We start from the raw sequence: 72,089 nt of genomic DNA on the forward strand, positions 1-72,089 counted from the left end.
TTAGCTGCCGGTCTTATCTCCCCATCTGTACTGGTGCTGCTTCTCCTGCCTGCTGACTCCCTCCGTTTGGGGTACACATAAGGTTGCCACCTCACCCCTTTAAAATCAAACACAAATGGATTCCAAAGCCTGCATGGCTAATTAGCAATTCATTTTGCTGCATGCTGCAGACTGAACTTATTTATGTGCAGCCATGCATCGTGCATCTAAATCAGGGCTGTCCAACTGGCGGCCTGCGGGCCGGAACCCACCTTGTGTGCCCCCCCCAACCTACCTGCTGTGTTTGCTTACCATGTGTAAGCATTAAATGCTATCAGTAGAGATTAACTGGCCCCAGCATTGTTTTAAACCTCAAATCCAGACTAATACCCCGTATTGTTCACACTTGTAACACCTCTATTGTTCACATCCTAAAACCCTGTACTGTTCACACCGGAGACCCAGACTGAAACTGCCCACTTGTTCACCTGTTCATACAAAATGCTAATGGGGCACCATCACTGTATCACTGTATGTAGTACATATTAGACTGGTCCTGATAGGTTTCCCTGTCTCTTGCTCTATTCTGCCTTCCATTTGCTCCGTGTGTGCCCTGCTCTGGTACATAAACCTGGTCGTTGTTCTGGGGGTTTGTTAGCATTAGAAAATAAATTATTGTTAGGGGCCCCTAGGGTGTTTAATCATGTGCTGGGGGTTCTGTGTTATCCAATGAGGAGGCATATAGATTTAAGGGTATGTCTTAATGACAACTTTTTGATATCCCTCTGATGTCCCTGCAGAGAGCACCAACCATTTGTTTTTTTTGGTGTGCTACCACAATAATGTGGACATGATCTTGTGGTAACATGGGTGTGGTTTAAAAACAGGGAGTGTCAACACTGGCTTCCATTATTGGCCGTCCACTATGTAGGCAGGAAAAATGTCGGCCCTCTGTACCACAGAAGTTGGACAGTACTGATTTAAATGAATTGCTAATTAGCCATGCAGGCTGTGGATTCCATGTGTTCGGTTTTAAGGGTCAGGGCACACAGGCAGATTTGGGGTAATTAGTCGCCAGGCGACAAATCTCCTCGTCTTCAGGGGCGACTATTCTCCCTCAACTGCCTTCCCGCGGCTAAAATGTAAGCGGGAGCAATTTGTTTTTCGAAGTCGCCAAAAGTTGCCTTGTCGGTGAACGAATTGCTCCGAGTGCTATCCTGCTGGCGATTTACATTCTAGCCTGTGGGAGGCAGTTCCTCAGTTGCCCTGAAGAAGAGTAGATTGCTCGCCAGGGGACTAATCTCCTCGAATCTGAGCGTGTCCTGACCCTAAAGGGCTTCAGTGGCAACCCTAGGTATGCACCTCTATCTGCCTCCTTCTCTTCCCTTGACTGCCTGCAGCTTGCCCTGTGACTCTCAGTCCTGCTCCCTCTCCCCTTCATGTTTTACCAATGACTCTCCACTCAGCTGAGAATAGTTCGTCACGAACACTGGATGGGGGAGGGGCCTCCTGTGGCTCGCACTGCCGTTTACAGAAGGTTTAACCACTCGTGTTCGCCTCCTGCTGGACAAGCCAATGGGTTAAACCCCCCATGTTAACGCTATTGTGACTCTTACTATGAGGGATGTACATATTCCCTTTAGCATTGTTGCACTCCCTCCCCCAGGAACCGGCAACAGCGACAAGACAAACGAGCGCCATTCTTGCCCTGTGCAACTATTTGCCTGCCCCACCTCCCGGATCCTTCCCATTGGCACATCCTGCTGAGCCACGTCAGGCACAATTCACTGGAGCGACCCGGCCCCGAGGAAACCCCCGTGAATGGGAGGGCCTGACGCTGTCTATAACTAGCCAAGTACAATCAGCTCCGGAATGTTTATGCGACTTCGTCAGCGAAAGTCATCGGCAGCCAATCCCGAAGTGCCAAGACAGGAGGCCCCGCCTCATCTCCCAGAGACCTTTGCCAAGACAGTCATCTCGATGCAGGAGAGGGCGTGTATCTAATCGCTCCTCGTCATCCAGAGGTGTTTAAGGTAGTTCCGGTTTGTTCCACGCTGGTTTGCCGGTTGCTGAGTGTGTGTAGGTAAGAGCTCTTCCTGTGTGTCGCTGCCTCATTCCTTTATGCCTGTCCTGGGTCGCTTTGCTGCTGCTTCCGCTCCCTGGTGGAGCCTCAGTGTGACATCCTCTGGGGGATAGAGTTACAGGGCTAATGGGCTGAGGGACTAAGTCATCTCAAACTGCTGCGCGATCATCTTACATGGAGTTAGTTTGAGCCACAAGTTACTTAATATAAGCTTCTCTTAGTTGGAAATATGTATTATAGGTACGTTCTTGTTCCATAGTCACCATATAGGAATAGGGAGAGAACTGAGGTTAAGAGTGAAGCTTAGTCGGTGAGAAGCTCAGCTGTACTGAAATGTACTGTAACTTTATCCACTTGAATGCCTTGTCTCTCCTTCAGCTTGCTCAATTAGTTGATATTTTCTGTATAAATCCTTAGGGGACCATGTTTCTTGCATTGGTTGAGGGTTCCTCCCTATCATTTCACTCTTGCTTCTATATGGGACCTGTTATCCAGAATGTTCGGGACCTGGGGTTTTCCGGATAACGGATCTTGCCGTAATTTGCATCTTCTTTACTAGAAACTCATTTAAACATTAAGGATTAATTATATCTTTGTTGGGATCAAGTACAAGCTACTATTTTATTATTACAGAGAAAAAGAAAACCATTTTTAAAAATTTGGATAAAATGGAATCTATGGGAGACAGCCATGTTTTCTGTATATTGGGTTTCCGGATAAGGGATCCTATACCTGTACAAATTGTCCTGCCGTTGTTATACAGATATATAGAGTAACTTCTCTTGAACCAGCCCTAAAAAAAAAAAGCCGGTCCTCCCTGTGCCTTACATTAGCGTAACCCACACCCACGAGAGAAAGGATCTCACAGCGTCATGGGGGGTCAGGAACTTTATACACACACCACCACCACCACCACCGTGTGTACCTTTTGAGTTACAATTTGCAGAGAGATCAGTGAATTCACTTTCAGGTACTCCTATATAAAGGGTGTAAATCTATTCAGCGTCGGACTGGCCGACCAGGATTCCAGGAAAATTCCTGGTGGGCCAAGGCGTCAGTGGTCCTTTTGCTCACCCAACTCTTTGCCTTGTATGCCTTTACAACAGCAATTGCCCCATTTCTATATAAGAATAAAGAGAAGAAATGGAGGGAGATACTGATGATAATATTTGAAGAAAAGTGATTAAAAGAATAAAGAAAGTGAAAGACAAAGAAGGGAAAATAGCTTGGAGAGTGGGCCTGTGGCCAACGGCTTTCTGGTCAGCCCAAGGCATCCCAGTCCAACACTGAATCTATTAGTTATATATAAGGGGTTGCTACAGAAACTTTGTACAGAAAGTGGTAGGAACACTATAATTTTTACTTATTTGAAAGGCCCAGCCTGGCAGTCTGTGGATTCTGACAAATGCCAGAGGGGCTGCTGTTTGATGCTATTGAGAGTCCCTGTTTATTGGGCCTGGAAGGGATTTTTGGGCCTCTGTGTACTTGAAATGCCAGAGCCTATTTTAATTCCCAATTCAGACCTGCCCTTTTCTCTTTGTGAACCTCTAACTTTATTGCGTGTTGTTAAATAGGACCAGTCTCACTGAAAATACACTCCCTTGCAGTCTCTATTCTAGACTTGGCTTTGCTTTTGGTTTTAGGAAGTAGGAATCACTTGTGCACACATATACATGCTGATAAGCTAGATTGCTCTGTGTACATTTCGGCTCAGCATTTTGCATGCCTATTTTGCATGTCCTTTTCTTCTTCCAGTGGTATACTGGCCATAATCTACTGACATTGGTGCAGATTTGTTAAAGCGAGCGTAATGATGTAGGTGAAATAGTTGCAATGAAAGTGTTTCAAGATGTCTTGCAGGTGACAAATATTCCAGGGGATTTATATAGACCTCAAAGATCCTATTTTAATATGACTGCTAGTACAATCCATTTATATATTCAGCTATTTGATACATTTGTACTCAAGTTTATATAACTTTTGTGCAGTCTTAGACAGTTAAATTGTTGGTTGTTCTTTTTTTTTTACCTAGTTCAGATTAGTAGATGGTGGCACTACATAATTTCTGCATTTACTCGTAAGCATTATATGATTTAAGACAAAATTACTATGAATGTCTATACAAGGGGGGGGGGTCTTGATGCCTCTTACTTCATTCATGGGCAGCTGCTTCTCGTTGGAATTCTGTTTTAATACACAGAAGATCAGGTCACTTGTTTGATGGAAGTGCAGTGTGCCATAGACATAATGTGCATGGGTAGGACAGGCTGGCTGTGTGATAGGCCCTGAAATGAGTTCTGGCCCTCAATAATGAGCAATTTTTAATATGCTGTAGTAAAAAAGGCCAACCTACAAATGTTTTCCAGGTCCTAAATTAAATTTGCAGTGGGGCCCAGTAACATCGAGTTAAGCCACTTTTTTTGAACAATCCAAATCTGGTTCATTTACATCAAAGGGTGGAAAATGCTGTTGGCCGTTGTATTCCTATTTCAACGCATGATGGGGTGGGGGGTGAGGTCCTCAGTCAACGCAGAAATGCAAATGACCAGCCTTTTCTTGTTTGCCTGTTGTTCTGCCTTTAGACACAGTGATCGTGATTTGGCCATCAACTCGTTTGGCCAAATCATTGTACAGAATTTAGTTGGCATGTGTGATGTTCTATTTAACAAATTGTGTGGTCCACTGGTTTGATACAATTGTTTGGAAAATTTTAAAGCCCTTATTTTGAAGTCAATAATAGTATAACACATGGTGCTGGTTTTACTTTTGGCTGAAAATGTATATTTTCTTCAAAAATGGCCCCTTTATTTGAGCTCCCTGTAGATGTTCTCTGGTCCCTGTCTGAGTTTCAAATGAGGGGTAGGCATGTCCTATTGGTCCCTGCCAGAAGCACAGTAAGCGTGAGTCAGCTAATCACAGCCCCGCAATCACACAAGCGAAGACAGGCTTCAGTTCCCTATCAGGTCCTTCTAGCTGCTGATTAGTTCCTATCCTGCAGTCCAGTGAGCTGAGTACCACCGGCTCCCCTGCACAGCCAGACAATTCAGGGAACAGGAAGTGGAAGAGACGGGAGGAATTATTAGGGTTTTTGCAGAAATATTCAATAAATTGGCCTGAAACACTACACTTTAAAGCGCAATTATTCTATATTTAAAAAAGGGTAATGCACTGGTACATTCTAGTTTTTCGCACCAATTGTCCCCTTTAATACACGATACAGATGGATGGATGTGTACATTTTGCAAAATGGGTCTTGTTAAAAAAAAAATACTACATTTATTGATTTTGCCAGTGGCTTCTTAAGCTTTTATGTGCTATTAGTAGTGCACTCTGTATGATCTGATACAAAGTGGTGGGTATTATTCATCTGAAGTGAAGTAGACTCTCGCACACCCGTTGTGCAGCTATAAAGATTAGCTCGGTGCTCAATGGATGGAGGATACGGTAACCTCCCGGTAACTGGTACAAGAAAAGAACACACTGGCACACGAGGCTTGTATCTGCAGGGCGAACCCTTGCAAAAGTTTTTACTGCGGTGGTGCAACGTTTCAGGGCTCCGCCCCTTTGTCAAGCATGCTTGACAAAGGGGCGGAGCCCTGAAACGTTGCACCACCGCAGTAAAAACTTTTGCAAGGGTTCGCCCTGCAGATACAAGCCTCGGGTATTATTCATCAACACTACATAAATCTATATTGGCACTCCAAGTTCTTACATTTCTATCACATTAGAAACATCTTGACATGGAAGGTAGAGGGGTAGGGGTTTTTATTAGTTGGGGGTTTGAATTCTCCTTTAATATCAGTCTCACATATAATGTTATTCCCTCCATGTGGCAAAATGATGGAATGTCTAGTACAAGTGCCTCCTGGGCTTAATTTACTTTCAGAAAAGGCAGTAAGTTTAAAAAGGATATACCAATATGGCCAATTCTAAGCAACTTTTGAATTGGTCTTCATTATTTATTTTCTATAGTTCTTTTTTTTTTTAATGATTCATCTTCTTCTTCTGACTCTTTCTAGCTTTCAAATGGGGTTTACTGACCCCATCTAAAAAGCACATGCTCTATAAGGCTACATATGTATTTTTATTGTTATTTTTTTTATTACTCCTCTTTCTATTCAGGCCCTCTCCTATTCATATTCCAGTCTCTTATTCAATCAATTGCTAGGGTAATTGGAACCCTAGCAACCAGTCCACTGAAATTGCAAACTGGTTACTGAGCTTTAGATACTTAAAAACAAAACATTTTTGCAATTTTCTAATAGTCTAATGTGTCTCCGGTATTATTTTGTAAGGCAGCTTAGTCAAAGATGCACTTGTTTAGCTACCTCTCCAAATGAGGGCCAGTCATTTTTATGTGATTCATGGATACAAAAAGTTGTATGACTAGCTTCATTTCTTGTTGGAATGTAGAAATGTATTCACTGTTATAATAATTTTTTTTCCACTCAATTTACAGATTACTGTACAAGGAAGTTTAATGCTACCAACAGAAACAATGCTCTTTATCTGATTGCGAACATCCTCTACACATTTTGTTTGAAATTCCTGGGATCTGCTTGAACAAATCATGGAACACTCACTCAACACCGCAACCAGCAGCAGTAGCGTATTAAAAAGGACCATTTTGTATTTGATCCTGATATCTCTGGCTGCACTTGTTTACTGTGATGATGACTACTATGATTTACTCGGCGTATCAAAAGCAGCAACCAACAGAGAAATAAGACAGGCCTTTAAGAAGTTGGCTCTAAAATTACATCCTGATAAAAATAAGGTAATATATGTTTTGTTTATATGGCTTATTATATGTATTGTAAGGGGTCTTTATACCCTCACAGCACAGAGCAGCTCACATTGAATTTTGCTTAAGATGGTACAATTTGTTGATAGTCATAGGCCTTCTTTTTTACATTCAGTGTAAAAATAAAAACTTGGTAAAATAAAAAAAATCTAATATAGTTAGTTAGCCAATAATTTAATGTATAAAGGCTGGAGTGACTTGATGTGTAACATAATAGCCAGAACACTACTTCCTTTTTTTTCAGCTCTCTAACTGTGAGTTAATCAGCGACTTTAATCACATGGCACATAACTGTTCAGTCAATTTGGTTTTGCAGTTTTTATTTTTACACTGAACAATTCCTTTAAGGTAATTCAAAAGCTTGCTTATGTGTATCGATGCACCAAATCCAGGATTTGGTTCAGGATTCGGCCAGGATTCAGCCTTTTTCAGCAGGATTCGGGTTCGGCAGAATCCATCTGCCCGACTGAACCGAATCTGAATCCTAATTAGTATATGCAAATTAGGGGCAGGGAGGGAAATCATGTGACTTTTTGTCACAAAATAAGGAAGTAAAAAAACGGTTTCCCCTTCCCACCCCTAATTTGCATATGTAAATTCGGTATTCGGCCAAATCTTTCGTGGAGGATTTGGGGCTTTAGCCGAATCCAAAATAGTGGATTCGGTGCATCCCTACTTAGGTGATCCACAGCATTTCATCAGCATCTAACACTTGTACAGCAATCTGGTGGAGGCAAATTTATTTTCCTGCATCTACTCTTCCTGATTATGTAAAGCTCAACAATGGAAAAACATTATTTAATCTGAACTTGGGTTCTAATAAAAAAACATATATTCAGCATGGGATTGTGCACTGCCAGCCATGCTAATAATTTCCATATTATCATAGCTAAATGACTAAAGCAGAATGTATACTATCATTGCTTGGCTACTTGAAAAGACATTGCAATGGGTTGTTGCTGATTGCAGCTAAAAATATGATTGATCAGCTAACCTCAGCAGACAGGCTCAGGCCTCAGTGGTTCTAATGTATCTCTAAAACTTGGAGCTCACCTGGGGCAATATATATTCTGACAATAACAACATGTTATTGTTGAATGTCCACTAATATTCAAAAATGAATATACCTCTTATCTTTCAGTCCCTTATTCAAATCACTGCCTGGTTGCTAGGGTACACTGGACCTTAGCAATCAAATAGCTGCTGAAATGCCAAACAGAAAAGCTGATGATTTAAAAGTGAAATCATGTTAAAAAAGAAAACATATTGCAAATGGTCTCCGAATATTACAGTCTGCATCATACTAAAATTTAATTTAAAGGTGAACTGCACTTTCAATATATGAGCGATATCTATGAGATGCCAAAAATATGGAGGTTTTTTGCCTATTTGACTTTAGTCTATGGTGCAAATATACCAAGCATTCGCTGGCAAAGGCCTGAAGTTAACTGACAATGCTTTTCTGTGATTAGAACTGTGGGTGTCAGTTCCTTAAGTTAGGGGAAACTTCACCAACTAAAATAGTAAAATTAAGATTCCTTTACACACAGTTTAAAGGGTGCAATTTAAATTCCCAACAGTTGAGAATGATCAGATTGCTTGATAACTTTGCTCTGTATAAAGACAGTTTAGAGAACCCAGAAATGCATCTAACTATCACTTTTGCTACCAAAGGATCCAGACGCACATAATAAGTTTTTAAAAATAAACCGAGCATATGAAGTTCTCAAAGACGAAGATCTCCGAAAGAAGTATGATAAATATGGGGAAAAGGGCCTGGATGAACAAAATCAAGGAGGAGGATATCAGAGCTGGAGTTACTATCGCTATGATTTTGGTATGTACATAAATAATTAACAAGTATTTAATTCATTAAGTAGAGCATACATTATATTTTTGAGTCTCTTGCAAGCAATGCATACTTGTAGCTGCTAAAACACAATGGTTGATAATGCCACAGTGACTAGTCCTGTTGCTTTGCAGCCACTAAATACTTGTATTTGCTGCACATGCTTTATTGCTTTGATTTCTTTCCACACTACTTAAACATACAGGAATGTTAACTGGTTCCTAATAAAATGAATCATAGTGTGGATATGTGATACAGCCCTTAAAGCAAATGTTCCACTGATAAAGTGACCTGCAAATGCTATATAATCTCTGTAAAGCACTACAGAATATGTTATCACTGCAGGAAGACAGTAAGCAAATGTACTTAATTTGATTCAAGAATGCTGGGTAGGATTTTCTCTCTGCTTATTCTGCCATGTAGTGTTTAAGGATCATTCCATGCAAGTAGCAACTCTGTAAAATAGTAAATGCTCAGACAGAGTTTTACTAATCTAGAGCAAACACCCAGGGGATGGGGGGTGACATTATTTAGGCCTGTCAATTTTTTTATATAAAAAATTATTTTTAGATTGTTTCACTGCCTTTAGTGTAGTATTTTAAGAGTTCAACTGCACTCTCTATACTAGTAACCCTCCTCTCCCCAAGGGGGGGGACACCTTCAGGCAAAATGTGGGACTGGGCGCCCTGGGGTAGGAATTGAAATTTGGCAGGAGGCTCAGCTAGTTATGGTGTGATTTTGAGGAGAGTGTCTCTTTCCAAGTGTAAAGGTCAATAATTCTGAGATTTTGGATGAAATTCTATTTGTTGTTCTAGATATTGAGACTAACTGACTGTTTTATGTGACCTTGATATGAGCTAAGACGGGCTCTGACCAAGGTGAACTTGAACTAAAAAAGGTCTGACAGCCACTGCTATGTGGTTTCAGCATGAGTTCTTGAATGCTTACAGGTTTTGTATGCCTTTTTTGTATTATATTAAACTATACACAATATACAATAATGTTCTGCTGCACAGGTGAGCAGTTTCCCTGTACTTTACCTGTTCTTCGAAAGCGGTCACGTACCCGACCAAGCAGGATGTGACTGTCACTTTACCTTTCAGGTCATTGTTGCTGAGTTTGATTGCTTGTTCCACTTCAATAGGCATCTCATTGTGGGACCAGGTTCATTCTTCTTGCATAGAACATTTGCATTTAATGAACTCCAAGAGTGCAGAACAGCAACCATTTGTAATATTAGGAGTCCCTGCTGGAATTCAATCAGGGGATTTAAAAACAGTTTGCTGCTGCTCCAGAATTTAGCACAATGTAATGCTTTATGTTCCTTCAGAGGAAGACTCTCTTTGCAAAAAGAGAGCATTGTAACCTGTTTTTCTATTCACATGGATTGTGAATCAGGAAAAAGCTAAAACGTATTTGGATTTAAAGGCGTGGTTCACCTTCAAACTTTTTTTTTTCAGTTCCGTTGGTTTCAGATAGTTCACAAGAAATAAAGACTTTTTGCAATTACTTTCTATTTTTTTTTTGTGATCGTTTCTCTAATACTGGAGTGTAAAATTTCATTTTTCACCTTCTAAACCAGCTCTGGGAAGGGGGGGGGGTCGCTGACGCATTAACTGTTCTAAATTGATACATTTAGTTGATACATTTTTTATCTTTGTCCCTGCTGAGCTGAATCCCTGAGTTTCATTAAAGGCAGCTGTTAAAATTGATACAATAGTTGCGAAATTCTACAAATACTGTATCAACTCATGTAGCCACTAAATGTATCCAATAACAGTCCAGAAACTGCTTCTGAATTACTGAGCTGCCAGACTGAGACACCAGAGACAAAAACATTAAACTTCAATTTTGGAAAAAACTATAAAAAATGGAAAGCAATTGACAAAAGTCTTTGTTTATGATGAACAATCTGAAAACAACTCAACTGAAAAAGTGTCTGGAAGCTTAACAACCCCTTTAAGCATAAATGATACAGGTCTATAATAAATGTGTTTTATTGACGTTTTGTCTCTGTATGTTACATTTATCCCGCTACAGTTCTTGTCACTTGTGTGGTTTGGTTTGCTATAAGAACCTCTAAGACTTCTTTGGTTTTTGACTGTTATACCTACCAGTTTATGACAGCAAATCAAGTGGTAAATTTTATTTTTACAGTTGTGTTCACAATAATAGCAGTCCGACACTACTAACCAATCACTGTTTTTGGGAAAAAATATATTTCTACATGGCAAATAATTTATGAGTAGGTGTAGTAGAGTAACAGAAAACAGTCATGCTGCTGATTCTGTGTAATTGAAACATTAATTAAGATTTGTTCAAAATAATAGCAGTGTGGAGTTCACTTAGTGAGGTCATTCATTTCGGTAAAAAAACAGGTGTGAATTACGGCCCTTATTTAAGGACGGAAGGCAGCAAATGTTGTGCATGCGGGTTATAGTGCATTTCTCTCTGAAAATCGGAGTAAAATGAGTCGTTCAAGACATTGTTCCAAAGAACTGTGTACTTTGATTAAAAAGTTGATTGGAGAGGGTAAAACATATAAATAAGTGCAGAAAATGATAGGCTGCTCAGCTAAATTGATCTCAAATGCTTTCAAATGACAACCAAAACCTGAAAGATGTGGGGAAAAAGGGAAAGCTATACTTGGAATGGATAGAATAGCCAAAATGGCAAAGACTCAGCCAATGATTAGCTCCAGTAATCTGTTACGATTAGAAGACTTCTGTGTGAAGCCAAGCGATCGGCAAAAAGCACCCACAAATTCCCATTGTTGAAAAAAAGATGTGCTGAAGAGGTTACAAACTGAAAACGGACATAAAGAGAAATGACACAATATTTTGTGGACTGACGAAAGCAAGATTGTGTGTTCTTTTTGGGTCTAAAGGCCACAGTTTGTCAGACGACCCCCAAACACTGAATTCAAGTCACAGTACAATGTGAAGCATGTTGGCGCAAGCATCATGATATGGGGATGTTTCTATACTATGCTGTTGGGCCTATTTATCACATACCAGGGTTCATGGATCTGTTTCAACATATCAAAATACTTGAAGAGGTCATTTTGGCTTATGCTGACAAGATCACTACCCCAAACACACCACTAAATGAACAACATCTTGGTTCCAGACCAACAGGATTAACATTATGGAGTGGCCAGCCCAATCCCTGGACTGTAATTCAATAGAAAATTCATGGGGGGACATCAAAATGCTGTTTCTGAGGCAAATCCAAGAAATGCAGAAGAATTGTGGAATGTAACATGTGCCAAAAGTTGGTCGACTCCATGCAACACAGATGTGCAGCAGTTCTCAGAAACACTGATTATACAACTAAATATTAGTTCAGTGATTCAAAGAAAAGCAAAATATTGAACATTTTTCGGTTTATGCAGTGAATGTGTGAGTTTGTAAAGTAGAATGCAGACACTGCTATTTTTTTGAACAGCCTTATATTCCCTTTTCTTCACGTTTTGTAAAGAAATAACACAAATTTGATATGTTGTTTCTTCATGTTTTGATTTGGAATAGAATGTGCAGTGTTCCCAATGCATTTGTGTATGGGAAAAAAAAGCTATAAGGATTTTGAGCTTTATTCACTTTTTTAACACCCTGCTATTATATATATAGATATAGATATCTCTGTATATAAATAGGGCAAAATGGGTGTTGTAATTTACAGGGTGTGCTTTGCTGTCATTGAAGACAAACTAGGTGCATGTATAATGAAAATACATCTCTGTAAAACCTAGACATACAGGTGTCTACTGTATATTAAAGACAAATCCGATCAATCTGTACAGGGGAAGCCATGTGTGCCTCATGTGGATAGTCATTTACTATATTGTTCTGGGTTTGCTGTTGAGCCCATACCCATATTTGTGCCACTTATTTGCCAATATTCTTTCAAAATAATTATTTAGCTTACCACTGATTAAGTCAGAAGCCAGACAGTAATACACTGGTGGCAATAACTATTTGCCAAAGGCTTAGTGTGTCAGGTTCTCTGAATTGCAGGGCTGGAGATCGTGGACTCTGCTCAATTTGTACAAGGCCTTAGGAAAACTCCAGGAAATTTAGTACACTGTCAAGTGCCACTCAAACTCTGTCATCCTCTACATGAAAAACAGCGTAGTGTAATAGTTACTCTTGTGGTCAAAGCATTCCTAGTGAATCTCTAGGTCCGCTAAATCACAGATTTATTTGCTACTGTGACTTGACTTTGTCAACAAACACTTCTGGTTCCCCACAAGGGGCAAAGAACATGGGGGCCATCCATATGGGATATCGGTTCTGGGGACAAGAGTAATGTAATTAAAAGAATAACCCTTGATTTGATTAAGGTTTCAACTTGGTACTAACACTTATTTAATCCTCATTCTTTTCTCTAAGGTATTTATGATGATGACCTGGAAATTATCACTTTGGATAGAGGAGAGTTTGGTAAGTAACAACCTTTTGTCTCAGTGGTTTAAATTATTTATTTCTTGTTGGTTATAGGTCATAACGGCAACTCAGTCTTGAGTTCTTGGGCCTATATAACATCCTATAAATAAGTCTTTTCATTAAACTTCTAGATACAAACAGACCTTGAATTGGTATCCTATTTTAAGTTTTAACCTTGTAATGTAAAGTTTGTTGTCCCATTTTATGTGCAAATCTGTTGACATACATTATCTCATGGAGGCAGGTTTATTTATATCTGCTAATTATGCTTTATTTTCTTCATACCAGAGAAAACACTCTTTTCTGTGTGAATCTTGTTGTATTATTAACATTATTATTAACATGTGTTTATATAGCGCCAACATATTTGTAGCGCTGTATGAAACAAAGTTGTAGCATAAGGAAACTTTGCATATCTGTTACTGTAGTGAATAAGCTGTGTATTCCCCATGGAATTTGAAGCAATAATCAAGCTGACTATAACTTTATTTTTCTTAACCTTTAGATGGTGCAGTCAATTCAGGAGAGTTGTGGTTCATCAATTTCTATTCACCTGGATGTTCACATTGTCATGATCTGGCACCAACGGTAGGAAATCTGTCTTCTTTAATTCCTATGCAGAATCATTGTTTATGGTTCCCTCTTGTAGCAACTATTCTGTAGCTTCTTTGGGATAATGTATTTTATTTTTGCGTGCAATAAATTCAGAACTTATATTTAAAAGGAAAGGTTTAAGGTTAATGGCACATGGAGCTTTAATGGCACATGGAGCGTTTTCTATGCCGGCATATTATAGCTAACTGAGAAGAGCCCAAATTTGTATCTTCCCTTTCGCTTTTATGGGAAACACCTTAACAAGGATTTTGGAGTAAAAAGCATACACTGGTAGACATTTGCCATTTAAGTTAATTGGAGATGGCAGGCAGAATTTCATTTTTTGTAAATGACATGGCTGAAGGATTTGACTTCTGTTTTCATACTGTAAATACCAGAAAGTTAATATTGGTGCTATAACTCCAGTTTCTAAAATGCTAAATAACCTGTCACTTAAAGTGGTTGTTCACCTTTTAAATTAGCATTTAGTATGATGTAAAGACTGATATTCTGAGATAATTTGCAATAGGTTTTCATCTTATTATTTGTGGTTTTTGTGTTATTTAGTTTTTTATTCAGAAGCTCTCCATTTTGTAATGTCAGCAATCTGGTTGCTAGGGTCTAAATTACCCTAGCAACCATTCATTGATTTGAGTAAGAGAATGGAATATTAATCGGAGCGGGTCTGAATAGAAAAATAAGTTGTAAAAAATAGCAATAACAATACATTTGTAGCTATAAAGAGCATTTGTTTTTTAGATTGGGTCAGTGACCCCCATTTAAAAGCTGGAAAGAATCAGAAGAAGGCAAATAATTAAAAAAAAAATGAAGACCAGTTTAAAGGTTGCTTAGAATTGGCTATTCTGTAATATACTAAAAGTTAACCTAAAGGTGAACCACCCCTTTAAGTAAAAGTTTAGATAGTAATGGTGTGGTTTCTGCTCCTTCCTCCTGTCTATAATTGTATTGCCTACATTTTATTCTTTCTTTGTTTATCCAATGTATTGCTCAACAGTTTTCAAAATAACAGTTTTGGTAGAAAAAATTTAAACATTAATGGGATACTGTCATGGGAAAAAAATGTTTCAAAATTAATCAGTTAATAGTGCTGCTCCAGCAGAATTCTGCACTGAAATCCATTTCTCAAAAGAGCAAACCGATTTTTTTATATTCAATTTTGAAATCTGACATGGGGCTAGATATATTGTCCATTTCCCAGCTGCCCCAAGTCATGTGACTTGTGCTCGGATAAACTTCAATCACTCTTTACTGCTGTACTGCAAGTTGGAGTGATATCACCCCCTCCCTTTTTCCCCCCAGCAGCCAAACAAAAGAACAATGGGAAGGTAACCAGATAGCAGCTCCCTAACACAAGATAACAGCTGCCTGGTAGATCTAAGAATAACACTCAATAGTAAAAACCCATGTCTCACTGAGACACATTCAGTTGCATTGAGAAGGAAAAACAGCAGCCTGCCAGAAAGCATTTCTCCCCTAAAGTGCAGCCACAAGTCACATGGCCAGTGGCAGCTGGGAAATTGACAAAATGTCTAGCCCCATGTCAGATTTCAAAATTGAATATAAAAAAATTTGTTTGCTCTTTTGAGAAATGGATTTCAGTGCAGAAGTCAGCTGGAGTAGCACTATTAACTGATGCGTTTTGAAAAAAACATGTTTTCCGATGACAGGATCCTTTTAAAGGGGAACTCAGCCCAAAGGAAATGTAATGCAGGACATCTTTCCCATACTGTATACATTAATTTAAAAGTTGCATTGGTTTTAGAATTATTTAAATAACATTGCTATTGACAGCAGTGTTTTTATACTCTTGAGACAACATAACAAAAGCCTGATTAACATGCATTATTCATTGTTCCAGGATCCAAAACCAGCAGTGCTTTAAAGTGGACCTGCCACCCAGACATAAAAAGCTGGATAATAAAAGTCCTTAGCAAATTAAACATGAAACCCAAATTCTTTTTTTAATAAGACATCCATACCTGTTATTCATTTATTTAAAAATCTGAACGGTCAATCATATTTTGACTGGCCCACCTCTGTGCCTCAGGCATAGGGGTGTGGCAGTCAATTATTTTCACCTTCTAGTAGTCACTGCACGACTTTCATCCCCCTCCCTGTTTTCTGCCTTTAACTGTGTAGCCAGTGCATGGGCATTAGGTCCCCCATTCCGACCAAACAAGATATTGGGTTTATGCAAAACTTGCCTTAATAACAGTGTCAACAAAATGGCCCCTGCCTGTGTGCTGTGATTGTAAATTCCAAGACTAAACAGAACAACATGTAAATAATTTATATAGTGTAGTTAACTTTATTTTGTACAATTTACATGATTAGGAATGATTTTTTCGTATGACAGGTCCCCTTTAAGGGACATAAAATAGTTTAAATTGCAATTAGATTTTTATATAACACAACCATTGCAAATGTTAAATGTCTATTAGAATTACATTTTGTATAAATAAGTCACAGTAAAATGGAATTGTCATAAATCTTTTTTTTTTTTTTTTTCTAGTGGCGACAGTTTGCCAAAGAAATGGATGGACTCCTTCGAATAGGAGCAGTAAACTGCGGTGATAACAGAATGCTCTGTAGAAGCCAAGGAATTAACAGCTACCCAAATCTTTACATTTTCAAAAGTGGAATGGTAAATATAACTAATTCTGTCTTTGTTTTTCAATACTGACTGTACCGGCCCTCAATATCTATGGAACTCTGGTGATTAATTCTGAATGAGAAGTTTAAGAACTCAGAATCCGAACTTGTGTCATTTATTGTGTGCCTCTGTTTCTGCTAGTTTGAAGGGTTGAGTTGTGCTCAAGGTGTATCTTGTTCTGTGATTGTGCTCCATATAGAGTTTCATCACTCCTGTCCTGTCCTGTACTGAGTGGCTGTATGTTCCTGGTGGCAGCTTGCACACCTTAATTATGTGACAAATGTTGTTCTGATATCTAGAATGTGGTGGCTGGAACATAAATAAATCCAGCTGCCAGGTTCATACACCTCACCAACTGCTCTTCCCCTGCCAGTCCCTACACTGGCTTCCTGTTCTTCCAGAATGTCTCTAACAATGAAAGTGGTTTACAGCTCTACCCTTACCCTACATCTCTGAACCCATCTTCAAGTACTCACCAGACTGTTTATGCTCTTGTAGCTACTAATCTACTCACCTCACACCTCACTAGTTACCTGTTCGCATACGCGCACTCAAGAATTTGTTAGAGCTTCTCTGGAATTCCCTATCATTCTACACTGACTTTCTCCCTATCTCACACACATTTCTTTGGTGATGCTTTATGTAGCCTAGCATTCCTTTAGTATACATATTATTCCACATACTAAGTGCAGTGCTCAATACCAAATCTCTGATTTTGCTAGCTCCTGATCTTGGCCATCTTCACACCTTGTGTCTTTGGGCTTTCTTTTCAAATTTAGAGCAGGTCCTCTTACAACCTATGTTGGGTGATATATATATTTAATCTGTATATTTGTATACACCTGTGTATTGTGCAGCACTGCAAAATACTTTTTAAATACATATTAATAGCCACATTTTATAATTGCGTTATACTTATATTTGTAGCATTTTATACCATAGTATATAGTGGATTGACATATGGAAAACCCCAAGCGATTGCAGACGTTATCAGATATTTTCTCCTACTGGTTGCTGAAAGTTTGGCCTTAATTTTTATTTAGTTTTTTTTTGTTTATTTTTAATTAGAATCCAGTTAAGTACTATGGAGAGCGTTCCAAAGAAAGACTGGTTAATTTTGCTATGCCGTATATATCCAGTACTGTAACAGAGTTATGGGCAGGTAAGTTGCTTTTTATCTTTCAACTACAGGTATAGGATCCCTTATCCGGAAACCCGATATCCAGAAAGCTCCGAATTACGGATTGGCTGTCTCCCATAGACTCCATTTTATCCAAATAGTCCAAATTTTTAAAAATTATTTTCTTTTTTTCCCTAATAATAAAACAGTACCTTGTACTTGATCCCAACTAAGATACAATTAATCCTTATTGGAAGCACAACCAGCCTATTGGGTTTATTTAATGTTTAAATTAATTTCTAGTAGACTTAAGGCATGAAGACCCAAATTACGGAAAGATCCGTTATCCGGAAAACCCCAGGTCCCGAGCATTCTGGATAACAGGTCCAATACCTGTACAAACTATGGCACCTGTGCCCTTGTGTCATTGTTTGTTGTTGCTGAGGAATGCCAAGGGTTTATATCATAAACCAGTTTGGTACATAAGGCAATATTGCTGTATTTATTGTTTTCTGTTTTTTTTTAAGGAAACTTTAGAAGTTCTATAGAGGATGCCTTCTCTTCTGGTGTTGGCTGGCTAATCACTTTCTGTAGTGATACAGGAGGTAATATTTTGTCCTTTCTCCTACCCATAATGCACATATGTAAAAAAAAATTCTAGTAAAAAACAAAAGAACTGTGAAAGAGGGATATTCACTGGCTGGAAAATATCCTTAATACTGTATCTGCAGAGATTCTGAAAGATTAAAAGTAGAACATCTTTTTCCACTGAATGTAATGGCCTTAACCTTACTGCTTTGCCCCAGTATTACCAAGTGTAAAAAGAATGAAAACCAAGTTTAATGGATATGTTGTATATCTGCAATAATTTCAAGTGTTTTTTTATATATGTAGCAATGGTACATGTTTTCTGATCAGTTTCATGCAACTAAAATTGATAATTGTTTTTATTACAGATTGCCTAAATTCACAAACAAGGTCAAAGCTTGCAGGATTGCTGGTCAGTAATCCTTATATAAAAATGAAGGATCTAACATCACCATTGTTTGGAAAATTCTATCACACTGATTTGTTTCTTTTCAGTAGCAACAGTGAATGCCAATAATATGTTCCGTTAGCTCCATAAGTATTTGGACAGACAACTTTTTTCTTTTAATTTTGGTTCTATACATTACCACAATGAATTTTAAATGAAACAACTCAGATGCAGTTGAACTACAGACTTTCAGCTTTAATTCAGTGGGTTGAACATAAAGATTGCATCAAATGTGAGGAACTAAAGCATTTTTAACACAATCACTACATTTCAGGGTCTCAAACGTAATTCGACCAGGGGCTCAAAAGTAATTGGACACTGACTTAAAGGCTAAATTATAAAAAAGTTGACACTGAGAGAAAGCACTCAAGGCAGGTTTACTGCTAAGTGATTTATTCACTGAGATAGAGAGCCAGGAGATTATCTTAGCACTCAGTCAACCTTTGCCTTATTATAAAAAAGTTGTTTCTGTCCAAATATTTGTGGGCCTAACTGAATACAAGTTGAAAAGTAGCTAATTAAGAATTAGCATGCAAATGTTGTTATGGATGTAGCTCATTGTGCCAGGCTTAATGTGAAATAGCCTTTTAAAATGTCATTATAACATTTTGCCCTCTAGCGTTTAGTTTCTTAATAGTATTAGGCTCTCTCCCTGATATCAGATGTCCCTTTGCTTCGTATATTTACATTCTGGTGCCATATCCTGTAAGCTGGTAGTCGCCCATTGTATTTGAAGCAAGGCTTGGATAAGGTGTATCAGGTTGGGTTTCTGGTGAGCATATGTTAAAGGAAAACTATACCCCCAAAATGAACACTTAAGCAACAGATAGTTCATATCATATTAAGTAGCATATTAAAGAATCTTACCAAACTGGAATATACATTTAAGTAAATATTGCCCTTTTACATCTCTTGCCTTGAGCCACCATTTTGTGATGGTCTGTGTGCTGCCTCAGAGATCACCTGACCAGAAATACTTCAACTCTAACTGTAACAGGAAGAAGTGTGGAAGCAAAAGACACAACTCTGTCTGTTAATTGGCTCATGTGAACTAACAAGTATGGTTTGTTGTATGTTTGAGTACAGTGAATCCTACGATCCCAGGGGGCGGCCCTTATTTATGATTGCCCAATGGCACACACTACTAGAAAAGTATATTATTATGAAAATCGTTTATATACATGAAGCAGTGTTTTACATATGAGCTGTTTTATGCAATATCTTTTTATAGAGACCTACATTGTTTGGGGGGTATAGTTTTCCTTTAAGTTGATGGTTTAGGTTGACACCACAGCTCATTTGTTTGAGAATTTCTGGGAAAGAACTCTTTTGCATCTTCCATTGGCATGGAACACCAGAAAAGCTGGATAGGTACTCGGCAGCACAATACAAATATAAAAGAGGCTGAGGACCTCTTATAAACTGAGGCTTACTTATACAATTTCATATATTTTTGCCAAAATAACGTTTAAGGTGCAGATAACTCTCTAGGAGCGTTTGCCTTCTACATGCTAAAACATCTCCTACACACAGCAGTAAAATCTGTACTAAATGGGACATGACCTGAAACCACTTGTCAAAATGTCAAGTCCATAGTTTGTTTAATTATTTGATAAACATTAATGTTGTGATGCAATTATTCTTAAATGCATAAAAATGTGGTTTTAAAATGTCAGCATTTCATTAAACAACCTGTCATCTCAAAGTATAACCTCTTTAAATAAATCATACAGTGACATTTATTTTTAGAGCATAATCTTCCCATAACCCAAAGCCTTTTGTTGCTGCAGTGTACTGTTTGTCGTTATCATTTTATTTTCCTTTGTTTATTAGGAAGGTCTTGTTAAAGTGGGATGGATGGACTGTGCTACCCAGGGTGATCTCTGTGACAATTTAGAAATTACTTCTAGTGCTACAGTTTACTTCCCACCTGGTTCCACATTAACAGACAAGGAGAATGGTGATGTCTTGGTAATGTATATTTATATATTATATTCTGTAAGCCCAAACATAACATAGCGGGCAAAACTATTTTCATGGTCCGTTGAATGACTGTAACAGTAATGGCCTCATTTAAGTAGCCTTTTTCTTAGGCTGGTTGGCAACAGCCTCTATTCACATAGCCCTCCTGTTGTTTTTAAAAATCTTTTTTTAGATACTAGAGGAGGTTGTGACCTAATAGTTTGTGGTGAAGCCTGGTCATAGCGAGCTGATTTCTGCTTAGTGGGGACATAGTTTAAGCTTCCTTCGGATGAGGGCACACTAACGTTCCCTCTGCTTCTCTCTGCCTTATTAATACTAGTGAGGCAGAGAGAAGTGGATGTGCTGAAATCAGAGCTGCATTTAAAGAACTGTTTCCTCTTATGTGTAGCTACACAGAGCTCAGCTTTGTATAGCCGGACGCAAGCAGAAGCTAAATGCAGAAACAGCAAGCACTGATTTCAGCACATTTGCTTCTCTCCACCTCATTAATATTCATTAGGCAGAGGGAACACTTGCGTGCCCTTGCCTTATAGTGCATACAGAAAGGGATATTTCTTTGGAAAACTCTGAAACTTGTGTTACTATATTATTTATTAAGGGTCAAGGGCAGTGTTCACATGTGCATCAAGAGGCTTACTCTTAGTACTATAATTGATTGTTGCTGATTTTGTCTTCTTTTTTTTTTATTGTAGTTTCTTAATTCTTTAGATGCAAGAGAGATCTATAAAGAAGTGCTTAATCACCTCCCTGATTTGGAAACTATTTCTCCAGAATCTTTACAGGTAAACAAAAAGTGTTGAATTTTGTACAAATAAAGGGGAGCTCACTTGAATTCTAGATTCTAGTTGCCTTTCTTCTAGCCATGAATGAACCATTATTGTTATGTATTGTGCTTCGTTCTTTAGTCATCCAGGGTCGTTTATCTTATGCCACACAGGACTGAAACTTGGCCTGCTTAAAAATGCAGGCCGAGAATCTGGCCCTGGGCAAACAGATCATTGGTTCACTGCTCTCCCTTTCAAAGCTATGACTGTACTGATAAGTACAGCTTCCTCCTAAATCCTCCTAAATCAAGTATGTGAAACAGAGATCAACAGAGAAAATGCCTGCTTTTGCAGTTTTCGTGCCAGGCTCTATTCCATTGTGTGTACCTGAATTCCATCTGCATTTTGTAGGCAGGTGGAGTGCAGTGGAGCCAACACTATTTTTTACTACAGCATGACTTTTTCTGGCTTTAATTTAAAAAAAAAAATTGACCAAACCCCCAACCCCAAATCTCCTTTAAGTTCCATTAAAACTTCTCAAAAAAATCAGTGCAAGAAACAGTCGCAACAAAATTCTGCATCAATTCGAATCATGTGACTTTTTCGAATTGACGATATGAAAACGCGACTTTATCGAATTGTTGCCGCAACAACTCTGATTTATTGGATAATCGAACGAAAACCAGCACAAACTGCCCAAATCGATCGATAATCCTGAAGGCTAAAAGCAGCTTCAGAGCACACTAAATTAATTTTTTTTCCCTTCAAAAATTAGTTTTTCCCCTTTAAAAACTTGACCAGAAAAAAATTGAGGGTTAATAAATAGGCCACTAATTGTCACATTCTCAAAAGTCACAATGAAATTGTTTTTCGATCTGTACAAATTGCCTTTCTCCCACAGATATAATTTTTTTAATCATATTTTCTTGTATATTTTTGCTGTTGTCTAAAAAATGTGGGAGCTTTGTTCTACTGAGATCCTTTTAAAAAGCGGACACATCATTATTTCTTGAATGGAAATGTTTTTGTATCTCAAAAATCTCCAAGTTGCTTCCCTATTAAAGTCTATTAGAGCCTTACACAATTCTCAAGTAATTTCCTCTGGCTATTTTGCAATCAAGACAATCAAAGTGACACCTGATTAAATAGGGTTTGTTAGCCTTAACACTTTTCTCAGTTCAGTTCTCAGATTGTTCACCATAAACAAAGACTTTTTTCAATTGCTTTCCATCTATTTTTTTACAGTTTCCCCAAAATTTAAGTTTAAAGTTTAATGTTCTTGTCTGTAGTGTTTTAGTCTGGCAGCTCAGTGATCCAGAAGCTTTCTGAACTGTTACAATAGTTTCATTTAGTTGATACAATTAGTTGAGCAGAATCTGTGGAGTATTAGCAACTATTTGCCTTTAATGAAACTGCTCAGCAGGGACAAAGATAACAAATGTATCAACTTAATGTATCAATTTAGAACAGTTAAAGACTCGGCGACCCCCCCCCCAGAGCCGCTTTAGAAGGAGAAAAATTAAATTTTGCACTTCAATATTCGAAAAATGGCCACAAATAGAAAGTACAGTAATTGGAAAAGTCTTTATTTCTGGTGAACTATCTGAAACCAATTAAACTGAAAAAAAAGTGTTTGAAGTTGAACATCCCCTTTAAACAAAAAATATTCTGAACTACATTTTGACTGTAAAATATATATATATTTTTTAAGGGCAAGTTATCCCATCATCGCTGGCTTCTTTTCTTTACGTTTGGAACAGATGAACAATCTAGTCTTCCAGAGTTCAAGAAGCTGACAGTACACCTCCGTAGTGAACATGTCCAGGTAGGTGACTTACTAAAGGGATCATAAGAAAACTCTAATAAGATATGCTTAAGTTTCAAAAAATATATTTTTTTTATTTCCCACATCTTTAGGTTGGCAAGTTTGATTGTTATTCTAGCCCTTCAATCTGCAGTGAGCTTTATATTCATAAGCCATGTGTCGCAGCATTTAAAGGGAAAGGCATCAGCGCTTATGAAATACACCATGGTGAGAAAGTGGTAGAATATTTAATTTATTAAATTTTAAAAGACTGTTTCTATGTAAATAGAACAAGCATCCATCGCCCTCAAAAAGACGAATTCCTATTTTGCAGTTATATCAGTTATTTATGGATGCTATATTTTTATAAAAAATGCAACCGTTCTGATCTTTATTGCACTTGATTGCTTATTTGCCTTTATGGTGTGTTTTGTTTGCATAAGACTAGATCAGAGGGATAATAGGGCCCAATCACGATTTAATTGAATTATAAGGGCACAACTTAGGGGCAGATTCATTAAGGGTCGAATTTCGAAGTTAAAAATACTTCGAAATTCGACCCTCGAATTGAAATCCTTCGAATATCGAAGTCGAAGGATTTAGCGCTAAACGTTCGTTCGATCGATCTAAGGATTTTTCGTTCGATCGAACGATTAAATCCTTCGAATCGAATGATTCGAAGGATTTTAATCCAACGATCGAAGGAAAATCCTTCGATCAAAAAAAGGTTAGCAAACCTATGGGGACCTTCCCCATAGGCTAACATTGACTTCGGTAGGTTTTATCTGCCTAAGTAGGGGGTCGAAGTTTTTTTTAAAGGGAAAGTACTTCGACTATCGAATGGTCGAATAGTCGAACGATTTTTCGTTCGAAACGTTCGAATCGAAGGTCGAAGTAGCCCATTCGATGGTCGAAGTACCCAAAAAATACTTCGAAATTCGAAGTATTTTTCATTCGAATCCTTCACTCGAGCTTAGTGAATGGGCCCCTTACTGTGTGCAAAAAACATCCCATCACTGTTTGTTTAGACATTGAATGGGAGGTGCCATGTTGCTTATATTGGCCAAGGCATTCCTCTACTCATGTAGAGCAGTACAATCCGTTTATGACCACTACAGCTGATGTTTTTTTTAACAATGAGAGAAACAAATGCTTCTGCTAATAAAATTAGAATTCATTGATAACTCATGTGTGGTTAAGGACCATGAGTTTTTTTTTTTTCCATTTATTAATATTTGTTAGGCTACACGCATTTGTTCAACCCTATGTTTCAGTTATAACAATTTACTTTTTTCTTTTTAGGGAAAGTGCAGCTTTATGATTTGGTTTCTTTTGCCAAAGAAAGTGTCAATTCCCATGTCATTACACTGGGACCCACAAATTTTCCCGGGAAAGACAGAGATACTTGGCTTGTTGACTTCTTCGCTCCTGTAAGTACAGTAATGGTTAATGTTCACTTCTTTTAATGAAATATCCTGTATTTAATTACATACTGTCCTTGCATAGTTCTGTTTAAAGGTATTCTGTCATGATTTTTATGGTGTAGTTTTATTTTTAAATTACACGAACGCTGCAAATAGTGCACTCTAGCATGTAAAATTTAATTCCTGAACCAACAAGTGTATTTTTTTTAGTTGTAATAGTGTGTAGACAGCCATCTCGGGTCAATTTTGCCTGGTCATATGCTTTCAGAAAGAGCCAGTGCTGCACTGCTTTCTGACAGGCTTTTGTTTCTCCTACTCAATGTAACTGAAGGAGTCGCAGTGGGACATGGATTTTTACTATTGATTGCTGGGAGCTATAATCTAGATCTACCAGGGAGCTATAATCTAGTTACCATCCCATTGTTCTGATGATGGGCTGTTGGGGAAGAAGGGAGTGGGGGTGATATCACTCCAACTTGCAGTGCAGCAGTAAAGAGTGACTGAAGCTTATCAGAGCAAAAGTCACATGACTGGGGGCATCTGAAATACTGGCAATATGTCTAGCCCCATGTCAGATTTCAAAATTAAATTAAAAAAATCAGTTTGCTCTTTTGAAAAACGAATTTCATTGCAGATGTCTGCTGGAGCAGCACTATTAATAAATAAATAAACATGTTTTCCAATCACAGTATCCCTTTAACAATGGGTGATTTAAACTTACGTAATGCTTTAAGACCAAGCAACTTTTATAATCGGTGTACAGTACTAGAAGAAATAGATTTTAAGTATAGCTCCTCTTGTGTGCGTAAAGACTACGGAGTGGGCCGTCAGGGATCATTGGGTGCTTGTTTAGAATATAAAAAAGTGCAGATTCAGGATTAATTTATTAACACCCTAAGTTTAATAGTTCATGAGAAGATAAACATAAGCATAGTTTTGTAAGTAAAGTGCTTTTAAGCATTATAGCTTCGACCTGCATCACGGAGCGAGGAATGCCTCAGGTGTCATTTTCTGCAAACTGCTACACAGTGAGCCTTCAGGTGCATATAATCGGTCAAAGCCAAAACTCTGCTCTGACTGTTGCCTTTGTTCACACGTGTGAGTTTAAAGAGAAAGTGACAGTACCAGTGCTTACCTATAACTTCCTTCCGTAGAAGGAATGATTGGATCAGTGCTACTCAGTCATCCGCTCGTACAGCCAAACTGTACACAAACCTATCCCATGGAACATACAATAAATTCACTAAAGTGTGTTATTGACCAATGCACATTCCCTGGATCCATTTCATATTTGAATTATCTTTGGAGTTCTTCCACAACCCCCTTTGTATTTCTGAATGGCAAATAATGTGTGCAGTGTAGCACTTATTTTTAAATCATTGCACAGACTTTTAATGAGTGTTGTAAAGGCTTCCATGTAAGCACATCTAAATCATAAGTAAAAAGTAATTTATTAAATATCTTTTTAAATATTCAGGTATATGAATATATTGCTTGTAACATTTCATTGTAAATGCACCGTTGTCTTCCTTAGTGGTGCCCTCCATGCCGTGCTTTACTGCCAGAACTCCGGATTGCATCTAAACGCCTTTTTGGTCAGATAAAGTTTGGGACTTTGGACTGTACCATCCATGAAGGACTCTGCAATATGGTAAGTTGGAGGATCGGTATCATATAGCATTGGGTATTTGGATGATAAAATCTTTTCTTTTTCTTTAATCAATTAGTATGTTAAGTCACTGAGAAGTGGCAATTAGGGATGGGCGAATTTTTTCGCCGCAGAAATGATGCCCTTAGACTTGTATGGCGTTGTGCGACCAAAAAAAAAAGACGCGCTTCAAAAAAAGATTTTGCTGCGCGACAAATCTTTTGACACCCATAGACTTTAATGGACGTCGGCGACATTTCGCCAGCGGCTAATTTTTGGCGAAATGAAACGGGTCAAATTCGCCCATCCCTAGTGGCAATTTGTTAGACACCGCCCCCCCCCCCCGTGTGATTTTAATCACCTCTTTCCCTTGACAATCGCCTCTCTAAACCACCCTGGCTCTGGGGGAGTTTTTTGTAAGGAAAGCCTAAGGGGAAATCCCTGTGCCAAACAAAATGGCAACCCACTAGCGATTCAGGCTTTCCTCGACCCTGAACATTTTTTACATATTCTAAAGAATATATCTATGCATTGCATTTGTTCTTATTCATTTCACAATTAAGTGCATGTATCTCATGCTTCAGTCGTCATGTGAGTTGCCAAGTAGATGATGGATTTTATTGACCAAAGCAAAAAAAACATTTTTTTGTACCTAAATATTAATAAATTAGTACATATACCATACTTATATGATTGTATTTAATGTAACCTGTGATCAGGCCTAAAGAATATAGGCACTTATTAATTGTTTTCTCTGGTAATTATTTTTTTTTGACAGCACAATATTAGAGCTTATCCCACAACAGTAGTGTTTAACCATTCCAACATCCATGAATATGCAGGACATAATAATGCTGAAGAGATTCTGGAGTTTATAGAGGTATATTTCCATTGTTTTTACTGGTCACAGAGGTTATGCAGCCAGCCATCAGCTAGTGTTACTGCTCTATTGCATCTAGAATAGTGAAAGGAAATCATTCATTATAATGAGTTATTCAGGATTGCTGTTAGTGCAATCATTTATGCTTTTATTTAAGAAATATATGTCCATAACAATCCGCGAAACCACTCTTGAACCAAACCAATGAACCTTTTGATGCAACCTCCCTTTATACAGATTTCCATTACTGCACTGTATTTACTTTAATGGAGCCCTTCCAATGCTGGAGGTAAAAATTTATTTCCTTTTGCATTATTGTATAATCTTAGAGACGAGCAGTTACTGTGATAATGCAGTGTAATCTAGTGCAGGACAAAGTGTTTTGTTCATGAGCAAGCAGGGAGAGACTCAGGCAGCAAGTGATGTCACACCAAGCTAATATTGCAGCTGCTATCCTAAACAAAGAGAGCTTCTAGAGCTGTTTACTCAGGTATGGTAAAGCATTCTACAGAATAAATATAGTGTTCTAGCTTGCACTTTTGTGGCTAATACATTGCCAATAAACTGCCTTGGTAGCTTTCCTTCTCCTTTAAAGGAGAACCAAACCCTTTATATTAAAATCCCCTACCTTACATAGACCCCCCCCTGCTCCCCCCCAGTATGTGTTACCCTTGGTAAATGCCCTAACTCTTTACTTACCCTTTGTTGCAGATTCAGCGCATAGGAGTTCATGGGAGCCATCTTCTTCTCTTCGGTATCTTCGGGTCTTCTTCCGACACTTCAGCAATTTGTGATTTTTGTCACATGCGCAATTGTTAAAAAACCAGCAGACTGCTCCAACTGCGCATGTGCCAACACTGCTCTTACTTTACCAAGATTACCGAAGAGTAGAAGATGGCGCCTGTGAACTGTGATGTGCTGAATCTGTAATGAGGGGTAAGTAAAGAGTTGGGGGCATTTACAGAGGGTGACAGCTAGGCGGGGGGGGGTAGCAGGGATGGGGTCTATGTAGGGTAGGGGGTAGGGGATTTTAATATTAAGGGTTTGGTTCTCCTTTAAGCATCAAAGTGGAAGTTCACTTTTAAATTATTGTTTAATGTGTTATAGAGGTGCCTATTCTAAGCAACTGGTTTTGTTGTTTATTTTGGTCCAATTTTGAGTTATTAGACTCTTAGTTATTAGACTCTTAATTCTGCTAATTTCAAGTTTGCCATTTTTATGGCTGGTTGTGGGGGATCTTATTATTGCTGTCCACACCACATTAAAGTGCATTTCAAAGTTAACTACTCGTTTCTTGCAGACACCTCAGAATCCGAAAGTTACCAGTAGATGTGAAACTATATATCTCAAGTTTGCTGAATGGCTGGCTGCTTTGTAGCAATTTTTACTCCTATTACGGCATAATCTCCTTGATGTATTAAAGCGTAATTTTGATTCATCCTTGATCATACAGGACCTTCGTAATCCTTCAGTTGTGACTCTCACACCCGAAACTTTTCAATCACTGGTAAGGAATCGGAGAGGTGATGAGATGTGGATGGTGGATTTCTATGCTCCATGGTGTGGGCCATGCCAAGCACTAATGCCAGAGTGGAAACGCATGGCAAGGGTATGAATATATATCTCTATATATCTCTATCTATCTAGTTTGGGCTTTGTGCAACCAGCTATGTATATTAAAATTCATTGTTGTGTTAATTCTTGCTGCTGAGTATAGCAATATTACTTGTGTTCAAAATCAAATATAATAAAATGTAACTCAAAGTTGGTTGGTTGAAAAACAGAAGTAACTCACCGAAAGGGAAACGTGGCCCATGTGCACCAGAGAGCAAAACCCAAATATACCAAAAAAGGGATAGCCACTCAATCAAGCAGGTCACCAGAAAAAGTATATTAAAAACAAAAACCTTTAGTGACAAAACATGTCGATCACCACTCTTACAGCACAAAACACGTATGGAGATAAAGATTTTGCATCAATAAAGCTTTTTGTTTTTAACATACTTCTTTGGTGCTTACCCTTTATGGAATATATGGTGTACAGAAGCCATAAACCTGAGCAAGAATTCTACCAAAATTAGAAGACCTTGCTTATACATACAAATATATATAAACAATTATCTCTAGTCTGTGGCAATACCTATACCTGTGTATTGTGTATATATATATTTCTAGTGTTATTCATTTACTTGGAAATGTTTATTATAAGCCAGGAATTTAATTGTCACATATTCATTTTCCTTCCTTAAAGCATATAAATGGCCTCATCAGTGTTGGAAGTATTGATTGCCAGAAGTACAGCTTATTCTGCACCCAGGAACGTGTAAATGGCTATCCAGAGATTCGACTTTATCCTGCAAATATAAATCCCCAACATACCTACTAGTGAGCTCATTATTTCAACTGGATTTTTTTTGTGTTGAATTTTTTTGCATGAATTCTACTACATCAGTTTCTATCCTTATGCTACTTAACAGTGAGGCACCTTCATTAGAACCTATAGCCGCTGTTCCATAAGAGAGGGAGGAATTCTCTTTTATGGGTTTCCTTATATAATTACTGAAGATGCATATGAGTGATACTGGTGTGGAATCCGTTTTACAGAAACTAGTTATTCAGAAAGCTCTGACTTAAGGGAAGGCCATCTCCCATAGATTACATTTTAATCAAATAATGCATAATTTATAAATTATTTCTTTTTTCTCTGTAATAATAAAACAGTACCTTGCACTTTATTTTATCTAAGATATGATTCCTTATTGGAAAAAAAACAACCCTTTATTTTATGTTTAAATTATTTTGTTATTAAAAACATCCAAATTACTTAAAGATTCCTTATCTTCAAAACCCGAGGCGACGAGCATCCTGGATAATAGATTATAATACAGCATGATGTAAAATCTATAGAGAATTATATGAAGATATTCAGAATAACTGTGGTGTTCCCTGACTATATATATATATATATATATATATATATATATATATATATATATAAGGCCACAGGTCCACGTCATGATGACTACTAACCTCCTCATCTTATGAAATAGAGGTTGTCTTATTTCTTGATACAAACGTTTAGTCAGTTGTGACACATACATGACATCACTAAGCACTTTATGGAAAGATATTTCGCACCAAATAGGGAATAATATACCGCCAATGTAAAATATAAGAATTTTGGAAATAACCAAATAATTCCATAACCATATAAAGGCACAAGGGCAAGTTGTTTTATATTGGCTATGGAATCCTAAGGCTCTGTGGTCAGTTATACTGGCCATTGAAGGCTGAGATAATATACCCAAATAGTAAATTAGAGGGTTAAGATCACTACTACAAACAAGTACTGTTACGATTAATCACATTACTAAGCATCATTTTGATTTTACAGATTAATCTTTAGATAAGTAGTTTATAAATATACCATAGGCACTACAGAGGCATTCAATGACCATGTAAGGGCAGCAGCTCATGGATCTCTAATAAAAAGTGACATATTGTTCACATGTAGCAATGTTATAATTATAAATTGTCTCCCATAGACAAAATTTTAACCAAATATCTAAACATTATTTCCTTTTTAAAGGAACAATACTTTGTACTTGATCCAAACTAAGATATTATTAATCCTTATTGGAAGCAGAGCCATACTCTTGGGTTTATTTAATGTTTACATGATTTTCTAGTAGACATAAGTTATGAAGATCCATATTATGGAAGGATCTGTTATTTTAAAAACCCTAGGTCTTGAGCATTCTGGATAATAGGTCCCATACCTGTATATCTACCTTTTCAAACAGAGATGTGCTTTTGTGAATTGCATAATTACTTATTTAGCATGTGTATATTTATATTTGCTTCTTTTAGTCGGTATACTGGCTGGCACAGAGATTCACAGTCGCTTAGAAATTGGGCACTTATGTAAGTATTACCTTTGTTTTGGATGCAATTAATAATTTTAATACTCCATTTTGAAATGTGCTTTCAGTCTAATAAAGTATTTAATGTTCTCCGCATGTGGTGTGGCTTTTGTGATAAGAAGTACAGATTTGACTCTTAACATAACATATGCAGTTTCATTTTATATCTGTTGGTAGTGGGTTTTTGTCTTATTCTGCTGTCCCAATAACATTACATTTGCAGAGTCAGTCATTTCTATTGCTGATTTTCTACTTTTGCCAATTCCTGTTCATAGACATTAAACCTTCATCTTATATTATATTTTTTAATAGGGAGTTGGTGCTCTAATTTCATTTCCCTCAACACATCATTCTGCTTTTCGACCTTTTTAGATTTTCCTTTTGTGTCTATCATTTTTTAGATGCATCCATTTATTTACAAGTGAGTTGTAATTACATTTTGACTTTGCTTTGTGGCAACTTTTTGATAAAATTGTTTTCATTCCTTCCACCTATTGGCACACAGGTATTTGCCTAAAGCATCTTTTGACCTAACACCAGAAAGCTTTCATGAACATGTGATCAATGGAAAAGATAACTGGGTCCTAGATTTCTATGCCCCTTGGTGTGGCCCATGCCAGAACTTTAATCCAGAATTTGAAATCTTAGCAAGAGTAAGTATTAACATTGGGTACGTGGGACTTGTGCAACATTACTGTCGATTACAGGAGGATCTTTCAATGTATGGCCAGCATAATACTTAAATACATGGTAATAGTATTAACCTAGCACATCATTGGCATTTGTAAGACCTGGCACTTGCATTGGCAGTTTTTTAGAAATCTGTGAAAATTACATGATTGATGAATCAGCATACAACAAAGATCTTCCAAGAATATACTCCCCAGCCAAAAATAACAAACTCTGACGCAAATCTACATATTGATAAATTGCTCATAAAGGGTACAATGAAGAATACTTAGATTATTTCATAATTGATGCAGAATTTTTAACACCTTTTAACAAGAGCTCAAGCTTGTATTAATGTTTGCCACTTATCTTGTTTAAGTGTCTTAATGTAGTGGAAATCTCAAGTTGTTTTTATTCCCAGGCTGTTAAAGGTAAAATTAAGGCTGGAAAAGTGAACTGTCAGGCCTATGAGCACCTCTGCAATTCTGCATCCATCAGATCTTATCCAACTGTTAGGCTGTACCCTTACAATGGATCCAAAAAGGTAAATTATTTACAATTACCAACTTTCTGATTTGATCTATAAAAAGATGAATTATTGTTTGTCTAAAAGGTTTCAGAAGTGCATTAGCACTGATCAAGAAATGCACTAATATATTTGGCTGTAGTCTTTGTTGGCCATTGGCTGAATGAAGTGTCTTATAGGGATTTTCACTAAAGAGTCACTGTAGAGAATACTTCCTCTTTAATGCTGAGATTACATGAAAGCTTTTGAAAGGGGTATTAAGGGAAAAGATACTTTACTTCATTGCAAATAGTAATACTAGAAGTAGTACTAATAGAAGTATCTGATCATGCCAGATTAATTTAATTGCCTTTTATGAGGAGGTGAGCAGGAACCCCACTCAGTGCAATGGGAGTGGAGGTGATCTACTTTTGCTAAAGCATTTGATACAGTGCCACACAGAAGGTTACTGGTTAAATTAAGGAATGTTGGCCTGAAACATAGTATTTGTACTGGATAGACAACTGGCTAAAATATAGATTACAAAGAGTGGTGATAAATGGAACATTTTATAATTGTGTTGTTAGTGGAGTACCGCAAGGCTCTTTACTTGGTCCTTTGCTTTTTAACTTGACCTGGAAGTGGGCATTGAAAGTACTGTTTCTATTTTTGCTGATATAAAATTGTGCAGAACTATAGGTTCCATGCAGGATGCTGCCTCTTTGCAGAGTGATTTGACTAAATTGCAAAACTGGGCAGCAAACTGGAAAATGTGGTTCAATGTTGGTAAATGGCAACAATAATATCAACGCAGGTTATACACTAAATGGCAAAGTGTTGAGGGTTTCTTTAATTGAGAAGATCTTGGGTTTTTTGTAGATATTTACCCAGTTTTCTTTTTAAACTGAACTGTTCCTTAGGAAAGATATAAATGAGCTGGAGAGAGTGCAGAGATGTGCAACTAAACTGGTTAGAAGGATGGAAGACTTAAATTATGAGGGTAGACTGTCAAGGTTTGGTTGTTTTCTCTGGAAAAGGGGACATGATTACAATTTATAAGCATATTAGGGGACATAGGCAAATAACAGGTGACCTTTTCTCCCATAAAGAGGATCACCGTACCAGAGGCCACCAATTTAGACTAGAAGAAAAGAACTTTCATTTGAAGCAACGTAGGGGGTTCTTCACAGTCAGGACAGTGAGGTTGTGGAATGCACTGCCGGGTGATGTTGTGATGCTGATTCTGTTAATGTTTTGAAGTGTGGCTTGGATGATTTCATGGACAAGCATAATAACCAAGGCTACTTTGATACTAAAATCAACAATTAATATAGATAGATAGATAGATAGATAGATAGATAGATATGTATATATATATAATTTATTTTTTTATGTAAGTGTATGGAGGGATCAGTGGCTGTGTGTGTATGGATGCTAGGTTTCATTTGGAGGGGTTGATCTTAATGGACTTTGGTCCATTTAGAATGATGAAAAAGAATATATACATGTTGTGTGGTAACACTCACAATGTTTCCCAGGTCTTGTAACCAAGAGCAAAACAATTAAAGTTTGCTTTTCAACAGTCTTCCAACAAAAGTTCAGTTGTGTTAGTCGCTCATTTTAGTTGCAGACTTTCCAATAAATCTGCTCAGTAGCTGCAATTTGTATGCACCGTGTGTCTCTGGTAATACTGTATGTGCAGCTCCCTCCTGTCTGGAAAAAATGAAGAACAGAGAGTCTGCCTTGTGGATCTTACAGTCCATTTTTGCCTTGCAGAAAGATTATTTTGGGGAACAAATAGACTCCAGGGATGCAAAAGAAATAGCCCAAATCATAACCAAAAGAATAGAAGCAATTAAACGAGTGAAGGAAGCATACAATAAGGTGAGTGCAATGCAGTAGAGAAATATATCACTTACATAATGACTTACTATTCATACAGGACTACAGCTGTGTCCAAATGGTTGGGGGTTAGGTATGGCATATTCTCAGAAATTATTTTGTACAGTTTTTGAATTATTAGCATTGTAATTCTACCTATACTTCAACTTGCAACTAAAATGATGCCTTTTGTGAGGGTCACTGACCCCTTTAACAGAAACAATTTTATTATTTATTTGTCTATTCAAGCCCTTCAATGTTCATTTTTTATTCTTTCTGCCAAACTGCTGCTGTTTTGCCAGGGTAATTGAGCTCTTGACCGTCCTGTTTTATTAATAAAGTAATTTGACCAAATATTTTTGTTTTATTTTTAGCAAACCCCCATTAGTCATAGTTATTTTCCTTCGTTAGCACCAAGGCCAATGCAGCTTCATGTGTATATTGTAGTAACAAAACCTGTTTGTATGGATATTGTCATGACAAAATACTTTTTCTTTTTAAGGATGAATTGTGATGAACACTAATGTTGAAGGTATTTTAGATTGGACTTTATTGATGAAATTCTGTGGATCATTTATGAAGAGATTACTATAGAGATTAATGGACATGCTTGCTGTCTGAGTGCAGCACGAGAAGGAAACGGCTGCTGAAGGGAAGACTTCTTGCCTCTTCCTTTATTCAACATCAAATCACTCAAACTGGGTTTCTCCTCTTCCATTTTGGATCTTTTTTCAGATTTTACATACATGTCATAATGCTAAACTCAAGTGCAATTCACCTTCTCACCAACCTGGAAGCACTGTGGCACTAGAGATAATAGTAACTCTTCTGTTGATCTAGATGCAACTTACTTTGGAATCCAGCTCTTGGACATCGAGCATGTTCTGGTGGAAGGTTAACTCTTAAAGGGAAGTTTATAGTCTTTATCTTTTATCTGTTTAGTTTTTTTTGTGTTTTTTTTTTATATTCTGACTGCTTTGCGAACCTATGGTGGACCACTGACTAGAGGAGAAAGAGAATGCGACCATACTATAGGGACGTATTTTGGCATTTGGATCCTGATAAATAACAGGTTGGAGTAGGGTGGAAAATACAATTAATTTTCATTCTGACATCAAGAAATTAGCATGTTCCAGTGCAGAAATTGTTAAATATGGGATCCCAGATAGATTTTTTCCATTTAGCATGGATAATGCTTGTTAAAAATTGTGCTTCATAAATCTGCCCCTTAGTTACATTACATCATTCTCCAGTCCTCATGCTTTGTACTTGGTGGAAATGCTGTTATGGGGGATATCCTGATGGAGGTCATTGTTTGGCGATAGCTATCCTTCCTTACCTTAGTCTTATGGTGCTCTTCATTGTGCCTTTACTGAAGAGCCAGAGGACTGATCACTGCTGTTACTGTCTGCTTGGCTGTGAGATTCTGTCAATTAAATCACATATGATACCGGCCAATCAAGAAAGACCTTTTGCTGAAATGGAGAACTGTTCTTTTATATTTATTCATAAATCATATGACTGCCGTCAACAGTGGAAATTGTGATTGTAGAAGTGGTGCATCTATTAGGGCCATTGAGTTTGATGTTATCCAACCACACTTTTATAAAAACTTAATGTAATTCTGCTAGTAAACTACCCAATAGCCTCTAAGCTGGGAGATGATCTAGGTCTCCTTACTTTCACATATGCCAGTCCAACACAAAGGGCCATGGCAAATGGGACTGTCTGTTTGATGAAACATGGTAGGATCTTACCCCCCCCCCACATGCCCAAACGGTGAGGCAATAGTAAAATCAGCCTGATACATGTACAATAATAGTGAGTATATGAAGTCAAAAAAGTTCAAAGTAGTATAATGTTTTACTTGCACAAATGCCACCTTTTCCGATATTTGCCCCCTCACATGAGATTTTTAAGCAATTATTTCTGATACTCTGCCTTTTAAAGCAAGATTTATTGGTGGTCTTCTATTAAAGTCTTTACTAGATTATTTCTGTAGCCCTTGTGTTTTTGAACAGTACTGTAAGGAATGAAACCTGGGTAGGTATTTATGACTGGCGAGCCCCTCTGACCTCCTGGGTATCAGGAACTTGTCCTGTTTATATGGTGGTACATAGATGCTGTTGTATTGTTCTAATCACAATGAACTATTTTTAATATGTAAATACTTTTTGCTTTTATTACAGCTTATGTCATCTGCACTCTCAGACCCACCCCAGTGAGCTTTGGTCAGTTGGGGGAGACTGTTCCCTGTATACAGCAAAGTGGCTTCAAGGTAGTAAGGGCTCTAGCAATGGGTTATTGTGATGGGCATTCTCAGAGCAGATGTATGAATTAGTCCTTTAACATATAGGGACAAATCCTTTGCGTTCTATAAGATGACAAGTGTACATTTCATAGGAAAAGGTGGAATTTTGCAAATGCAAATGAAGTGCTTGATCACCTTAGTATTTTTGATTCTGAATTCCAAGTATAAAATACTCTACACCAAGCACCTTGGATGAGGCTTTTTAAAGGAATATGCCTTTGTGCCAAAACTGCTGATTTCACATCAAGACCATTTTGCACATTTTCTTTCTTGCACATGTTCTACCTTAGTAGTATTCTCTTCTATCTTATAGCTACCCCGGATGATTTCCCTGGGTTACATTTGCTTTTCCTTTTCCTTTTTTTCGGTTACTGTAACATCAGGCTCATTTATAAACACTGGGCAAATTTGCACCTGGGCAGTAACCCATAGCAACCATCAGTGGCTGGCTTTTTTTCAGCCACCTATAGTTGGAACAATGGAAGCAAACCTTGGTTGCCATGCCCAGTTGCAAATTTGCCCATTGTTAATAAATGATCCCTACTGCCACAGCATTGGATGAGGATGCCATTCTGCTAGACAAGCATGGAGCCTGCTTTGATGGTCAGTCAGGGTGATATTTAGAGGCCCTTTTATTCATTTTTTTCCCCCCAGGTACCCCCTGCCTTGGTTCAGACTTGGTGCATATGCAGTAAAGAAATCTGGTCCCTCCCAGTGATTGTTTGTTTCCTTCTCCTTTAAACATTCAGGAGCTTTTCAGCGGTGCATTTATTCCCCCCCCCCCATGTAATTTGTTTCATGTTTGTACGATTACACCAGGAACACTTTATAAAGTTGAGTTCATGTCGTGTCGCTGCTAGATTTCAATAATCATTTTTTATTTTTATGGGATTTTGAAGACTTGGTGTAATGATTATTACCTCTCTCCCATGTATATATGCATTGCTTCACGTTTCTCGCTGTTTCTGTTCTGCCTTCAAACGAAGTTAAGTGTTAATTAACTTGGGTTTGTTTTCATGATACACTTAACTAATACAGCTATAATCCTCTGTTATATTGTTACTAGTCTTTTGGTTTTATTTTAATCATTTTGTGGCTAAAAGAAAACAAACCCCCTCACTTCACAGCGAGTATTTCTGGCCATTCCTCCAAATCCTCCCTGTTTCCTTTGCCTGTTAAAAAAACTAGAGTAGCGCCATGTTGTAGCCCTGAACCCTTATCTGTAACCAACATTGTGCATCTGTAGTTGAAGCTGTTCCAGACTTGAGTTGACCTGAGCACGCTCCACCTCTGAAATGACTTCTGAGTGAAGATGTAGCTCTGATGAGAGAAGGAAGGGCTGGCCAGAAATACTATTCATGTGAGGGTTTGTTCTTCTTTAAGTTGGCAGATATAGAAAAACTGGCAATAGCTGGGTACCTGGGAACTTGCCAAATTGATGAAATTTGTTAGCTATACTTTAGAATGTTCTTGTTCTGAGATTGTCCAAAACCAGCAACATGACTGATCACTAGGAGTTAAAGTGAAAACCGGCAAATGAATATTGTATGTTGAATTTAGTCTACAGGCCTAGAGGTTCAGCAATGATCCAGGCCTTCCACAGCAGCCCTATCTTGTGTCATATTGGACTAGCTTTTGAGTGTCGATGGCACTGCACATGCTCAGTGTGCTCTGGGCAGCTGTGGAGAAGCTAAGCTTAGGAAGTTATCAAGAAGAAAACTGATGGAACGGGGCTGGTGTTCCATTTTGATGCAGAATGCACTGGTTTCTAATTACTATGATTTACTATCTTGTATTGAGACATTTATATTCTATATACACATTGTATTGTGAGTCAGCTCAGTAAGTGACAGCAGCACAGCGCATGTGCAGGGAATCAGCAGAAAAGAAGATGGGGAGCTACTAGGGCATCTTTGGAGACACAGATCTTCCCTAATAAAGGAATGTGGTGTATTGGGCTGGTACAGAAGCTTAAATGTAATGCATTATTTCTGCCCTATTTCTTTGTTCAGCTTTAGTTCTCCTTCAAATGGGCCCCCTTGTGTTTATTTCCCCTTGCAGTCGTAATATAAAGCATGACTTTATCTACTTAATTACTGTAGGTTGTATCACTACCTATATATTTTATTATAAGTAGTGCTGTTGGACTTAAAACAGCTGATTTAAAGACGTAGGCGTTTCTAGGAACTGCTTAATATAAAGGGATATGGATATATTCAAATTTACATTTAGTATGGCTTTTTTTTTTTTTTGCTTTTTTTTGCTCTACAAATTTTTTAAGTACATAAAATGACATTTTAAAACTCCTGTGGAGTTGCTTCCCTGCATTAAACATTTTCTCCTCTGTGTCTGGAAGCTGGAATAGCATTTAAAAAAGAAACTTCATAGAGAGACAGTGTAAAACCGTCAAATATGGATTAAAAATGGTCACTGTTTATTTACAATGAATCAATAAACTGATGTTAGAGCAAGAAAGTCTCTATTATATGGAAATGTTGTGATATGGTCACCTTGCGACTTAATGTCTTGATTAGAAGTTGAAAAGGGCGTTCATGTTTTAAATGTTACATAAAAACGCGTTCAATTCGTTCTGTTATATTGTTTTTTTCTATTTTGACAAAATCTGTTTTGAAGAGTGTTTTTAATAAAATTGTAAATATTTCAAAAACTCCCTATTTAGATTTGTATTTTTTTTTTTTTTGCATGTTTATAATACCCCTCAGTTGCGCTCCTCTCCAACCCACTTAAAGGAATTGATCAGTATAAAAATTTGCTAAATAGACAGGCTGTGCAAAATAAAAAATGTTTCTAATATAGTTAGTTAGACACAAATGTAATGTATAAAGGCTGGAGTGATTTGATGTATAACATGTCAGTCAGAACTCTACTTCCTGCTTTTCAGCTCTCTTGGTTTACACTGACTGGTTACCCTTGTTACCAGGCAGTAACCAATCGGAGACTTGAGGGGGGTCCACATGGGTCATATCTGTTGCCTTTGAATATGAGCTGAATGCTGAGGATCAATTACAAACTCACTGAACAGTTATGTCCCATGTGGCCCCCCTTCAAGTCGCTGACTAACTCAGAGTTATAGAGCTGAAAAGCAGGAAGTTGGATTCTGGCTGTTTTATTAGACTTTTGTTCACTCCAGTCTTTATATATTACATTTTTGGCTAACTAACTATATTAGAAACATTTTTATTTTGCACAGCCTATCTATTTACACAGTTTTTATTTTCACACTGAACTGTTCCTTTAAGGCCCAATCTGCCCCCGATTTACCTCTTTTCCCTGTACTTTTTCTATACCCAACATGGCCTTGCCCCTTTACATCACTGTTCCGGCAATTTATATCACAACTCGCCCTCCCCACCTGCTAGTAAGAAGGTGACAATTAGCTGCACATCTGATCAGGCTGCAGGTCAAGACAGGTAAAAATGCTTTTCCCTGGTTGCTGGTCCAGGTTGGGTCCAGGCTTCAGTAATTGGACCAGCACAGGACACTTCCCCAGCTGTTATATGACTGAGGTGCAGAACAGTGCTCCTAAACCTATTCTACACATGCAAACATTGTTCTCCAATTTGTTAACTGAAAACATGAATAAAATGCACTTGTCAGAAACTAGGAATATGATTTGATTAAAATATAAATACATCAATGTGGTACAAGATAGCTGATAGAAGGTAGTGCAGAGCCTTCAATGTAAAGAAATTTTAACTTGGTTTCCACTAGATGGCGATCTAGTATTTGGTAATGTCTTCATGTGATATTTTCCTGTAACCAAAGGATATAGATTCAGTGATGTAAAGCTTTTATACAAACTGTCATCAATCATATGTAACACTTGGCACTTAATAGTGGCACAGACCTGCACCCTGCTCTCCCTCTCTGAGTGGGGGGGGGAAATCCGGGGAGGATTTTGAGGCTGGGGGGCCCTGGGCCCACCAGTCCAACACTGACTACTGGTATTTCCAAGCTGGTTGATCTGTGCATCAGAACTCAAACCAGGATCCACCTGAGAGTAAAGTGTTTTTAAAGTACCATTGTACCACTGGGAGTTGCCCAAAGCCTCAGGATACACTGGCAGCAAGTCACACTAATTCCACATCTCAGGCCCACCTACGGGTGTGTTCAGCTCTGTATTTAGGTCCAATGCTGCACCCTAGGTTTTAAAAAACAAAATAGACACCCCGCCCCCAAAACCGTGCCGCCCCAGACACAGGTCCTCGAGGGCCTTTATATAAATACAGCACTGGGTGTGCAGTTGTTTAGTGAAGTCATTGGGAAAGAAAGGTTCAGATAATGATCTACCAGATGCTAAAATTCTTCCAAGTCCAGCATTTGCAGAGATCCTGTGATTGTGTTCAATATTGAAACGTATCCTGGATTTGGCCTTTCCCTGTGTCAATCTTATCTCATCTACTCCTTTGCCGCTGTAACTAGTTGTTTGAGATGGCTAGATACAAGCGCCACTCCTCACAAAGAAATATCAGCAAAATGCAAGATATGTCAGGTTCTCAGCAAATGATTTGCATCTCACACATTCTATGGAAAAACCTGTTGGTGGTGGCATGGAAAGCCTAATACAGAGACATACTGACACATTTTAGGTGGAACTCAAAGCTGCAGTTGCCCCAAATATGAAAATCTGAACCCTAAAAAAATATGGAAAGAAAAGCCATATTTTATATACTGAGCTTAATTCTTAAAGATTCAGCATCGGTAGTATTGATCCAGGCCTTCAAAGTTTTCACTGGAGCTCACCATCTTGGATTTTGTTTGGAGTGTCCGCTACATGCACATGCTCAGTGTGCTCTGTTGAGTTTGTCACATGATGGTGTGTTTGGTCCAATAACCATGCATAAAGTGTCTAATTCAAAAACCTTATGAGTCTTAAAGGAACAGTAACACCAAAAAATGAAAGTGGAAGATGTAGATAGTAGCCCTTCTTTAACGTTCTTTTGGGCATTGCTGCTTTATTTTTATACAGTGGATGTGGCACCTTATGCAGCAATTTCCTTACCGTGTTAAAGATTTCTAAACACAAATGCAGCTTCGTTGAGAAGCCAAGCAGGGGTCCCTACATTCATTTTTACATATTTTAAATACAGTATATGGACCATGGGGTAAAATTTGGGGCTAAGCCCATTACTTGTTACCAGATACTTTTATTTACATATATCTGTGGGTGCCCACAAAGGTCAGAAATGCATCTGAGCCTACTGTATTTATATGTCTGATTATAAACAAAATATTATTATTATAACTATAATTATAACTAAAAGTTGGCCTTGCATGTTGAATTGCCTTAAAATAATCTTTGTGGGTGAAAATACATTTTACAGAGGTCATTATCCCTTCTTGGACGGTACTAAATTGCACTAAATGTTTATAGATCAGCATTAAATGACATCCCTTGACAGTCTGCTCCACAAACCAGTCCCTTCATGTTAACTATAAACAACTGTCCTTGGCCTCTGGCACATAATGTTTTATATATAGAGAGAGAGAGACAAATACAAGAGGTCCTCTGCACTCAACCCATTATCAATATATTTAAAGGAGAAGGAAAGGCAAAATTTATGCACTACCTCCCTCTAAAGTTCTTATAAAGATGCCCTTAATCGCTACATTTTTAGCTCACCTATGTGAACATAAAAACAGAAAATAATGCATCATGTTCAGCTCTCCTTCAGTAAAATGCCGCCGACATCTTGATAAAGGATTACATTCTTTCTTTTCTTCTTCCTCCGTATTGTGCATGCGCAAAAAACACTCCTCCTGGCCCCAGGAGCGCGTCATAAATTAAGTTGCGCTCAGTAGTATCAGTCAGACCTCTTCGGATTTGCATGCGCTGAATTTGCATGCGCGTCATCATAGAAGGGAGGAAAGCTGCACCTCTGAAACGTGCGCAATAGGATATCATTTGGCCCAACGTGACTCAAGGCTGCCTCGGGCAGCAGGCAGGAAGCTGGCTGAAAAATCAGTGACGTCAGTGTAGTCCTAGGCTGCATTCTCATCAGAACACCTTTACTACTACTAGACACCAGGGACACTGTATTAACTCTGTTCTGTAAGTGATTCGTCTTACAGACTTGAAATAAAGCTTCACTTATGTTTTAGCTTTCGTTCTCCTTTAAGACAGAGACATTTTGTGCATACTGCTACTGAAAAATGTCTTACCCTTTAAACAAAACAGGGATTGTTTGTCCATATATTGCAATATAATTAAGCTGGTGTCTAATAAAAGGGCAGCCAAGTTTGGGAGTTTTACTTTGTAAGCAGCAAGTAAGTTGCAGGTAAAACCTAGTCCCTTTGTAAAATGTATAATGAAGCAATAGAATTCTTAATGAATCAGATAAAATTGAGCGTAGGACTGGCCAGATATGGGATGACTTTGACGTAGTTGGCCAGCTTAAAAAAAGTATTTTTGCACTTGGGGTGCCAAATGTTAGGCACCCCCAAGTGATTATATTTACTTACCTGAAACCCCGAGCCGGTGCTCCTATGAGCAGAAAACTGCACTGACCCAGGGTTTTTCCAACGAGCAATATGGAGCGATCCTCCTCTGGCTTCTTCTTTCTTCAAGTTTCCTGGGGCAAACTTTTAGTTAAAGTTCGGCTTTTCGCTCTACTGCGCATGCGCAGCCGCACACCGAAAGAGGAACACGGAAGAGGATCGCCCCATGGTGCTCGCTGGAATAACCCAGGGCTGGTGCAGTTTTTTGCTGATAGGAGCACCGGCCCCGCCCGGCAGGTCCGAACTGGGAATTAAAATAGGCCCTGGCATTTCAGATACACATAGGCCCAATCAGCCCACACAGAGGCCCAAACAGACCCCACCAGCCCACTAAATAGTGACTTTTTATGGCACCTTATAGCAGCCCTTCTGGCATTTGCCAGAACCCACAGATTGCCAGTCCAGGCCTAGGCTCCGGGTTTCAGGTAAGTCAATACACTCACTTTGGGGTCCCTAACATTTGGCATACCCAAGTGCAAAGTCACTTTCCTTTAAGCTGGCCAATTACGTAAGTACTGGAGCTAGAGCGTCTCTTGGCTGAAAGCTGCCAGTACTGGCCCTGTCAACATCTCCATTCAAGGCCCAGTGTGCCATCACCCTTAGGGCAATAGCAACAATCTGGTATGAAGCTGAAAGTAACATAAAGAAAGTTTCTTTACAATGATCCAGTCCCTTGGAGTAAACAGTCTTCATATATTTTGCATAAGATTATTTCAGGAAGGAAGATTTTGTTTTTCATTTTCTAGATACAGTTTCCTCTCTTGTGACTCTGTTAATGCGATATATTCCCATAAAGAAAAGTAATTTGCCTTCGACAGTTTATAGAATTCTCAGCGGCTGTTTCCTGTGAGTGCGGGACCAGGTACGTGTTCTCCTTCTGGGAATTTAGTAAAGCTCTGTAAAATGCTTTTCATTCATAAGGCAGGATACAATTAGACTTACAAATTTCTTGTGGCCGCAAATTAGATGTGTGAAAATATGCTCTCCAAACATAACACAGAGAGAGACAGAAATGAGTTAATCAGTGGTGTGTCTGTGTAATGTAAACTGATTCACTAAATGTTCTTGCACTCAGTAAAATTCAATCATGTCATACTGAATGTGTTTTACTAAATGACTGTGATTATTACTTTAAGCTACCACTGGGATAGCTACTAATTGGCTGCAGCTGCTACTATTTACTGCTCCACTTCAATTTGCAGCTGAATTGCTGTTTGGGACAATATACTGTATAACTGAGCGCTGTATTTAAGTGCTCGGCTTCGCTCTGGTTAGTAATCCTTATGGAAGAATTAAATAATAAGGGCATTATTGTATTTAAAATGAAAATGAATACATCCTCTGAGCTAGAAAAAAGAAGCAATGTTGAGAGAGGGCATCAAGTTTCAAGTTGTTTTATGAAAATCATACTGTAAAATATATATATATATATATATATATATATATATATATATATATATATATATATATATATATATATATATATATATATATATATATATATATATATATACATACCTCCCAACATTTTGGAAGTAAAAAGAGGGACAAAAAATTTTCCCTGCGCGTAGCGCAGCAATTTTTTGACCACACCCCTTTCTGTGGCCACACCCCCTAATTACCATGTTTGATTTACAAAATTTGGCAGGTTATAAAAGTTTGAAAATATTTCTCCTTATCTAAACTGTGTTTTTGTGTCTTAAAATTGTTACAAAGTATCTTATTTGCACCTGTTAGCTGTTCTGGGCTCTCTGCTAAAAGACAATTAAGTGAGAAACTTTGTTTCTTTTTCTGGCTGTTCAGTGCAGAGAAAAGAGGGACTTTCCAGTACAAATGAGGGACTGCGGGTTGAGCTGTCAAAAGAGGGACTGTCCCTCCGAAAAAGGGACAGTTGGGAGGTATGTATATATATATAGATGCTAAAAGTCAGAGACACGCTATTCCATGTGCAGAAACAGAGATGTAGGCCAAGTGCTTTCATACAGGTCAAATAATACAGGGAGTCCTTGAGTTACCTACACCCGACTTACATACAACTCATACTTACAAACAGAGGCTATTACAGTAACATGCTGTGGTTTGCTTGGCCTTTATTAGCATTTAGCTTTAATAAACCACCTGCCCCAATCCCCTTTGATATGTGTTGTCTACTGCGGAGCACAGAAAGGTAAAAATAAATACTATATCTGTCTTGTTGCATTTAAAGTAAATGTATATGTTTTAACTTACATACAAATTCAACTCAAGAACAAACCCTATCTCGTATGTAACCCAGGGACTGCTTGTACTTGCAGTATTTTAAGTTTTAATTGATTCATGTGATAGGTAACATAACTGGGAACTATAACCAATGACCTTACTAAATACTGTTTATATAGTGAATAAAGTACAGGTATGGGACCTGTTGGATTATTTGAATAAAATGGAGTCTATGGGAGCCATTCCATAATTCGGAGCTTTTTGGATATCGGGTTTCCGGATAAGGGATCCTATACCTGTATTGTAAAATACAAGGATATTATAAGTCACTGAGGAGTTCCATGACCATTTTATACAGGTCATGAAACTCCGAGGTTACTTCTACTATCCTCATATTTTTAAATAAGGGGTACGGTATACACAAGCTTTAGTGAGTCATGTGACAAAAATGACATCACTAAGCTCTGTTTATAACTGATGACATCACTAAGGATATATTATAAGGATATCATTTACAGGATATTCATGGCTTTTGTGTATTATAGAGTAATATTCATTGATTTGCATCTAGCTTTATAGCAGAGCTTACAGTGACAAAATCATTAACAGTTTGTATAAAACACACTGTTTTTTGGGGGGCAGGGGGTAATATGCTAAAAGTTTACTCAAATAGAAATATTCTTGTATTTGTATAGTTCTTCCATGTAACTGACATTAAGACAGACCCTCTATCTGAAAAAGAGCTCATTTACTCACAGTGAAGTGCAGTGTACAAAGTGCAAGTTTGGATGCAAATCACCATGTTTTTCAATCAGAGTGGCACATAATTCCCATGTTGCAACTGAGTGCAATGAGGCAAAACAAGCTCAATTGTGCACAGCATTTTGCACTGATAAGTTTCTAAGTCCAACTGGTGTTCAGTGTGAAATTAATGCCCCGACCTGAATTCCTTAGGCACTTGTGTGTGTAGTCTTCAAGTGCTGTTTAACATGCTGGCACTATACAGATAGTAGACGACGATGAAGAGTATGAGGATGTACATGTAACACCCTCTTGGCGACCCCCCTGGTGCCAAGGTTGTACCAGCTTACCAACTCGGGCCCTGAGTTCCCTTTGCAAGTTGAACGGCACTGGGAAAACTCTTCTCTGGTAGTGCCTCCACCTAATGGGGTCCTGGAATACACCTGAGGATATCCCCATTAGGAAACAAATCAATCACACACTTTATAATATAACTTTATGTAAAATAAGTGCAACCTTTTTAAAGTAAAAGGTAACATTTCACACATAAATGCATTTAAAGCATGACCCACTACCCTAGAGCATGTTGCAGTCCAGTCCTGGTGATTCCCCGCCAGGCAAAGTCCCACACTACTCCTTTTGGCAGCCCAAGAGTTCCATTGCTTTTCACCAAAAGAGTACAGTTCTAGGTAGCGCTACCTAGAAGTTTTGGATTGTCTCTCACACCTTTTTCTTACCCAAATTCATATTTCTGCTAGCTGCTTGTCGCTCTCCTTCTTTCTTATCTCTCTTGGCTTGGGAATGTAATCGAGGAAAAATTCATATAATAAAAATTTGCATTTGTTATTTTAAAATTGATGACGCATAGTACATTGTTGTATAGCCCGCTTGAAGGCAGCATTTTTTGGTGCAAATCAAATGACTTTCTCAGTAAAAAGTTTTGTCTGTACTGGGCACCGGCACAAATTACAATAGTGATAATCATTTCTCCACTGCCGAAATAAACTGGTAAATGTTTACACAAACAAAATATTGTTTGCTTTACTTTAATGGCTTTTATTACATTACTCTGTTAGAGTTTGTTGTGGAGTATGACTTGTCAAAATAGTTTTCGGTAAGTCCCTCTGTACATCGTAGAATTGCATAACTACACAACTAAAATTGCTCTGGTGTAGTAAGATGATTTATCTGACCCCGGTCATAGTGCTAAATATATCATAAGGGTAATTAAGGCTTGAACAAAGACACTGGATGTAACATTTGGGGAGCTGATTTATTCAAGAAGGCCTGATTAAGTAAACAGTAGCTCGTTCCAGCATTCAGAAAATGTGACCCCAGAGGCAGGAGTTGAATCAGTTTATACAAGAGATTGTGACTTGGTTCCTAAGAAGTATAAAATCATGCATCATGCTGCCATTAGTAGGGCTCTGAACTCATCCGGCTGTGCAGAATAATTCAGTACTGAATGGAGTGGCTCCAGAGAATGGCATACCATCCAGTCCTTTTTATGTGAGATTAAATTCATGCTTTGCTGGTTTTGGAAAGAGCACTCCAGTAATACCTGCCTTGTGCTCAGAATGTGGAAACAAGATTACAAGGCCTGAGCCTGCATTATATCAGCCCAGCAGATCATGGGATTTAGAGAAATCTAAGCACATAAGCAGTGTCTGTTGAGGAAGAGGGTTATGAAGCACAGGAATAGTTCATCACTGAATTCCACCGTATATTCTTATTTACTATATATAGAACTGATGTCTTAAGCATCACAAAGTCCATCATAGGCTGTCCTGGGGAGCTTACACTCTAATCTCACTACCATAGATACACAAACAAAAGTTTATTTTGCCAAAAGCTAGTGAATCTAATAGTCTCTTTTTGTATTTCAGATTAAAACGATACAGGAGGTTGATGAAAGCACTTTTGTAAATAGTCCACAGGACCCTTTTACTTCTTTTAAAATTTTGTGGGGGTGGGGGTTTTTTTTTAATGGTCAGATTTCTCATAGAGCCCTTACAATTTTTTTTTTCTTGGATTTGATGCACGTTTGAGATGTAGGGTTAAGGCCAACTAAATGCAGAGTCGTGTGCATCCCTCTCTGCATGCCACTTGTCTCTGACTCTTTTTATACCAGTCGCGCTACGTGACATCATCGTGCTTGGCGTGAAATTCAAATATTTAAAGGCGCCTCGTCCAGTTCCCATTGCCTGACGTAGGTCAATTCTTGATAGTTCCTGGGTGCGCTTTTTGTCAGATTTACTGTTCCTTGACCCTTGCCTGTCCTTGACCACTGCTGTATCGCTGCCTAAACCAACCTATGGCTGTTTTTCTGACTACACTTCTGTATCCTTAATCTGTATTGTGCTGCATGATTGGTTATTTACCTCGGCCTGTCCACAACTAAGCTTAGTGGCCTTTTTATTATGCTGTGTAAAATGTGGAGAGAAACATTACTGGTGATGTTGCCAATAACAAACAATCAGTAATTAGATTTCAGCGGTTGGAAAACAAAAAGCCAATATCTGATTGGTTGTTATGAACTGAACAACATCACCAGAAATGTTTTACTCCAGCATGACACAGACCCTTTTACTCTTTCCCTATTCCTCCCATCACACATTCCCGTTCCCTTGCTGTGCAGAACTCTCACCCTGGTTCTCTCACTTTAAGACCTGGCGGCATCCGAGTAGTGAAGGGCTCCTCCCAATGAGAAAGGCGGCTATAATAGGCCGAAGCGTGAGCCTTAACCAGAACCTTGGCATTCGTTCTGGGTTTTGGGATTCCAAATGTGACACAGAGACTAAACGGAGCAGTACAGTATATTTTACTCTATTACTAGGGTGGCAACCCTAGTGCGAGTTCCATTTATATTATCCTGCAACACATGGCAAGATAAATGCAGTGCCAGCTTCATGTATAATACCTCCATCTTATTTACTGTAGGAAATTCATTAATGTTGGTTTGCCAAGTCCTAGCCTTGTTTGGATGGAGCACTCTGCATTTCTACTCAAATGTGACAGTCAGGAGCAGTACAGCCAGGTTTGTTGTGTTGTGAGGGTCCAGATACTGCAATCGGTTTGATTTAAACATCCCAAAATTGTTTAAGTTTCTTTAAATCAATAATTAAAAAAATAACAAATACTAAGTACCATTAACCATTCCCACATTACCTTCCTTATACTGAATTAAAGTAATGATGGGCCTAATATGAAGAATTCAGGTTTGCTCACTCTCTGAAAGAAGTTCCATAGATACACACATCTATACATTTCCTTAAAAATATATGTGGTTAGCAGAGGCTCTGGAATAAGTTGGGATGCAAGAAAAGCTGGCAATAAAAGCAGCCAGCATTCTATGTGCCCAAGTGAGAAAGTGAAATCTGATGGAATTAAAGAAAGTTAGCTCAGTATTCATTCCAACACATAATTCTCACTCTGCCGCATACATGGGCACCTGTAAAGCAACACTTCAGCTTATTTCTTAATGTATGTAAACTCTCTGCATATAATCGTGCTTACATGTCCTTAGGGGCTTTAGTAGCATGTAGTAGCACTTATAGAAATAGTATATGTAAATATACTGAGCCTGAAGCTGCCATACAACAGCACACCTCAAAAATGGTACCGTTACTGTATATACGTTGTATATAAATATAGAGTGGGAAAAGAGTCTAATTTCGTCTAAATCCCATATTCATCATTTATGTCACTATATACTGTTTATCTGTTTGCAAACAAATCAAATTATGAATATAATAAATGAGTATAGCTTCCAGGGCTTCAATCTGCCAGACTTCCTATTCTTTCAAAGGGATTTGCAAAATAAACATTTTCCCCCATTCTTCTTAGCAAGTTTTTTGCCCACAATCCAGTTTCCCCCACATTTGAATATATACACTGTATTCGGGCACAAAATAGCATCTGTTATGGCAAGTCACATATAAATAGCAGCTAATGCTATTTCCCTATATTTGTGTTGGACTGGTGTAACTTCTGCCATGGGGTATTAATATTAGCATTAGGGGCTAGTTCACTTGGCGCAAACCACATTAGAATTACCACTATATCCAAGCTGGTAGTAGATCAAGGCTTCCCTGGCATCCATGAGTGTAGGGCAGGCAGCAGGGGCATTGCTACTCGTTGCAATTAGCCACTATTTGCTAGGAGAATATATGGAAAAAGTAGCTATTGTGTAAATGTTTTACCCCTTCAGTAGGATTTTGCAAATTGTGGACATCTGATTTAGTGCTGGATTTCTCAGAGTGGACCAATATGTTTTAAAGTGGAACACAATAGACCTGGTAGGAAACACAGTACAATGAGACAGGACTTGTGTGCAAAGAATGTGTATTTACATGGACAGAAGTCCATTCAGATTAATCATTTTCCATTTTTGGTGTCACTGGTCCTTTAAATGTGAAATGTACCAACTGTACAGAACATCTCATGAAAAAGAAATCTATTTCTCCTCGGTGTTTAGCCGATCACACTCAGGGAGCTGCACGTTTCTGCCAACAAGTCAGATCAATTTTGCTTAATTTACCAAAACCCCTGCGAGAAAACACAAAGCCCTATTCATTTGTTGGGCAGAAGCCTGTTTTCCCCTCATACGCACGCAAAAAAAAATACATTAAAATGAGTAATGTGCAGCTTTTCCCATAACTGCATTTTCTGTACCAAATGTAACAGACTTTAATTGATATTCATAATTAATTTACTTGATGCAGAAGCCTGAAGTTTCATTCCTATTATTCTTGGCAAAAGCAATGCTATCCAGTGAGAGGTATTGGGGCCGGATGTGGCCCTCTAAGGCATATTTATGTTTAATTTCACAGATGTCTTTTATTGGCCAACTGAATAAGTAACAATTGCAATCTTATATTTTGCCTGACGAAGGGGCCTGTGTGTTCCGAAAGCTTGCAATTGTTACTTATCCAGTTAGACAATAAAAGGTATCACCAAACTTTACATTTTCTGTATTTCAATGGTTAACACAGTACAACATCTTAAAACTACAGATGTCTATCAACCTTTAATACATTTGCACCCCCCCCCCAATTTTTTATCTAATATTTGTTAGACTATGTGCACAGCATTGAGATTATAGGGGCCATATACTGTAGCTAGCAGTGTGCCCTGTACAGTTTTCTTTATATTTGCCCACTGAATCCTACTATTGTAGAATGGCTACAACCCTCAGTTTCAATCACAGCAACCTCTGCTCTTTCCAAGATGGGAAGATGAGGGGATGCAAGTAGGTGCCCATCCACTAACTTGTGTGTCAATCAGACATGTAAGTTAGGGAGCAGCAGTAGGCTCAAGCCACTAGGGGACCCAGTCCAACCCTGGCACTTCCCACAAGTGGGATCCCTTGCACCCGGGGATCGGTAAATAGTCCCTTAAGTCTAGGTGCACATGAATTTGATCCTGCCATGAGGCACAAGGCAAAGAGCCTGGTCTCTGGTATCAGTGTGCTGCAATTTACTATGGATAGCAAAAAGCCACCCTAACCTTAGGAGCTGAAACTTATTTTATTAATTTAACCATTAAAAAAAGCTCATCTTCTCTCTACATTAGCGATGCAGCTCTCCCTTTGCCCATATTAAGTTAAAAAAGGTAAAGGAGGTGGTATTAAGTTGGCCGACTCATACACCATGGCACCATTGGCCTGAGAGATCTCTCCTGGGGTGAAATAATTCACTTGACCACAGTCAATGTTTGTAATATTTCAGTACAAACATAGTTGTGTATTCAGCAAGCTGCTGGACGAATGCCAACCAGGTGGCAAAGATGTGATCTGAAAACAGATTCAGCTTGTTAGTGCCAAACATTTTATTTCTGGCATAAAGTCTATTCATTTATGCAAAGCGAGATCCTGTTTTTCTTTAAAAAAAAAAAAATGAAGAGAAAGAGTTCATTTTGGACATAAGATGCACTTTCACCAGAATGTGTATTTTTTTATTTTCTACCAATACATAATGCCCTGTTTCTTACCCTCTGGTTCCCAGATGCAACGACAACAACTCCTACTCCTCAGACACTGTCATAGCAGAACCATTTTGGAAGCTGTAGTCCAGCAACATATAAGAACCCATAGTCAATCAATGATGGGGCATTTATGTTGCACAACACAGTGAGCAAAGAGCAAATGCAATCGGGCATTTTTTTTTTTTTTTTTTTTGCTCTTTTGCACTGCATTCCGCTGTTGTAGAATGGCCAAATGCCTCTGTGCCCCCATACTTGTCCCCTAACTGAGATCCTTTGGCAAGCAGTAAGGACAGGACTTACCTGTGCCAACTGATGGTGTGCAGTGGGATATTCAATTGGGCATGAGGATCAGAGTGCATGTCAGATTCATACTAATTCACACGCGGCGATTCGTTTTCTATTGTCGCCCGAAGTTGCCTCGCTGGGCGTTTCCGGGCGACAGTAGAAAAAGAATCGCCGCGTGTGAATTAGCGCAGCGATTTCGCCGCGATTTGCATTGACGCCAGCGCCAAAGTTAACAAAGCTATTTCGGCTTAAAAACGGCAGCGACTCGCAACTCGCAACTCGCCCAGCGCAGAATCGCGGCAAAATCGCGCCGTGTGGCCCTAGCCTTAGTGCTCTAGCACTAGGATGAATAATGGTCTGGGGCTATGTTTCAGGGTTTGAGCTTAGGGCCCTTGGTTCCAGTGGATGCAAAGCTTAACGCTTCTTTTAATTTTTCATTCTTATTTGTTATAGCTATCCTTAACTACAAGTTTTACCTTGATCAAGTGTAGATAAAAGGCCCTCAAGTAGCTTACAATAGCTCACAATACTTGCCCCTGTAAGATACAAGCAATGGGAAGTGATTGGCTGGAATTCCTCCATTTGAATAACCATAACTTTCACTAAAGAGATACACCGTTTGACATTTGGGTTATTAGTATAATTAGTTCACAGGCTGAACAATCAAGTATGGCCAATTAACTTAGCTTCACTTGTTATGGCTCTTACACAAGCATATGTTTTTCCTTTCCCCTGCAGTCAGTTTTAAGGGCTCTTACAGACGAGCGTTTTTACCTGCACTCCCCTGCGTTCCGTTTTTCTGCGTTCAGCCGCAGAGGAGCGCAGGAATAGACGCATTACATTTTTTCCAATGGGGCTGTACTCACACAAGCGCGTGTAGGCGCCGAACGCAGGAAAAATGCAGCATGTTGCGTCTCAACCTGCATTCGCCTCCACGCGCCTGTGTGAGTACAGCCCCATTGGAAAAAATGTAATGCGTCTATTCCTGCGCTCCTCTGCGGCTGAACGCAGAAAAACGGAACGCAGGGGAGCGCAGGTAAAAAATGCTCGTCTGTAAGAGCCCTTATGCAGTCGACTGCAGAGGATTGTAGCAAGAAAAACATTCTATTCAATTCAATGAGCCAGTACTCACACAGGTGCCAAATGCAGGTGAAACACAACATACTGCATTTCACCTGTGTGTGAAAAGAATAGAATTTGATTCTTGCTGCACTCTCCTGAGGTTGAACACGTTAAAACTGACCACTTCTTCAAGTGGAAAGAGGAGACATCAGCAGGACATCTGTTTTTTTATAAATATTCTTATAATATTTAAACTCACCAAAACAATCTGACCATAACTGTGCATTCCACTTGTTTATGAAAATAAGTCAAACAACTAAAGAAGAATTGTTTTATTTTCCAGTAGACAAGACAAAAATATAGTATGCTATTCCTTGTGTCTTCTGAACTAAAAACTACAACATGTTAGCAATGTGAAGTGAGCTGGTTAGGTATAGAGACACATGTTGGCTGCAGTATAAAGGAAAACAAAACGAAACACATAGGTTTAACAACTAGAAATTGTTTTTAAAGTCTGCATAAACCAGCAGTGAGAACAAGTCTGGTTTTCTGACAGAAACCAGAGACAGAGACATGACATGAGGGCAGTTGGGTTACATTTGATTTACCATCTGAGTGCAGGGATTAGGATGCTTTAAAGCCTCCACATTGATAAATGACTTGCAGACCTTAACTCCTATTAAAGGTTCCACTGTGTGTCTGAGAACAGTTTGAGCCCAATTACCAGTACTTTTTTAAAAGCTGCAATTATGACAAATGCCCTTTTAAAAATGAATATAAAATCCAGGATGCTACTGCAATAAATAATGACTAGAAACACTTGAGCAACCAGAATAAAACCAGGGCTGGAGACCTCTCAGGCATGTGCAGTGCTCAAGGGGGTTAATGTGGAATGGGAAAGTTTGCATTTCCAATAGAAAGGCTAATATCATAAGAATGCCTGATAGTTGTAGTTTAGCAACAATTGTGCCAATAATATTGTAAATTCAATTGATATGAAACCAATCATGTTTTCTCCAAGGTCCTCACAGGCCTTTATATTGTCATATCAGGCACCATTCTTCTCAGAGATAAACTATATCCATGATCCCAGCACAGCCAAGTCTGTAGGATATGAACAAGCAAATCCTTGCCTTTGTTGTCATGTGACTACACCCAGATATGAAAAACAAGGGTCATGGGCAGAAGCATCTATACAGTGCCCAATGAAGAAGGTTTAAGGGGCCCACTATATATAAGAATGGGGCGCAGTTGTATTCGTTTTTGCTTACAAATGCTGACATCCTTGGGGTAGGACACTTGCACTTACAATCAGGTTGGGATTTCAATACAAACGGATGTGAATATTCCATGAAAGTTTTCACACCATAGCGCTCCAAATGGGGCAGTCCACACTGAAAGGTATATTATGTCTCATGAATACAAGAGGAATACGTGTAAAGCAACTTGACATTCTGAATATCATTGAAAATTGTTTCCTAGATGAAAATCTTCATAGACATGGCATAATTAAGTAGCATAAAATCAACAATAGCAGTCCAAAAAAGTAAGATTCTTTAATACACATTGTTGAGAAAAGACTGACACCTAATAACTGTAGGCTGTGATTAAAGGTTGCAAAGAAAGATTGTTAGAATTGCGGTAATATAGAACCTTGTTCAACTGCCAGCGAGATTCAAGCTGGCCTTCAGGGTATAACAGCTTTAGCTTGCACAATCGTCAATGAAATCAAAGTCTGTGGTGGAAGATCCAAGAAGACCAGTGATCCCCAACCACTGGCTGGCAGGCAATATGTTGCTCACCAACCCCTTAGATGTTGCTCCCAGTGGCCATAAAGCAAATGCTTATTTTTGAATTCCTTGTTTGGAGGCAAGTTTTGGTTGCATAAAACCAGGTGTACTGCCAAACAAAGCCTCCGGTAGGCTTCCAGCCCACATATGTGCTGCTGCTGATAGTCAGAACCCATATTTGGAACTCAATGAATGTTTTGCATGCTTGTGCAGCTCACCAGTAGGGATGGGCAATTTGACCCATTTCGTTTCGTCAAAAATTCGCGCGATACCATACAAGTCTATGGGTGTCATTTCCGAGGCGAAACAAGGCGAAAAAATTCCCCCATCCCTACTCACCAGGGACCCTGAGAAAGACCACCTGGAACTCACCAAAACACAAGTCAAAATCCTTTTAAGAGAATGACCTTTGGACACCTGAGATTCAATTTTTGCACAACGTTTGGGAATAATTTGGAAAGGATGAACATGAACAACTATTGTTCTTTTTTTATTCCAGATTAACTATGTAACCATCTCATAGTTTACAGTCAAACAATAAAACCTTTAAATAAAAGAACAGCATCCCTACAATCAAATATGGAGGATGTTCACTGATGTTTTGAGTTGCTTTTCTGCCCTTGAAACCGGGTGCAATGAGTCTGGTTCTGGCATCATGAAATCAGTGAATTGCCAAGGCATTTAAAAGCAAAATATGGAATCCAGTGCTAAAATGTTGGGTCTACACACATCATATATTAATAATTCAGACAGAAAATTGTGACTTCTGGCCGGGAATTACATACACAAAGAATTGCAAAAATGTATTTAAAGTAATACCGAGATGAAAACAACTACTTTTCAAAATATTAATGTACATAAAAAGCTACCTACAGGTCAAGCTGATCATTTTTCCTAAACCTGTTTTTTCCTAAAACTGTTTTGCCAACCTGACTGTCCCATCTCATCCTGCCAGTTGGAGTTTTTAATGCTAACAGACTACTACTGTACAAATATGGCAGCTTCCTCATAGAGAAACATGTGGGATATGATGGATAGTGTAAAATCAATGGGCAAAAAATTGTATGGCAAAATTATAAATAGCATGCAAATACAATGTTATGATATATTTAAAAGACAGTTTAATTTCAGGTCTCAGTATCTCTAACACACATGCACAGCACCGGATTTCATTGACGGCCGCCCCTAGGCCGCGTGGTCCTAGCGCCCACCTCACCTGCGAAAAAACGCCGGCGCAGCTGCTGTAATTGAATGGGGACGCACACGTCCCCATAATGCGGCTCGGCGGCATGCCGCCCCTATTTTTTTGACGCCCTAAATCCAGGCGCGCACACGCACGCACACACACTACCATAACCATTTAGTAGATATTTAGAACTGCACAGTCTCACCTTTGCTTCAACCCAGTGATTTCCAGAGTCATTTCCAGCGCAGCGCATTTCCAGTCCCATCTGCACCTCAAGGGGTGAAAAATTAATTAAGACTGACTTTCTCAGCAGAAAGAAAAGGCTGCTTTATCTTAATCTTGGATGAAGAACTTTCAGCATAGATTGGTATGTAAATCATTGAATGCCAAGTATATTTTAACAATAGTCAGCTTCTGCCTTTTTGTAACAGAAAAGTTCCCAGTCTTATTAACAGCCAAATGTTGTGAAAAAAAGTCATTATTTTGGGCTGTATTGCTGTGATGGAAAGGGGAGCCTCCCTCCACTTTGGAAATACCCGTGATTTTCTAATCTAGTCTTTATTCATTGGGTCTTGAACTATAAGATGAAATGATTTTAAAAATGTGCCATTTATCAAAATTAAATTGAATCTTGTGATTATTTGATAACAGCAAAGGAGATGAATTGGCCTTATAGAAAAAAAAGCATTTGCCTCACTTGCTTTGGACGTACAGCTCACTGCCATGGGATTCTGAACCACTGGAAACACATCCTTTGGAGTGATAAAGGACATTTCACCATCTGGAAGTCTGGTAGATGCCAGAATACATAAGGCATAAATATTGGTATAAATATTGGTATTTATTGCATAAATTTTGGTAGAGGAGGAATACTGGACTGGGGCCAGTTTCCATTGTTTAGGCAAGGGTCCATATTTCCACTGAACTTAAGCCTTAAAACTACAATTTACAATGAGATTCCATGCTTCCTACTTTGGGGCAACACTTTCACAACAATATCTAGTATAGGTCAATCTAAATCTACAACTGGACTTGCTGAGTAATCAATGAAGACGTTTCACTACTCATCCGAGCAGCTTCTTCAGTTCAACTGACTGGTGTGGGATTACTCAGCAAGTCCAGTTGTTTTTAGATTGACCTATACTAGATATACCATGACCTGGATGAATGAAAATCTTCATAGTCATATTTCACAACAATAATGCCCCTGTACTCGGAATAGAAATGGTACTTAGCTTTGGTTGGCCAGTGTGTCTAACAATGTAAAAATGTAAAATTAAGCAAATGCAGGTTAATATTATACTATTTATCCAGGCTCCTTTATTAGAATAGCTAAGCACCTAAAGTAATGTTTGTGAATATTCTCATTCATCCAGGTATATGGTATATCTATAGAAATAAGGCAACTGGACTTGCTGTGTTTTTTCCTTGAAGACCCTATTTCCTTAATGACATCATTGTGGATTATGATAAACAGATTATGCTGATTGGAGCAACATTCCAGAGGATATTTATTCTCGAAGGAAGATTTACAAGTTATTCTGAATTGGAGTTGGATGACTGGCGAAAAGTCTTCAAGGAAAAAACACAGCAAGTCCAGTTAATTTGACTTATTTCTATAGATACACACAAAAGTAATTTTATATATATGTATGCACAGTTCCCTATTGTTATTGTATGGTATCATGATGTTTTATTTAATAGAAAACCTATTGCTTTTACTTCACTTATCCAGCTTCCCAGGATGATCAACTCTATCAGTAATTTATGGATTTATAGACACATTTACCAATGGTACTGGAGCAAGTGCTAGAGAGCTATGGCGACCCAGACTTAATGTCTGCCATAAGCAGTGCTCACTGGCTCTCTATATGTAGTATTCTGCTTGTCAAGCAAACTAGAGGCACTCTGTGGAAGATACAGGTGCAGCTTCCCTCTGTTCCCTTCTGTATGTAACACAGCTGAACAGCACATACAGAGTGAGATTTGACTTGCATCTGACATGGTGTAGGTTACAGAAAACAAGGCACTTTGCACCTTTTTTTTGTAAAGGAAGCACAAGGTACTACCACAGTGTGTTAAAACATGGTAAGGGCAAGGGCCTTGGTGCGGACTCAATATTTGTGACAGAGACAGACGTTTACTCATCAGTAGACAACCAATTTCAAAAAGACAATAACCATTGTCATTCCTGGTCTTTGGACCAAAAGGAAAAACCTAAGGTATCTCAATTAATAAAGTAATTCTAAAAAAGGTTAAGAGCAGATCACTAAGGATGAAGAATCAACACAAAAATATTACTTTTTGGTTCTGGGCTTGTCACTTCATTTGGCTTTTAACCTAATTATCATTAAAACATATTCAACATATATACAAGGGGGAGAACCCCTAGAGTTGACAGAATCCAAAGAATAAGAGCACAAGATTCAGATTGGGCTTGATGTATTTGAGAAATATTCGGAATTATGAATTGGTTATTATTGGTTCGGTTTATTCAAGGGCTAATGAACAACAGTGAAAAGGCAATAGACTAGGATTAAGGCTCATGAGTGATCCCCAACCAGTAGCTCGTGAGCAACATGTTGCTCTCCAACCCCTTGGATGTTGCTCCCAGTGGCCTCAAAGCAGATTATTTTCAAATTCCAGGCTTGGAGGCGAGTTTTGGTTGTATAAAAACCAGGTGTACTGCCAGACAGAGCCTCAATGTAGGTTGGCAATCCACATAGGGGCTACCAAATGGTCAATGACAGGACCAAGAACATTTTTCATGCTGTTGTTGCTCCCTAACTGCTTTTATATCTGAATGTTGCTCACGAGTTCAAAAGGTTGGGAATCCCTGAATAAGGCATCATTTTATCCTATGCAGAATTGCATGTCAAGTCAAGGAATCATTTGCATTACCATTATTATTTTTGATACAGAACTCTGTACAGGAATTGACCTGTTACCCAGAATGCTCGATACCTGGGGTTTTCTGTATAACGGATCTTTCCGTAATTTGGATCTTCATACCTTAAGTGTACTAGAAAATCTTGTAAACATTAAATAAACCCAATAGGCTGGTTTAACTGTCAATAAGGATTAATTATAGCTCAGTTTGGATCAAGTACTTTTATTATTTTAGAGAAAAAGGAAATCATTTTGAAAAAATTTGGATTATTTGATTATAATGGAGTCTATGGGAGATGGCCTTTCCATAATTCAAAGCTTTCTGCATAACGGATTTCTGGATAACTGATCCCATACCTGTACTACCCAGCATCCCTTTCATTCAAATGAAAGAGCTGGCAACTTGATAAGTAATGAATCACTAGGTGGCACACAGGTAGGCAGCGCCAGTATCTATAATAATAAGTTCACGTCCCAGGACTTGATCATTAACTTTTTTTTTTAAAAAAAGTAATTTTTTTAAACCTTTGAAATAAGTGATTAATAAATGCTAATAAAAGATTTTTTCCTTTAGTACCTTGTGTTATTTAAGTTGGACATACAGTATCTTAGTATATACAAATACATACAGTATCTAAGTATATTTTTATAATGAAGAGCATGCTGGTCCCCATGAACACCCTATTTATAAATAAAATGGAACAAATATGTAGCTGTTTGTTTTTCTTCGTAAAATAACAATCATGTTATTTTCAGTACAGTTGAGTAAATAGAAATGGGACAAAAATATCACTAGTAATCTTACTGAATCAGAACAGTGTTCCAAAAATGAAAATATAATCGTGTTCTGGTGACAACAAAGAAATGGATACTGTTAAAACAGACTGTTAACTAAGAAAAAAAAGCTTATTATTAAGTATCAATGCTGCTAATTACCAGAAATGAACAGACTGTATAACCCTTTGCGGTATTTTAAATTCCAAGATCGATTAATTTGACTGTATGTGATGTTATGATATGTGATGTTATGATATACAGAATGAATTATAGAATTGTGTGTTTTATTAACTTTCTGATCATTAGTAAGAACCTTTCCACTGTGTAATGTATTTGAGGATGGAAGTGTACAAACGGCTGACTCAACATATTTTATTGAGCCATATAAACAGCCTATTTCTGTCAGTTTTTGTGACACTATGGACATTTTTTTATTCAGTGGATATTCAATCATTGTATAGTAACATCCCTAAATCAGAGGTATATAGAGATATTGGAGCAGGCACTGAAGGATAGTGCTTTACACAGGTTTACACAGGAACCAATTTTTGAAACCCAGAGCCAACATTCACCCACCACCCACATTTTTACATGCTTGGACCTGCTACCCGACCAGCAACTGCCTGATCCACAACTCAATCGACAACCTTATGACCACCATTAAACAGGAAGTGCTGTTCTTGCAAACCAGAAGTGAAGTCAGCAGCAGTGGATGGGGTCAGAAAAATAAACATTTTAAAATGTGTAAGGCTAGGGCCAGACGGGGCCAAACTCACCCTGCGGATTTCAGCCCCCAAGTGCTATCAGAATCCTCTTCTCTGTTCACACCCGGAAGCTTTGTGTTGGCTCTGGTGAGAATACAATCGGTGGATTATGGCAAAGAATCTTCAGATTTTGCATTTCAAGCCGAAATCTACCAAGCGTGCTTGCAATGGACGCAAGGCTTCCAGATGTGAGCAGGGAACAGCATTCTGCTAGCTGTTGGGGGCTGAAATAATTTCTTATATCTCTACCTATGTTCAAGCAATGGGGAGAAACCTAATGATGAACCTCAAAGGGGGGGAGGGAGGAATTCAAACCAAAAAATTCAAACAGATGGTGCAATAGGTGAATGTTTCCTAAAAGTTTTATAAAGCACTCTATTAGAAACACTGACCAACAAGAGGCAGACCTATGCAGCAAAAGCATTTTGAATTTTAATGTGAGGTCCTACTATCAATGTTTCATGTATGTACATGACCAAGTATGGGACTTTTCATTCAATACTACCAGGAACAATCACAGGCTAATATGTGCGATGACCACTGCTTTTTTTCTACTAGCTCACTGAAGAGACCTAAATACCCCATGTGCAACAGTCTTAGGCTGACAAGCTTTTCTGTGAAGGCTAAAGGAATCTAACACAGCACACAGTGTTTTAAAGTTTAGATATGTAATTGTATTCAGACCTCTACATGTAGTAATAATTGCCTGAATTTAATCTTTGTTGACCTTCAAGAAAGCCTTTTAGGTATGTAAATAATTCCATGGAGCCCATGTCACTCACCTTGCAAAGACCATCAGTTAGTAAGAGTCTCAGCGTTGTTAATGCTGTATTACATATATCCAGGGCCCGCTGAATTATAGCTCCCCAGGGCGCATCGGATTATGTGTTTCCACTTTCCAAAGCCCTAATAATATGTGGGTTTCACAGAAAGTTGGTATCAGTGTTGGACTGGCCCACTGGGATACCAGGAAAACTCCTGGTGGGCCCAGGTGTCAGTGGGCCTCTTGTTTCTAACCATTTGGCCTATTTCATGGTCATTCCCCATTTCTTTATGGGAACAAAGAGGCTTAATAATGGAAGAATAGAGTATAGTATGTAGAGAAAAGAGACTAGGAGAATAAAGAGGTTGAGTGAGGAGGTATAATACTTTGGAAAGTGGGCCCTCAACCTAAGGTTTTCTGGTGGGCCTCTGGTATCCCAGTTTGACACTGGTTGGTATATGGGCTTCTTAGAGAAATACAAGTTTTACACGTGCTGATATGTAGGACTTAATATTTATTTAGGCAATTTTTAAAACAGAATTGACAAAGTAGGCATTTCCTTTCCCAACAGAGACCATACAGTCTAAGCCAGCTCTTCATTTATAATAAAATATTCAGATTCAGGCACATGCCACATGTTGTCTAACTAAAAATGCTGAAAAGTATTAAACGGAAAGTGATCAAAGCCATCATTTCAATGTGATATCTCATTTGTTCATCTACAGAAGAAGCAACATTGGTCAACTTTTTTTTCTCTCTCTGATTTACCACAGCAATCACGTCCCTTTGGCAAAGTATCAAACACTTGTCACCATTAGTCGATCAGAAATAAACTGAGCTTCATCAGGCTGAGACATTCAGTCACTGCTCTGCTAGCTGGAAGTTGAACTAAAATAATTGCCTGGGAACACGTGCAAATATAGTTGTAAAAAAAGAAGGAAAGGAGAACTACAATCAACTAAACCAGCCTCTTGTAGTAAACAATAGAATATAACGTGCCGTAGTGCAATTTTTTCTCTGCTCTTCGAACAATGCAAATCTTAGTATTAAAGTTCATGGAGTTTCCATACATCTTTCCATTACTCTAACTACGTGCTTGTCTGGAATTGCTGTTTTTGTTGGTATTTGAAGCCACGGGGTCTTTGCTTTTCCTAGGACGTCGAAGCTTTTGATCCCAACGCTGTAATTGCAACAAAAAAAGTTTAATTTAAGATGATGGGAAACGTAACTACATATACACATTGTACAGTGCTGTACCCAAATATAAACGTGCTTCATATGTTTCTTGTGTGGGTTCTTCGTGTATCAGTCACCCCATCTATCTACAGTATGTCTCATATGTTGCCCTCTATAAAAAGTAATACTGAGTAAAGGGGAAGTGAAACCTAATTGCCACAAGATTGTGTGGCCCCAGTGTATATAAGGTATGGAAGATGTACAGAACATGCTGTTCATAAATAGAGAATTTGTTTCAAGAGCAGGCTGGGATAGGCATGGCCAAAGATAGCAGATAGTCAGGATGAGGACCCTAATAATGAGTTTAAAGGGAAATACAGGACAGGAATGCTTGCACAGCTCTTGTATTTTTCAAGCAATATAATTTTTAATTATATATTTATTTTAATCTTAGGATACAAGATAGGATCTGACCAACCATAATTTACTAATAAAAACAAATATATTACATTCTACAGTTATATACTGCAGTTTTTCTGCAATATTATGTGTGCGGTTAGCAAAATAGCATTTCTCTCTTTTTACCTTGACTTTCTTAGCAAGACGATCTCTCCATTTTTCGGCCAAGGATCCTTCCACTAATAGAAGCCTGTGTGACATAGAAAAAACAGAGGTGTTAAATTATCTAATGGTCTGAAGGGGTGTCCTGAATGGGTGCCTGAGGAGCATGGTGGTGACATGAGAGTAAATTACATTCCATAGAATGAAAACCACTCTGGTAATGGTTTTAAAGTCTACAATTTACATCAGGTCTAAAACCCAAATAGATATAATTCCCAGGTAGCACCTGGGATTTGTAGCACTGACTGCTTGGCATTGGTTGCTATTGGTTAATAAACTTTGTGCAAATATTTGTCTGTACATAAACATGACATAAAACCATCCCATATATCTAACAAAGAAATACTACACCATATATTTTTTCTTCTTTCCCCGAGCTTTTAGCGCTGGTTTATCTACCTTGTATTCCTACTATATATCCGAAGGAGAACGGATTTCCTAACCGGCAGAGGGGCGTGAACTACAGAACTTGGATAAAAAATTTTTTCTAAAAATTTTTTTTCTATAAAACCATCCCAGCATAGACCTCATGCCCCATAATAAGCAGAATTTTGCAAGCACATAAAAGGGCATGAGCAGGAATCAATCAATTTTGGAGTAATTTTACCTGGTACGCTCTTTATCTTCATACCCCATAATTATGTATTCTTCATTGGCAACAAGCTGGGGGCACAAGCAGCCTGAGTTGGTGTACAGTGTCACTGTATCTTTAGGAATGTTCACTAGGGAAGACTTGAGAATCTCCTTTACTTCCACAATTGCTGTTGCATCATGGCATTTCACTTTCACCTCTTTCACTTTTGCTCTGATTACTAACAACAGAAAAGAGCATTTCAAATTAGCACAATTACATTATTTCTATCTGCATTGTGTTGCGAAGAGACAGTGTTCTAAGAGCATTGTCGGACTGGGGTGCCAGGGGCCCACCAGAAAACCTGAGACTGGTCCCACTTTCCAAACTATTATTCTTCCTCTTCTCACTCAATTACTTTATTCTCCTAGTCTCTTTTCTCATACTATTCTCTTTTCATCCATCATTAAGACTCTTTGTTCCCATATAGAAATAGGTCACAAAATAATCCAAATGGGTAGAAGCAAGAGGGCCCACAAGGAGATTCCTGGTATCCCGGTGGGCCAGTACAACACCGTCTAAGAGTGCTCCAAAAGTATTTAAAGGAAAGTTACCCTGTATGTGAGCAGAGTTATCTTTCACTTCTTATATTATTTTCTACAATTTCTATAGCACCAACATATATGCAGCACTTTACAGAGAATGGTTTATAGGGTAACCATGTAAAGTAAGGTTTGGGTAGAGAGAGCAGAAACCCGTCCACTGTAAAATAGAATCAATAAAAAAACATGCCTCCTGCTATAAAGTCGATACTTAAACAACTATATAGCAGTTAGTTAAATGATGTAAGGAAACGTTGTTAATATGCAAGCCATTTTTAAGTTCTGTACTTACCATAATTGTAATTATTCTTGAGATATGTCTTTTGGGAAGCCTTCATGGGCTTGCATTTACAATGCTCTATAAGAAAATTGTAGAGATATGAGTTTAGGGCTTAGATTAGCAACAGTATATGACATTTTGGACAATATCCCCAGGGACCGATTTACCTAGTAGGCGCCCCTAGGCCCATTGCGGTTCATCACCCCTGTCCCCTCCCATTTATTCATGCAAATTTTCAACATCTGGAATGGAGCAATGGGGATTGGCGCATGGAAATTAAAAAAATTATTGTATCTCCAGCACATCCCCAGTGTTTTTGAACCAATGTGCGTGTGGTTAGGCAGCATGCCGCCCCCCTAAAAGCCTGCCACCCTAGGCCCAGGCGGGCTTTTAACAGATCCGGGCCCAAGTATCTCTTTTATATAAGTTTTATTTTTCATTTATCCCCTTAAAAGTGAGGTTATAGCCTACCGTGTTTTTTTGATAAGTTATGCCTTCATGTTTAGTTCTATAGGGGAAATGAAAATAAACCTTACTTATATATTTCTATCCAAGTAATGAATATCGCAAATCCTACAAAAAACATTTCTATCAAATGAAGCCTGAAGATATACGATTCCCAAGCAGCACTTTCCTTTAATAGGTATTATTTAGTACTTCTTGGAATTAAGCAAATACTGTAAATCTTAACATGGGTCACTCATGGTTAACATGGATGTCTTGCTTTAACTTCCAAAGGAAGAAATCATTTAAACTACTTCATCATCCAAAACTAACATTTAGGGGGTTATTTAATAAACTCCGAATGCAAAAATCACGAAAAATGTGTTGATTTTTTTTTTAAAACCGAACTTTTAAAAAATAATGAATTTTTCAGAATTTATTAAACCCAGAGGATGGAAAAGTCAGAATCAGAAAATCCGGCATCTCAGTCCTGATGAGGTTGCATATACTGTAAGTCAATGGGAGAAGTCCCAATGGTTTTTGTGCAATACCCCAAAGTTTTCAGTCAAAAAACGTAGTTTTCGGGTAAAAAATTACAAAAAAATCGTGAAAATCTGATTTTTTTTCCCGCAAAGCAAATTTTCAGGAAAATGTAATAATAAATAAGGGTAAAAAATCCAAACAAATTTGATCGGAGTTTGTAGCAGAAAATATTGAGATAAATTCAGACTTTGATAAATAACCCCCTAATACTTATCGGTAGTGATGGGTGAATAAATTCAGCTGTCACAAATTTGCGGCAAATTTCCACTTTTCACCGCCAGTAAATAAATTTGCGAATCTCCTGAGAAAATTCGCTGGCGAAAAATCACCTGCCTCAAAAAATTTTGGACGTGTGTCCGAAAAGTTGCTTGCATCAAAATCGCGGACGCCCATCGACTTTAACGCCAGCGTCAAAATTGACATAAGTGACTTTTCGGATGTGTGTCCAAAATTGGACGCAGCGGTTAATTTAGGTCTTCACTAGTTTTAAAGAATGTACTTGTTTATTAAACATGAGTTCATTTGATATTATAGATTCTATTTATCAAGGGGAGAGATTCTCCAAATATCAATCTAATGAGTTCTGTTTATTAAAGTGTTAAAGGAAATTCTCTGAATTTATGCCTATTTATAAACACATTTTGGGGGGGGGGCATATTTCACCATGATACTATAAACCTGTTAATCTTATATACAGTATATTCCTATATAAAAATCACCTCTTAGGTGGCAGGAATTAACAATTAGTACAAATATGGCATCCCCTAAAATAGATATTAAAACTCTGCCCCTATGCTAAAAATACAGCCACACCACACAGCTCCATGTGCATCTTCCAATGTCCCCATACGAAACTGGAACACAATTACAGCCGAATGTTCTGGAGATACAATTGTTATCTGAAGATATATTTATTATGCACCTAATATGCGTTCAGTCCCCTTCCTATTTAAGTTATTTTAGAGACTTTTCTCAGATTGAGTGAGTCGCCCTTTAAAACAATGAACATATGTTTATGGAAAGTTGTTGATGAGTCTGAAAGTTTGTTTAATGCCACTCTTTTGGCCCAAACATATCTGGCCACTGTTCAACGAGGTTTGGATGCCAAATGACCAAAAATGGATAAGATATTTAACCTACTGTACAAGCATGGAGAAGTGAATGAACAAAGGCAGGATTATAAAGGCAGAAAACACCAATACCAACTAAATGTTATTTTGGATGGCAGTTGTAACCCTGGTTCTCTGCTGGTCTGGATTTCAGACCACTTCCTCTCCCCGACCGGGCTTGGATTCAGTAAAACATAATCTGAACAATCTGCTACTCTGTTTTGGACCTTGAACCACCAGTAATCTTAGTTACAAAGTTACCTTCATACAGCCACCACTGACGATTCAACAGCATCAGCTGCAAAGACTGTTATGACCTGAATATTTTCCTTAGGCACCTTTTATACATGTCAGCAAAAAGAATTATGCTGACAGTTCATTAAATATCACTTTTGTTTGAGATACAACAAGCAGGGGAAATATAAAATAAAATCAGGATCAAGCTCTGGCACAATAAGCATCACTAGTATTACTTGTTCCACCATTGATGAAGTTGGGATAGAGTTATGGAGCCACTATTTTTGGCACATTAGTCACCTTATTGTCCAGTGATTATGTACACATGCTGTGCAGTCTCTATAACCTGATGGGGGGCAAAACCATGGGGACCAGTAATAGCACCCTCACAAATGTTTAAGGGATACTGTCATGGTAAAAATAAATTTTTCAAAATGAATCAGTTAATAGACATTTTGTCAATATCCCAGCTGCCCCTGGTCATGTGACCTATGAAAATCCTGTGTGCCCACAGTCCAACGTTTCATGTTTTGCAGGGTTTGCAACATGAGAAATGTATGAAAAAGTCCCCTTTAAAAAGGAAAACATGTAAGTAATTATTTACAAAAGGCATGTATAATGCAAAAAAGGATGCAATACTCAATGTTTTTATCTAGAATGCAAACATTATACAGCTGTGTTGAGAATAATGGCAAATTTGTCTTATTCCATTACAGAAAGTAAAGAAAAGGTAATATTTGGCTGTTCCAAAAAATAGCAGTGTCTGCATTCTTCTTTATAAACTTAAACATTCACTGTATAAATAGAAAAATATTTCAAGATTTTGCTTTCCTTTGAATCACTGAACTAATATTTAGTTGTATAATCAGTGTTTCTGAGAACTGCTGCACATCTGTGTTGCCTGGAGTCGACAAACGTCAGGCACCTGTTACATTCCACAATTCTTCTGCATTTCTTGGTTTTGCTTCAGAAACACCATTTTTGATGTCATCCTACAAGTTTTCTGTTGGATTAAGGTCTGGGATTGTGCTGGCCACTTCATAATGTCAATCTTGTTGGTCTGGAACCAAGATTTTGCTAATTTACTGGTGTGTTTGGGGTCGTTGTCTTGTTGAAACGCCCATTTCAAGGGCATTCCTCCTCGGCATAAAGCAACATGACCTCTTCAAGTATTTTGACGTATTGCAACTTATTCATGATCCCTGGTATGTAAAAAAATAGGTCCAACACCATAGTATGAGAAACATCCCCATATCATGATGCTTGTGCCACCATGTTTCACTGTCTTCACTCTGTACTGTTGCTTGAATTCAGTGTTTGGGGGTCGTCTGACAAACTGTCTGCAGCCCCTAGACCCAAAAAGGACAATCTTACTTTCATCAGTCCACAAAATGTTTCCTTATTTCTCTTTAGACCAGTCAATGTGTTCTTTGGCAAATCGTAACCTCTTCAGCACGTCTTTTTTTTCAACAGTGGGACTATGCTGGGGCTTCTTACCGATATCTTGACTTCACATAGACGTCTTCTAATTGTAACAGTATCACAGGTAACTTTAGACCTTCTTTGATCTTCCTGGGCTGAGTCTTTTTGGCTATTTTTCTGGCCATATGAATGGTAATTTTCAGTTCTTTTCCATGTTTCAGGTTTTGGTTGCCATTTTTAAAGCATTTGAGATCATTTTAGCTGAGCAGCCTATAATTTTCTGCACTTCTTTATGTTTCCCCCTCTCCAATCAACTTTTTAATCAAAGTAATCTGTTCCTCTGAACAATGTCTGGAACTACTCATTTTATTCATATTTTCAGAGAGAAATGCACTATAACCAGCATGAATATTTGCTGCATTTCTTCCTTAAATAAGGGCCACAATAGTCACTTGTTTTTTCACACAAGAAAGGAACTCACTAAGTGAACTCCACACTGCTATTATTTGGAACAAGCTATTATTATGCTGAACACTGCGATTATTTGTAAAAAGCCTCAATTAATGATACAATTACACAGAATCAGCAGCATTCATGTCATGACTGCTGGGTTTGTTGGTTTTCTATTACTCTGCTACACCTACTAGTAAATTATTTGCCATGTAGGAATATAATTTCTACCAAAAATAGTGATTGATCAGGTTAGTGATGTTGGACTGCTATTATTCTGAACACTTACAAACCCAGCACAATATGCAAAATTCTAACACTAATCAATATCCAATAACCTACATTTTTCTGAGAATTATAGAGTTATAACAGGTGCCTGATAAGTATCATCTGTTGAAATGTGCACATGATGCAGTAATATGGACAGAAATGCTTTACAAATTTTGTGTGTGAGTGGCATCACTTCCCACATGGAGCATCAATAATTGTATTAGTATCCTTATACAAATGGTGAAAGTCAATTGTGACTAAGGTAACCCTGACATCGCTCTCCAGGCCCTGATTTCTGGTAATTCCAGGATTCCTTTCATAATTCATCAGAGCACTCTGTGTAGTTGCACTGGCACTCTTACAAGTTGATACAGAACTTGCTCGGACGCCAGTGCATGTGTTTGTAAATGAACTTGTTAGTCAAAGGGAAATCGTTACACATGTAATTGTTCATTAATGGAGCAAAATTCTTCAGTAGCTACTTTTAAATACAATAGTTTTTGTCTATCTTTAATTGGTGTTCATTCATACTGGACAATACACCTCCATGTTCCTTGATAAAGCAGGGATTGATCATTTTTGGGGGGATTTATTCATTATGGTAACATTCGCCTTTCATATATTTATAACTGTATCATCCTCATTCTGTTCATTAGCAAATTCTATTGACCCATTTCCCAGTCAGTACAGGAATATCAATGCAAAAGGTAAAAAATCAATTTCTTTTCTTTGAAAGACACAGAGCTGCAAATGTATCTGTACCCTGTAACCAGGTCCATGATAAAGCAGGTGCAGTTATTCAATGAAAGGAATGTAGCACATGTAAAGGATAAGCTACAGTATATCCTCTAAAAATGCACTTACCTAAATATATCAGTGTTCAAACAAACTGCAGGACTTAAGGGTAATTAATGGGGGTATTATAAAGGAATTTCAGATGTAAATCACTGAAGCAGAGGAAGATGGTGTCTTGCCACATAACATTGCTGGGAAAGAAATAAAATGGACTTACCACCTGCTGTGCTTCCACAGTTTCCATTGTTTGAATCCATGGAGAAGTCTGGCATCGAATCTTAAAATGCATAAAATCAATTTAGCATCTTAACTTGTATAAAAACAACAACCCACTGCTATGTGTTTCTGAGCAACAGTCACTCGTGCAGGGTAAATTTATTTATGTTAAATTGAAGTGATATATGGTAGTTAGCTGACTAGTAAATTGTTTGAAAAGTTCTTGGATCAAAAACTCTCTTCATTTGTATAAAAGCAGAAGGAATATCACTGGGCTCCTTCCTAGAATTCCTTCTGCTCAGAGTTGAACTGGGATGTCAGGAGCCCACCACATACCCTTAGACCAGCAGTCCCCAACCTTTTTTTTACCCGTGAGCCGCATTCAAATGTGAAAACAAGTTGGAGAGTAACACAAGCATGCAAAATGTTCCTGGGGTGCCAAATATGGGTTTTGATTGGCTATTGGTAGCCCCTATGAGGACGTGCAGCCTACAGAAGGCTGTGTTTGGCAATACCAAGGTTTTTACCTAAATAAAACTTGCCAGGAATTAAAAAAAATAAGCACCTGTTTTGAGGCCACTGGGAGCAACATCCAAGGGGTTGGAGAGCAACATGTTGCTCATGAGCCACTGGTTGGGAATCATCGGCCTACTCTCAACATATTTTTCCATTTCTCCTTACTCAGCATCCTTATGCACCTAGACTTGTCCATTAACCTACTATAATCTAGCCTTCTCTACAATTTTTCTTTGTTCTCTTACAGAACAGATGAATGGCAATGATATACTGTAGGCATACAAAGTAAAATGGTTGGGTGATTAAAATGACCCATTAGTTTTCCTGATATCCCAGTGGACGAGTCCGACACTGCATTTGCTGACCAAAATGCCCTAATGCTAGCAAAACAAAGCCTCACTTTCTGATTGCTCTGTACAATCTACTGCCCACATGCTATACCCAATAAAACTCCAAGAATGAAACAGGAGACTATTAATAGTAAGTCAGTCCTATGTTTATGACTTAACCATCAGATGCCATTAAGCCATGTAAGCAGTGTTTGTGTCTGTATCCACAATTCCTTGATGGCTTTATATGTTAATTTTTGAGATTTGAGACGCAATGGAACATAGCAGGGGATGTATGTGAAAAATAACAGCTTTATGAACGTTTTCAGTACAATAATAAATTATTAAAGGAAACTACAAAACAAGCAGATGCAGAACAACCAGATAAAGAGGAATAAATCTACTAGCTTCAAAGTCTTTGTCCCTCCAGCTATGAAATACAACTGTTTAGATCTTTAGCCAGTCTTTCTTGATGTTACAGTTCCCTAAATCATGGACACATCTCTCTGTTTAATGGAAAACGCATTCTGTAGAGTATTTACTTTATCGCTTGGTTGTTGTTCTTCTGCAGAATGCAGGTGTAATGTCTGCACCATTATATAGCCTTTAGTTACTGTTTATGTTTTAGTTTGACTTTTAAGAAGTCTGAAATGATTATATACTGACCATAAAATACATGTATAGGGTAGTAGTGTATAGAAAGGTGTGCCAGATGTGCATGGTATATTTCTCCACTCCTCACATGCAATTGGTAAAATGAATGGAACTCTAGCTATGTTTGGGAGTTTGGTGAATCTCTTATACTCCTGAATGTCTGGCCCATCCCTAATATAAATGCAGGTCAGTTTACATTCATGAAATGCCAGCCTTGCAATTCATTTATCTGACACCAGAAATGTTTATAAAAGTATATTAGTAATCCTTATGTAAACTAACAGGTGAGTGAGTTTTAGAATTGTATAATCCTGGTCTATAACGATCTTTTATCTTTTAATATTTATTTTTAAGATTATTTTAAAAGGGTAGGATAGGTTGCATAGGCCTTATGTATTCAGTAGGCTATAACAATATACACATGGCTTTAATCATACTAACCCTTTTCAATTGAAAATTAAATCAGTTTTCCCCAACATAAAACAATCCATTGCTTGCCTAGCCAATAACCAGATCTT

General features: G+C 38.1%; 2 protein-coding genes across 3 annotated transcripts in view; one reads left to right on the forward strand and one right to left on the reverse strand.

Moving 5' to 3' along the window:
• Positions 1-2,033: 2,033 nt before the first annotated feature.
• Positions 2,034-39,044, forward strand: dnajc10.S (DnaJ heat shock protein family (Hsp40) member C10 S homeolog). Of its 2 annotated transcripts, NM_001091464.1 has the most exon segments (24): positions 2,034-2,062; positions 6,522-6,631; positions 6,633-6,839; positions 8,541-8,703; positions 13,107-13,157; positions 13,666-13,748; positions 16,288-16,419; positions 17,497-17,590; positions 18,076-18,153; positions 18,505-18,548; positions 20,418-20,555; positions 21,260-21,349; positions 23,043-23,156; positions 23,249-23,363; positions 24,438-24,565; positions 26,094-26,210; positions 26,986-27,087; positions 28,541-28,696; positions 29,339-29,472; positions 30,958-31,011; positions 31,516-31,663; positions 32,101-32,223; positions 33,961-34,068; positions 34,568-35,830. In NM_001091464.1, coding segments are annotated over 22 exon segments (2,391 nt in total). In that variant the 5' UTR covers positions 2,034-2,062; positions 6,522-6,631; the 3' UTR covers positions 34,580-35,830.
• A 22,791-nt stretch (positions 39,045-61,835) lies between these two features.
• Positions 61,836-72,089, reverse strand: part of frzb.S (frizzled related protein S homeolog) — a 13,335-nt gene continuing 3,081 nt past the window's right edge. Inside the window, 5 exon segments of the mRNA NM_001096446.1 lie at positions 61,836-62,516; positions 63,098-63,161; positions 63,741-63,945; positions 64,599-64,664; positions 70,074-70,133. Of these exon segments, the coding sequence (NP_001089915.1) occupies positions 62,421-62,516; positions 63,098-63,161; positions 63,741-63,945; positions 64,599-64,664; positions 70,074-70,133 (491 nt within the window). The 3' untranslated portion in view covers positions 61,836-62,420.

This window comes from Xenopus laevis, chromosome 9_10S (genome assembly GCF_017654675.1).
Source record: "Xenopus laevis strain J_2021 chromosome 9_10S, Xenopus_laevis_v10.1, whole genome shotgun sequence".
NCBI lineage: Eukaryota > Metazoa > Chordata > Amphibia > Anura > Pipidae > Xenopus > Xenopus laevis.

What these genes read in the sequence shown, in the direction of transcription:
- dnajc10.S (XM_041577732.1), top strand. Translation starts at nt 6,633, where the DNA reads ATGGAACACTCACTCAACACCGCAACCAGCAGCAGTAGCGTATTAAAA. An exon ending in GTCATGATCTGGCACCAACG is followed by an intron (nt 13,749 to 16,287) that starts GTAGGAAATCTG and finishes TTTTTTTTCTAG; the next exon opens with TGGCGACAGTTTGCCAAAGA. An exon ending in CTTACAATGGATCCAAAAAG is followed by an intron (nt 32,224 to 33,960) that starts GTAAATTATTTA and finishes TTTGCCTTGCAG; the next exon opens with AAAGATTATTTTGGGGAACA.